General features: G+C 36.8%; 7 protein-coding genes across 7 annotated transcripts; 3 read left to right on the plus strand and 4 right to left on the minus strand.

Moving 5' to 3' along the window:
- Nucleotides 1-768: 768 nt before the first annotated feature.
- Nucleotides 769-1,704, plus strand: LOC121458087 (putative olfactory receptor 52P1). The gene has a single exon (XM_041667212.1). The coding sequence runs from the start codon at nucleotides 769-771 to the stop codon at nucleotides 1,702-1,704; it is 936 nt and encodes a 311-aa protein (XP_041523146.1).
- A 3,249-nt stretch (nucleotides 1,705-4,953) lies between these two features.
- LOC121458145 (olfactory receptor 51V1-like) lies at nucleotides 4,954-5,859 on the plus strand. Its single transcript, XM_041667281.1, has one exon. It carries the CDS (start codon nucleotides 4,954-4,956, stop codon nucleotides 5,857-5,859), a length of 906 nt encoding a protein of 301 aa, XP_041523215.1.
- A 14,133-nt stretch (nucleotides 5,860-19,992) lies between these two features.
- LOC121458091 (olfactory receptor 51V1-like) lies at nucleotides 19,993-20,934 on the plus strand. The gene has a single exon (XM_041667217.1). It carries the CDS (start codon nucleotides 19,993-19,995, stop codon nucleotides 20,932-20,934), a length of 942 nt encoding a protein of 313 aa, XP_041523151.1.
- A 9,297-nt stretch (nucleotides 20,935-30,231) lies between these two features.
- LOC121457835 (olfactory receptor 52Z1-like) lies at nucleotides 30,232-31,194 on the minus strand. The gene has a single exon (XM_041666865.1). The coding sequence runs from the start codon at nucleotides 31,192-31,194 to the stop codon at nucleotides 30,232-30,234; it is 963 nt and encodes a 320-aa protein (XP_041522799.1).
- Nucleotides 31,195-41,408: 10,214 nt separating this feature from the next.
- LOC121457869 (olfactory receptor 52Z1-like) lies at nucleotides 41,409-42,260 on the minus strand. Its single transcript, XM_041666920.1, has one exon. The coding sequence runs from the start codon at nucleotides 42,258-42,260 to the stop codon at nucleotides 41,409-41,411; it is 852 nt and encodes a 283-aa protein (XP_041522854.1).
- Nucleotides 42,261-52,395: 10,135 nt separating this feature from the next.
- LOC121457404 (olfactory receptor 52Z1-like) lies at nucleotides 52,396-53,358 on the minus strand. Its single transcript, XM_041666074.1, has one exon. The coding sequence runs from the start codon at nucleotides 53,356-53,358 to the stop codon at nucleotides 52,396-52,398; it is 963 nt and encodes a 320-aa protein (XP_041522008.1).
- Nucleotides 53,359-62,110: 8,752 nt separating this feature from the next.
- Nucleotides 62,111-63,076, minus strand: LOC121457799 (olfactory receptor 52Z1-like). Its single transcript, XM_041666806.1, has one exon. It carries the CDS (start codon nucleotides 63,074-63,076, stop codon nucleotides 62,111-62,113), a length of 966 nt encoding a protein of 321 aa, XP_041522740.1.
- Nucleotides 63,077-72,089: the final 9,013 nt, after the last annotated feature.

The raw sequence follows: 72,089 nt of genomic DNA on the forward strand, positions 1-72,089 counted from the left end.
AACGATAATAACAGAGGCCATTGTTAGTTGATAAACATCCATTAAATGTCTGTAATAGGGCAGTTTTAAGTGACAGGGTGTGGAGATACTTCTGCCGTACACAAGGAAGGTAGTCTGTGACCTGATGGTAGACAGTCAGAAATCATTTCAGGAAATGCAACCGTGAAACAAACAACCAGCCTTCATTTCCTTTGTTTGTGTCATTAAACCACTTTCTTTCAAACTTTTCTGCTCATGGGACTTCTAAATTAATTTTATGATCTGCAACACCACACAACTTTGAAATGGAATCATATATGACTTTACTATTGGCAATACAAAGTGTGCTTGACTGTTTCTCAAGAGTGATAGATTATTTATGTCTACAATTTTATATTCTTGGTACTTATCAGATCCTAATGGAATGTCTAAGAATTTAGTTACACTATGATAAAATTACGAATTGAAATGATCAAATGTTCTTGCACCCATTAAATAAAAATCTATATGTGAGCATTTTCTGAATTTTATTTATTCTATTTGGAAAAAAATCACCACCAATAGCCAAAATATATACTAGTTTATGAATGATCCACTACTATAGAAGAAAAATGAGTAAAGTTGAAGTAAGCCTTGAAACTCAGCAAAAGTAATGAATAAAGGTATTTTCCTTTCAGATTGAAATGCTGAACCTGAAAGCACGAAGTCCTTCATCTTAACGTATTCAGAGGTTTGTTTGAACCATCCCTTGGTATTTTCCACTATGCAGGCAGCACATTGGGTTTTAATATGGCAGTCAATGTTACATGTCAACACATTACATCTTTCTTCCTGGTTGGTATTCCTGGGTTGGAAAACTTTCACTGCTGGATTGGCATCCCTGTCTGTCTCCTGTTTGTCCTGACCTTTCTGGGGAACAGCATAATCATTGTTACTATAAAGCTAGAGCCAAGTCTCCACCAGCCTATGTATTTCTTTCTTTGCATGCTGGCAATGAATGACATGTGTCTCGCCACTTCTGAAGCTCTGAAGATGCTTGGCATCTTCTGGTTTGATGCCCATTGGATCAATTTTGATGCCTGTCTAACACAAATGTATTTTATCCACACTCTTTGCACCATGGAGTCAGCCATCCTAGTAATCATGGCATTTGATCGCTTTGTGGCCATTTGTATCCCCCTTCATTATGCATCAATCCTGACAACATCTATGGTGACTAAACTGGGTCTAGCTGGCCTGATCAGAGGTGTGCTAATGGTTTTGCCATGTCCTCTTCTCATTAAAAGGCTGCCCTACTATACAAAGTATATCATCTACCATGCCTACTGTGAGCACATGGCTGTGGTGAAGTTGGCCAGTGCTAACACTCTCATTAACAGAGCATATGGAATCTCAGTGGCCCTTTCAGTGATCACAGTGGACTTAGGACTCATAGCCACATCTTATGTAAAAATCCTCCAAGCAGTGTTCCATCTCTCTTCCCAGAATGCCCGTTCTAAAGCCCTGGGCACCTGTGCTGCCCATGTCTGCACTATGCTCGTCTCTTATACACCTGCACTGTTTAGCTTCCTAACTCACCGCATTGGCAAGAAGGTGCCTCCAAGTGTTCACATCATTGTTGCAAGTGTGTACCTCTTACCACCTTCTGCAGTTAATCCAGTGGTGTATGGTGTCAAGAAAAAACAGATTCGTGATCGAGTGATAGATCTTTTTTTTTACACATAAGAAACTTTCTGAGAAGTAAAACATTACCGTAAAACTTATTTTAGCAGATTTTGTTCTGTGAAGTCAGAGTACAATAATAATAGTTAACTTCTCATTTCAACATTTTATTCTAGTTTAACTAATATTTTTAAAAGACATATTTTATGATGTAATATGTTTTTATAGTCACTCAATTATATTTTGCACAAAATATTTAAGAGCTGTATAATTAATTCACAAATTTAACAAGTTTTACAATTTCAACTTAAATTTATTTATAACCATCTTCTCACACTCTATATCTAAACTTCTCCATACTAATATTTAGGCATCTAGAAGAACTTTATTTAATATTTTGTTTTATTTCCATTATAAAGTATGTATTGAAATCACTACTCCTATCCTTAAAGCCTGCAAAACAATTTGAAAAATGTCTAAAGCTAATGATATTTCTTCAATTTGTCAGAAATATTATGTTTCAAACTTCTAACATAAAATCTAGAGACCAGAAATACAGAAGAACCAAAGTCAAGTCAAAATGGCTGGAGACAGGCCACCCAGAAGCTTAATGTTTTTGTGCACAAATGTTATAACAGTTTCTGATGTAAGGATAATGGAGATGTAAAAACATGAATCCATGCTTAGTGAGAAATAATATCAAAATAGACTAAGTAGAGGTAAAATATTTGGTTCTTCTTACTCTTTGTTTAGTGTGTATCACATCATTTAAGGCAATCCTAATCACAAGACTATAAGGAATAAGATAAGAATATGAAAAATGATCATCATAAATATTGTAAAGAATGAGAGGGGTTTTCTATCATATGATACCTTCTCTCCCTGACCTAGAGTGTACTGATATCTGACAATGGACGTATATTATTTTTATCCTCACATTGGTAACTCCAGGACAAACTACTAAACACTTTAAAGGATACAAATGGAAATAAGATACTAAAATTCTTAAAAATATGCAACTAAATGTATAAAAGAAAAAATGAAAGAAAAATCAGTAAATGAACATTTAGAAAGTTGCTCCAAATATTGTGATAATTTTCCAACTATAAGCATAATCACAGCGAGTGTGAATTGTCTAAATACCAATGAAAAGACAGATTTTTTTCAGAGTGTATAAAATCAAGTACAAGCTGTGCTTTCTGAATGAAGAACTCACATTGTTTTTGATAAAAGGGTCATTAAATAAAGGAAAGATAACAAAAGATGGAAAAGAATGAAAACAAGCAGAAATCTGTAAAGCAACTATATTAATGGCCACAATTATTAATAATCTAAACAACTGAAAACAAACCCAACTCTATCTTTACAGAAATGTACTTTCATTGTGAAAACACATATGGGTTAAAATTGAGTACAGGAAAAAAATTCTTATTCCTCCTTGCGCCTAAACACAAAAACAGCAAACAACTCTGAGCAGCCATGTTTAGAATAAATAGATTTTTATATTAAATGACTTTGACAGGGTTAATGTGCAAATTTCACAATGAAAATAGATCACTTCATTAAAATGTGAAGAACTACTCACCTGAAAGGAAATCTTCAAAAGAAATGCTACAGAGAAAGAGGAACTATACCAGGCACAATTAAGGGAATGAATTTCATCTCTTCTTTCTCTGTATTTGAGAGAACAGCAATCAGAATATCAACAAGCACACGTTATTTTTGAAAAACATAACCAAATTAATACTTATCAAATATTCTATCCAACAACAATAGAATATGTATTGTTCAAGTAAATATAGACTATCTGGAAAATCATTAAATTTCAAAATTTATTTATTGGCATGTGTGTGCTTGTAGCATAACTCAAGTGAGAGTCGGAGGATGGCTTTCAGGAGTCTATTCTTTTGTCATGAGACCCAGGGGTCAAACTCAGGTTGGCAATTTGCATTGCCAGTCATTTCACCCACTGAGCTGTCTATTAAATTGTGTTGGTTTCTGAAAAACCTTTTAGAACACAATTCCACATGTTGATCTTTTCTCTTTAAAATTATTTCTTTCATTTTTGAGATCATAATATTCATCTGTCCCCTTTCATTTTCCCCTTAAACCCTGTTAAATAGCTCTCATTCATCTTTATGAAATTCATGATCTCTTTTTACATTAACTGCTGTCATTATACATATTTACAATCGCATTAGTAAAGGTTTTCAATAGAAGTAATATTATATGTATTTTATTGCTGACCATTTGGTATCTAATAACCATTCGGTATGCTCTTTTCTGGGTAGGAGGACAATTTTTCATGTTCTAGGTATTTTTTTTTAATAGCCTGTAGTTCTTTGTGTAGGGCTGAGGACCTCTGGACTTTCCCCACGTCTATTTTCATGGTTATTGTTTAACTCATATTCAGGCAGTCATGTTGCAGACAGGTTAGGCAGGTTTGAAAGTTCTTTAACTATTATGTGGAGTTTCTCAGAGATACAGTAGTGGATGTATATGAGGCAAGGCCCAGATGTGCTTTCTTTATTACTGCTATAGTGTTCAATGTGTACCACATTCTCTAATTCCCAATTTATTTAAATTACACATCACTCAGATAATATAAACACTGTAGGTTTTTAGAATCACCCAGTTTGAAGTCCATGCTATCTAATGCTACAAGTGAAAACATAAAAATTAACAACATTATTAATTTGGAAAAAGACTTAAATATCCTGTAGATTGAGAAGAAATGGAAAGTATAATTTGTATACATGAATAATTCAGACAAGAGAGAAGTACTGTGATGCCCAACAAAACACTAATCTTCCACTAAGATTGCTTCCTTTCTCTTTTTCCAAGAGCTCATAATAATAATAATAAAAAGATGTGTTACATCAAACAATCTGTTCTCATAGGGATTCTCTATGACTTGAGGGGAGGGAAATGTACCAGAGAGGAAAACTGCCCATGCATTTAACATCCTCCTGAGAGACATACCAACCATGACATCACTGTGAACCTGCAACTAAGCATTGTGTTCCTCTAGGACTGACTCTCAGACGTGCCGGATATGATCTAAATCCCAAAAGACCCCGGGTCATTATTGTATCAACCCCAAACTCCCTGTTTCCCTGATATCTCTTAATACTAGGTTTACATGTTTGATGTCTAGACAAGAGGTCTCTGTGATGATCAACAACCGTCAGATATCTACTTATCTGCTTACAAAAACTAAATAATTTCTTCTTGAACAAAAGAGCAATATTAAATGAGAAATGTTATATGTAATATAGAATACTCCTACAGAAATATTTTATATTTTTAACAATGTCTATTATCTTGATGCCAAACTTAAGTACCTCTAGATTTGTTCTCACTGGATTTCCTGGCCTAGAAGTTTACTATATTGTGTTTGCCATTCCTTTCTCAACCATCTATGCAATGGTATTCCTGAGAAACTGCATGATACTGCATGTGATCCGGACTGAGCCAAGCCTGCACCAGCCCATGTTCTACTTCCTCGCTATGTTAGCCCTTACAGACCTGTGCATGGAGCTGTCCACTGTACACACGGTGCTGGGCATCCTTTGGGGCTTCGTTCAAGATATCAGCCTCGATGCCTGCATTGCACAGGCTTATTTCATTCATGGTTTGTCCTTCCTGGAGTCCTCTGTCCTCCTTGCCATGTCCTTTGACCGCTACATTGCCATTTGCAACCCTCTACGCTATTCCTCCATCCTAACCAATGCCAAAATCGTGAAAAATGGAGTGGCCATCATATGTAGGAGTTCTATGCTCATTCCTCCAGTCATCATCCGTTTGAAGTTCTTAAATTACTGCCGGCCTCATTTCCTCTCTCACTCTTTCTGCCTGCACCAAGACTTAATTCAACTGGCATGTTCAGATATTCGCTTCAACAGCTTCTATGCTCTGTCTCTGGTGATTTGCACCCTATTATTGGATGCAATGCTCACTCTTGCCTCCTACGTCATTATCCTGTACACAGTTCTAGCCATTGCTTCCCAGGAGGAGAGAATGAAGCCTTTGCAGACTTGTGTTTCTCACATCTCTGCTGTTTTGGTTTTCTACATCCCCATCATTGGTCTGACCATGGTGCACCAATTTGGGAAGCACCTCTCTCCTCTGGTTCAGGTCCTCATGGGCAACATCTACATCCTTTTCCCGCCCTTGATGAACCCCATCATATACAGTATCAAGACTCAGCAGATATGAATGAGAATCCAGATACTATTTTCCTTGAATGGAACCTAAGTCTTCAGGTAACTTGTGTTTAAAAGTAAAGGAGTACATTCACAAAGGAAGACTGTCAGACCTGGAACTTGACTAAGTAACTCATCTTTTACTGACAATTTACATTTTATAAATCTTTATCCTACTTCTTGACACATGTGTGTGGTAGAATATGCTCACATGAGTACAGCATCAGGTCTCCCTGAAGCTTGAGTTAGAGGAGGTTGCTGATAGCTGAGCCATCTCTTCATTTTGAGAGATTGACTATTTTAGTCAGTTAAAACACAATGCAATGAAAACCAATAGAATGTCTTGCTGTTGATGTGTTTTTCAGTCCAAATATCTACATAATTCTATCATATGAATAGTAAGAAGATTGGAACTATAACTCACTGCTTAAATCATAGTGACTTGGAGTAGAGTGCACGTTTGTAATTATTATATTTAGCAATAATGAACAGTGACATAAATAGTGACTGTGATAGAGGAAGATTTGAGTGACCTGAACAAGTTCTTCTTTAATTCATATCCCTGTCTCATTTCATTTAAAATTATGTATTAAAGTACCTGGATGATTTTTCATTAAAATTTTTATGTGTTACAAAATTAGTGTAGACCTTGAAGTTCTGGTGTATATAGTATTAAAATGTTTATATGTTTCTAAAGTAATATTTCTGCCAGCGTTTTGCTCTAGATAGTATTTTATTTTGTGTTATTTGATTTTGAAATGCCAAGGGAGTCATGAAATATCAGATTTTAGGAAATATTTTGTCATGAGTTTTGCATCTATTGTCTGTTTTATTTTCAAGCAAATCATGCTCATTTCCTACTTTCCATTGTCCTTGTTTAAAAGAAGTTTTAGATGGATGGATGCCCAATGTAAAAATCTATAGTAATGTAACTGGAGCAATGGCTTAGAAGTTACAAAAATTTGGTGCCCTTGCAGTTGACCTGGGTTCCTTTCCCAGCACTGAAACCATGCCTTAGCTCTTTTAACTCCAGTTCCAGAACGTCCAGTGTTAGATTTTTGGCCTCTATTGGCACCATCCGTGTATGTGGTACACTTATGTACATGTATTCAAGTACTCACACACATAGAATAATATTCAAGTAATAAATAAAATATACAGTAACTAGAAGAAGAAATGTTGCAGAAGTTCCTACTTGTATAAATTTTATTCAAATATTATTAACTGATCTTAAGTGGTGGGTATATTGAGACATAATTACCTACAGTAATTCATCCTTTTTTGATGGAATTCATGCTGTGGTGAACTTTGAAAGATACTTAGGTTGATGTAGTCACTACCATAATGAAAACATAGTATATTACACCAAGTTATAAGCCCTCTTGTGGTAACTTTGGGTCATTAGCTTCTACAAACTCAAACTCCTGACTACCAGGTATCTCATTTCTATCGTGTAGATTTGGCGTTCTTAATCACTATGCAACTGCAAATAGACTAGATCTCTTTACTTAAATGAATAATTTTCCATTCAATAATGCTTTTGAGATTCGTTATGCTGTATATTGTTTCATATTTTTAAAATGCCATTTTCTCTTAATATTGCATTGAACTAGTAAATAAAGAAATTTTCTTTCAATGCCAATCTATATTTCATTCATCATTATGGTTTTTTTTTATAAAGACATGATAAACATTTGTATATCATAATTTCAAATATCCCCCTAGTTATAGAATCTCTTATTTGGTGTGTACTTATTTCCCTCTATGATCCTATTGAAATGAGAACTTCTCACTCTAACCCCGGGTAAAGTCTAAGTAAAATTCCTGCTTTATTTTGTTCCCTATGTATTCAGAGATGTGTGATCCACTGAGTTTTATGTTAGTTTATTCTGATTTTTATGTCTCTTCTTTTTTGAATGCTACAACCAGCATCCTAATAATAAAGAAAAATCCCTTTAAAACAATCATTAGTTAATATTTATCAGATGCCTACTTATACCAAGCTCCTTATCATAGATTCAATGAACAAGTCTGTAGGGTGATTTATAATCATTTAATCATTTCTGGAAGGGATGGAAATAAATGTATTTAAATGGTAGGGAGTTAATTTGTTTTCAAGTTAGCAGGCTTACCAGGGTTACTATTCTTACAATTTTCTTTTTGTTTATTTTCACTTAATTGTTAGTTGGTATAATGGTCTTTTTATTGTGTCCCATAATTCCTGAATGTTTTGTCATGAGAATTTGTTGGCTTTGCAGTTTTCTTTGATCAGTGCGTTTATTTTCTCTATGGTGTCCTCAGAATCTGAGATTCTTTCTTCTATTTCTTGTATTCTATTGATTATGCTTGTTTCTGTAGGCTCTGCTCATTGACCTAGATTTTCCATATCCAGCTGGTCCTTAGTTTGTGTTTTCTTCCTTGCTTCCATTTCAGTTTTCAATTCTTGAACTGTTTCCATTACCTGTTTGATCATTCTTTCTTGGTTTCCCAGGGTATTATGTACCTCTTTTCCCAGTGCTCTGCTGTGGCTCTCTGCCTCTTCTTCCATCAGTTGCTGGATAAAGGTTCTATGGTGAGTTTAAGGTAGTAGGGTTTTTTTTTTTATTTTGATTGAGCTTTACATTTTTCTATGCTTCCCTCCTTACTTCTTTCCTCCCCTTCATCTCTCTCCCAAGGTCCCCATGCTCCCAATTTATACAAGAGATCTTGTCTTTTTCTACTTCCCATATAGATTAGATCCATGTATGTCTCTCTTAGGATGCTCATTGTTGTCTAGGTTCTCTGGGATTGTGATTTGTGGGTTGGTTTTCTTTGTTTTATGTTTAAAAATTATTTATGAGTGAGTACATGTGATAATTGTCTTTCTGGGTCTGGGTTACATCACTCAAAATGATGTTTTCTACGTCTATCCATTTGCCTGCAAAAATCAAGATGTCATTATGTTTTTCTGATGTGTAGTACTCCATTGTGTAAATGTACCACATTTTCCTTATTCATTCTTTGGTTGCAGGGCAATTAGGTTGTTTCCAGGTTCTGGCTATGAAAACAGTGCTGCTATGAACGTAGTTGAGCACATGTCCTTGTGGTATGATTGAGCATCCTTTGGGTATACACCCAAAAGTGGTATTACTGGGGACTTGAGGAAAGTTGTTTGCTAATTTTCCGAGAAATCACCACACTGACATCCAAAGGAGCTGAAGCAGCTTGCATTCCCACCAGCAATGCAGGAGTATTCTAAAACTGTCTTTAATCTGACTACAGAGCAAGGCCAGTTCTAACCACATTCTTGAACAGTACAAAGCTGGCCTCCTTGAGGGAAATCCAAACAGAAAGTTTTGTTATGGTTATTTATAACTGTTGTTTTAGAACTGGAGCTTATCAGGATGATTTGGGAGGTCTGGCAGAGGGTTACTATTCACACAAGAAGGTTAAAAGAAATCTGGGAGCATTATGGCCACAGCGGTAAAAGTTTTAAGACTAATAATTGATGAAAAATAGCCCTGGTAATGCCTTATGAGACACAGTCTCCAAAAATGTCACTGATTTTTTTTGAGTTTCATTGAGTTTCTACTGCTGGGCATGGCGTCTATTCTTAATGGTGGTTTGTTTACCTAGTAAGAGTCAATTCGAGGAAACTAATGTTTTCTTTTGAATGCTTTCACTAATTGCAGATAATTTCTGGGTTAGGGATGGAGCTTGTGTCCACTTCCCTTTCTGTGCTGGGACCTCATCTGGCCCAGATGTGTGCGGGTTCTGTGTATGCTACCAGTCTCTGTGAGAACATAAGCACATTAGTCGTGCTGTGTTTAGGAGGTCTTGATTGTTTTGTGTCCTCTACCGACTCTGGCTATTACAGCCTTTCCACCTCATCTTTCCCAGATTTTCCTGAAACCTGATGGGAGGCATTTGATGGTGACATCTCATTTAAGACTGAGTGTTTTGAAGTCTCTTCCTTTCTTCCATATTGTTCAGCTGTGTGTCTCTGTAATGTGATTTCATCCGCTGTAGGAGCAATCCTCTTTGATGATGGCTGATTAAGACATTGATTTTCAGCATATTATAATGCTATTAGGAGTCATTTTTGCAACATTCCTTTAGCATAATAAGAGTGTCAATTATGGGTTCAATATCATGGATTGTGCCTTAAATCAATCATATATTAGTCAGTTACTCTCCAAGCTTGTGCCCCTATTGTACCAGCACATGTTGCAATAAGGTCACCATTGTAGATTGAAGGGTTTCTCAGATGCTTTGGTGTTTATATTTCTACTTTTTGAAGTGCAGAGTATTTCATATTATCAGGAATAGTAGTCAGTAGGGGTGAAGGTTATAGATTGACTTTATCTCAACTTCTCCATTTTCCATGAGTTGTGTGGGTGTTGCCTTCAGCAATGGAGCCTTGGAATCCATTTGTGAAGCACAACCAAGAGCTAGTGCAAAATCCTGAGTAATTTGAGGATTCCCATAGAGCCCTTGTGGGCATATTTTATTTTACTTTTTCTTAGGAATCTCAGTCTTTTATTGAAAATACTTTTTAATACAATATGTTCTGATTACAGTTTCCCCTTCCTCAACTCCTCTATGATTCTGCTACCTCTCATCCCACCAAAATCCACAACCTTTCTTTTCTCTCATAAAAGAATAACCAGGCATCTCAAGAAGTAATAAAATAAAATAAAACCAAAACAAGAAAATCGAAACAAGAAAAAACAAACAAGAAAAAGAATCAAAGGAAAAAGTACAAGAAATACATATAGACATGGATACACACCCTTCATACACACAGACATCCCACAGGAACATAAAACTGCAACTCCTACTATGTACACAAAAGCCCAGGTTTAAGCAGAGTCCTCTCCAAAGAGGAAACACAAAGAGCTGGAAGCAATTAAAGAAATCTTCATGCCGGGCGGTGCTTTAATCCCAGCACTTGGGAGGCAGAGGCAGGCGGATCTCTGTGAGTTCGAGGCCAGCCTGGTCTACAAGAGCTAGTTCCAGGACAGGAAACAAAAGCTACAGAGAAACCCTGTCTCTAAAATCGAAAAAAAAAAAAAAGGAAAGAAATCGTCAACATCTTTAGTGTTCAGGAAAATTGAGTTTTCTTTAAGGCAGTCTCCATGGGGAAACAAACTAATTTTTTAAATTATTTATTAGGTTTTATGAGACTAGGTTAGTCTGTAGCTTTGGTACCTGTTCTGAAACTCTCTCTATACACCATGCTGGCCTTGAACTCACAGAGATCTGCCTGCCTCTGCATCCTGAATGCAGGGATTAAAGGCATGCGCCACCACTGCCTGGTGAAACAAACTAACCTTAAGAGCAGTTCTGAACATAGTTGGACAAATGTCTTTGTGGTATGATTGAGAATCTTCTGGGTATATACTCAAGAGTAATATTGCTGGGTCTTGAGGTACATCGAGTCACAAGTTTCTGAGAAAATGCCATAACGCTTTCCAAAGTAGCTGTATAAGTTTGCACTCCCACCAACAAGGGGAAAAGTGTTCCCCTAACTCCATATCCTCTCCAACATAGGCTGTCATCAGTTTATTTTCATCTTAGCCATTTTGATATGTATAAGATGATATCTCAGAGTTGTTTAATTTGTATTTCTCTGATGACTAAGGATAGTGAGCAATTCTTTAAATGTCTTTTGACCACTGAGTTTCTTTTTTTTTTGATAATTCTTGGTTTAGATCTGTACCCTGTTTTTAAATTGGATTATTTGGTATTTTGGGGTCTAGTTTCTTGAGTTCTTTATATATTTTGAAGATCAGGCCTTTGTCAGATGTAAGGTTGATGAAAATATTTTCCTATTCTGTAGGTTGACATTTTATCTTATTGACTGTGTTCTTTGCCTTACAGAAGCATTCAGTTTCAGGAAGTCCCATTTATTAATTGCTGTTCTCAATGTCAGTGTTACTGGTGTTATATTTAGGAAGTGGTCTCCTCTGCCAAAGCATACAAGGCTACTTTCTACTTTTTTGTCTATCAGGTACAGTGTAATTGGATTTATGTTGATGTTTTTAATCCATTTGGACTTGAGTTTCTTTGGATAAAGAAAATGTGATGCATTTAAACAATGGAGTATTACTCAGCAGTAAAAACAATAACATCGTGAAATTTTCAGGCAAATGGAAAGAAAATATATATATATATATATATATCAATGATGTAACCCAGACCCAGAAAGACAAACACAGTATGTACTCCTTCATAAGTAGATTTTAAATGTAAATAAAGGATAACCAGATTACAATCCACAACCCTAGAGAAGCTAGGTAAAAAAAGTATCGTAAGAGGGACACACATGGAGGACTCCAGGAAGGGGAAATATTCAAGATCTCCTGGGTAAGCTGGGAGGGGGAGTAGAAGGCAGGGTATGGAAGCATGAAGTATCTGGAAGGCCTAGTTTGGGGAGGGACAGATGAGAAAGCTATGAAGAAAGTATCTTGATAGAGGGAGTCTTTATGGAATTACAGAGAAACCTGGTACTAGAGAAATTCCCAGGATCCACAGCTAGAACTTCTAGTAACAGTGGAGAGGGTACCTAAGCAGGCCTTCCCCTATAGTCAGATTAGTGACTACACTAATTGTCATCATAGAATCTACATCTAGTAACTGATGGAAGCAGATTCAGGGATCCACAGACAAACACAATGCTGAGCTCCTGAAGTTCAGTTGAAGAGAGGGAGGAGGGGTAATATGAGCAAGAGGAGTCAAGATCATGATGGGGAAAACCACAGAAACAACAGACCTGAGCTAGTGGGAACTCATTGAGTCTGGACAGACTGCTCAGGATCCTGCATGGGACGAAACTAGGCCCTCTGAATGTGGGTGACAGTTTTGTGGTTTGATCTGTTGTGAGGGGCCCTGGCAGTGAGACTAGGACTTATCCTAGGTACATGAACTGTCTTTTTGGTGCCCATTCCCTATGATGGGGTACCTTGTTCAGCCTTGACACAGGGAGGAGGTGCTTGGTCCTGCCTCTATTTGGTATGCCAGACTTGGTTGACTCCCCAAGAGAGGCCCTACCCCCTGTGAGGAATGGATAGGGAATGGGATAGGGAAAAGCGGGGGTAGTGGGAAAAGGGGAGGGAGGGGGTCCTGGGGTTGGTATGTAAAATGAAAAAAATATTTTAATTAAAAGAAAATGCAATTGGTATGCCCAGCAATATGATCAAACAGAAAACTGACTCACTGGCATCGTTGGAGATGCTATGTCTCATAATACCACTTTAAACTTTCCCTCATTTACAAAAACCTATGTTATTTTTTTTAAAAAAAATTAGATAAATCTTATTTGTATATATTTGGGTTTTCTCTTTTTAGCCTAAGGTCATTTGTACATATATTATGTCTTTTACTTCAGTGTTTTTATGAGATTCCCAAGTGTGTTAACCAGTGGTCTCTATTTCTTGTATCTTCTTTAGGCTCTTTTCCTTCCATTTGTTTTGTGCAATTCTGAGGTAATAGTTTTCGTTTTATCCTATTTTATTTTATTATTTTCCATCAGAAGCCTCTTTGTTTTCTAACAAGAGATATTAAGGGGATGGATCTGGATGGGAGGAGAAATGGAGGAAAGTGGGAGATGCAGAAGTAGGGGAAACTATTATCATGATATATTATGGGATGTAAGCAATCTATTTTCAATAAAAGGAAAAGGACAAATAAAAAACAAAAAAAAATCTCACTGCATTGAATCTCTATATCTATTAGAAAGTCATGCAACAGCAAGTAAAATTGGGATGGGAGACCAGGACCATCTGAGTAGAGATACCTCTTGACCAATGAATGATAAGGTCATTTATGCCCATTGAACTCAAATAAGTTCAAAATCTTGTTTTGTGAAACTGTCTTAATCAACTTAACCTACATAACCAGAGGGGCATAGCTAAACTCGCAGCAAGTATACTCTGGACCTTTCATTACTGTTCTGTTGGACAAAATCACCTAGGACAAAACCCATCTCACAAGGAAATATTCAATGTCCCATTTCACTTAATGAATTTTACACTGAGAGTAAATCACACACCCCCTAAAGGCTAAGAACTAAAAAATGTGGATTCACACAGCTAAAACATTTCTGTACAGCAAAGGACACCATCATTCAAGTGAGAACTCAACCTACAGAATGAGAAAAGTCTTCAACAGCTGCATGACTCATAAAGGATTGGCATCTACAATACACAAAGTACTGAGAACATTAAACACTAAGGAATATTTATGTTTCGTATCCTTATATATCATATACATTGGTTTTTTAGTAACCTCAGCCATGAGACAAATGCAAACTGAAAATCCTTTCAGAATTCATGTTACCCCAATTAGAAGAGCTAAAAACAATTTTAAAAATGGTATCACATTCTGATTTTTTCCCTCAGATTTTCTCTTACTGATTGTTATCCATATCTGTGTTCCACTTTAGACAGAATGTGTCAATACTGTTAAAGGAATTTATCAATTATGTATATAGTTTTAGTGTGTATTTATGTATGCTTATGTTTGTGTGTGTGCATGGGCGTGTGTAACCACGTTCCCATGTATAGCACACATTTTAATAACTGTAGTTTGTATGTTACCCATGGCTTGATAATTATAATTTTTAAAAATCCTTTTCTTAATTTCTTTATTCTACACTCCATTCATATATACTTTTCCTCCTTTTCCCAAAAGCCAATGTTGTATGATTCAGAGTTTAAATGATACCAAGAAACATTTGTCTTTCTTTGCCTGGCTTACTCAGCTAGTACCATGGGTTCTGTTTTATTCACAATGACACACAGGGCAATATTTTCAAATTTTCAGCCTGAATAATGTTAAATTTTGCTGGAAAATATTATTTTTTTATCTGAGTCATTGTATTTCCATATCAAGGCTTCTGTGAATACCACTGCAGAAAAAATGGTTGCAAAAATAACTTTTTGAGCTGGGCGGTGATGGCGCACACCTTTAATCCCAGCACTCGGGAGGCAGAGGCAGGCGGATCTCTGTGAGTTCGAGGCCAGCCTGGTCTACAAGAGCTAGTTCCAGGACAGGAAACAAAAGCTACGGAGAAACCCTGTCTCGAAAAATCAAAAAAAAAATAACTTTTTGAGATTTAAATTTCTTTACTGCTAATATGAGTTACAAAGTGGAATTTATGGAACAAACTGATAGACATATTGTCAATATTTTGAGGAATTTGTAGACATTGTTACAAATGAATTTGGATATTCTATTTAAAATTAGAATAAATATAAAGTGTTTTATAGTTTTATAAAGCTGTCTGACACAGAAAATGTGATAAGAGATTGAAATCAAATATTATAGTCACACTTTAATTGATATAGTTGTTCAGTATTACAGATACACTTCTATTGTTCATTTTATTAAGATAAGAATAAATATAAAATCCAACAAAACAAAAGAGTTTACAATGTATCAAAAAGACACACTGTCCTGACAGATACTGGTCCCGTATGGAATAATGTTTACCTTAGACACATGAACAAAACTTGGCAAGAATTAAAGATTCATGCTTCCACTGGTGTTGGGAAAAAGCTTTGCAGAAAATGCTGGCTTTTCTCTCATGTATTAGACTATCTAAATACTTTTTTGAAGAAGCCAAGTTTTTAATCAAGTCAAAATACATGTTCAATCTTTTAAACAAAGTTGTGGAAAAATGATAGGTCAATTGATAAAACTAGTATTCAACAGAAAAAGAATTAGGCAAGGTAAAGCCTGAGAAAGCCCTAGCTATGAAAGATAGCTGAAGGAGAAAGCTGAATACTTACCACCACCTCAGAGGCTACGTGTTCATGATCTACATAAACAGATGACAATTCCCCAAATATTAACATAGTGGCTCACAGCAAGCCTAAAAGAACAAATTCTCCACTAGTAAACAACTATCCACTCGTGGGTAGCCTAGTTTAAAACATGTCAACATGTTTATATCTTAAAGTAAGATATAAACATTTCTGGACTGTGTATTTTTATCATAGCTAATTAAATAAACAAACTAACATATTTTCTTTTTTGTTTTGTTTCTTAATTGTACAACATATGTTTGCTCTGCTTTTATTATAACAAAATAATCTGGAAAATCCTCTCATTTTTTGTCTACTACACCTTTTTAAATATTAATTTATTTTTTCATTTATTTTGCATATCAAGCATAGTTTCTCCCCTCTCTTTCTCCCTTTCCCTCCTGTCTCAGGTTGTCTCATCTTGCCCCCTCCCCATCCATTCCTCCTCTCTCTCCACTCAGGGAAGAGTAGGACTCCCATGGATATGACAAATCTAGGTGAGTCAGGACTGAGCTTCCCTCCCCAACTCCATATAAAGGCTGCACAAATCAACCTAGCATGGGGAATAGGTACCCAAAAGTCAAGTGCTAGGTACAGGTTCTGATCTCACTTCTAGGAACCTCACAAACAGACCAAGTTACACAACTCTCACACACATGCAGAGGGCCTGGGTTGGTCCCAAATAGACTCCTTAAAGGTTGGTCCAGAGTTCATGAGATCAGGTCACCTTGTCTCTCTGGGTTCTCCCATCATGATGTTGACCACCCTGGTTCTTTCTATCTCTCCTCCCTTTCTACAGCAGGACTCCAGGAGCTTCGTCCAGTGCTTGACTGTGGATCTCTGCATCTGTTTACATATTTTACTAGATGGAGGCTCTCTGATAAAAATCAGGGTAGTCACCAATATGATTACTGGCATAGGTCAGTTTAAAAACCCTCTTCACCTTTGCTAGGATTCTTAGCTGGATCATCCTTATATATTCCTGGGAACTTCCCTGTTAACAGATTGTTCCCAAACCCCAAAGTGCTCTCCCTAATCAAGCCATCTCTTTCGTTTTTCTTCCCCTCCATCCCAACCCCTCTCTCAACCTCTCCTGCCCCATGCCCCATTTTACTCAGGAGATCTCTTCTATTTCCCCTTCCCAAAGAAATACATGAGTCACTCTTTAGGCCGTCCTTGTTACCTATCCTGTCTGAGGCTGTGAATTGTAGTCTGGTTGTCCTTAACATTATAACTAATAATAACTTATGAGTGAGTACATACCATGTTTGTCTTTCTGGGTCTGAGTTACCTCACTTAATATAATTTCTTTTTCTTGTTCTATCCATTTGCTTGCAAATTTCATGATTGATGTGGGATTTCACTCTATATTCTGTGAATATCATTGGTTAATAAAGAAACTGTTTTGGACCTGTTATAGGGCAGAATAGAACTAGGAGAGAAAAACTAAATTGAATGCAGAAATAAAGAAGGCAGAGTCGAGGTAAAGCAATGCAGCCCCACCAGAGACATATGCTGGAAGAAACCTTGCCAGTAGGCCACAGCCACATGGTGATACACAGAATAATAGAAATGGGTTAAATTAAGATGTAAGAGCTAGCAATAAGAAGCTAGAGCTAATAGGCCAAGCACTGATTTAATTAACACAGTTTCTGTGTGGTTATTTCAGGGCTGAGCAGCTTGGAACAAACAAGCATCCTCCTACAACACATGATGCCACTGTTTTTTACAGCTGAGTAATACATGATATTTTATAAATGTACATCATTTTTCTTATCCATTATTCAGTTGAGGGGAATCTAAGTCTTTCCAGGTTCTAGCTATTATGAATAATGCTTCTATAAGCATAGTTGATTAAGTATCCCTGTGGTATGATTGAGCATCCTTTGGGTATAAGCCAAAGAGTGCTAATGCTGGCTCTTTAGATAGATTGATTCCAAATTTTCTGAGAAATTGCCATACTGCTTTCCAAAGTGGCTGCATAAGTTTGCAGTCTCAACAAAAATGGAGGACTATTCTTCTTATTGCACATCCTCCTCCACATCGGCTGTCATCAGTGGTTTTGATCTTAGCCATTTGACTGGTGTAAGATGGGATCTCAGAGTTGTTTTGATTCACTTTTTCCAGAAGACTATGAATGCTGAGCATCTTCTTAAAGGTCTTTCAGCCATTAGAAATTCTTCCGTTGAGAATTCTGTTTAAATCTATTCCCCATTTTTTTAGTTGGATTATTTTGTATTTTGATGTCTAGTTTCTTGAGTTCTTTATACATTTTAGATTTCAGCCCTCTGTCAGATGTGGCATTGGTGAAGACCTTTTTCCCATTCTGTAAGCTGCCTTTTTGTCTAGTTGACTGTGTCATTTGCCCTATAGAGGCTTTTCAGTTTCAAGAGGTCCTATTTATTATTGTTGCTCTCAGCGTCTGTGCTACTGTGGTTATATTCAGGAAGTTATCTTTTGTGCCAATATATTCAAGGCTACTTCCACTTTCTCTTCTATCAGGTTTAGTGTAACTGGATTTAAGTTGAGGTCTTTTATCTACATGAAATTGCATTTTGTGCAGGGCAGTAGATATGGACCTATTTGCATTCTTCTACATGCAGGTATTCAGTTATGCCAGCATCATTTGTTGAAGATGCTTTCTTTTTCCCTTGTATAATTTCAGCTTCTTATAGAATATCTAATTTTGTGATCATATTTACTTAACTTTATAACTGAAAAAAAAACATTGTATTTTCCATTGATATTTTGACTGGCGCTCTGTTAAGAGAATACATAAATAAACTTGGTTTTTGTTTTTATTTTTATTGTATTAATAAGTTATCTTTTCTCAAAGGTATTATCTACATAATGATCTTACTTCTTCAAAACATTAGATGCCCAGATGTCAGTCCAAAGTCCATGAGCTCCCATTAACTTGGGTTAGCTGTCTGTTTTTTCCCAATCATGATCTTGATCCTTCTTGCTTATAGGACCCCTTCTTTCTCTCTTTAAATAAGCTCTAGGATGGGAGGAGGTGGGGGCAGGAGTAGGAAAGGGAGAAGAAACTGAGGTTATTTTGTGAAATGAAAAAAGAATTTTTAAATAATTTCAAGTTTAAAAAATTGGTTTGGTGATGGTTGCTCACATCTTTAATTCCAGCATTTCGTGGCAAAGGCAGGTAGATTTCTGTGAGTTTGAGCCCAGTGTGTTCTACAGAGTGAGTTCCAGGAAAGCCAGAGCTACTCAGAGAGAAACTTTGTTTCTAATACACACGCGCGCGCACACACACACACACACACACACACACAATGTTGAACATCTTCAAAAATTTAGAAGTGAAATTTCTTAGAAAATTTTTTACTTTCACAATTGTAGAAATCTTTTCTTCTATGAAGCTTCTACTGTACTATGATATCTTAAATTATTTTTTAAGTTGTAATAATTTGGAAAATTTCATAATCAAAGAATATTATGTGGGTTTCCTCATAAACATGCATAACCAAATAATTGTATGTATGCATGCTCTTTTCTGTGGTTAATATGGGAAACAAAATGAGAAGGCCAGGTACAAACTGGTGTTTCCACTGTTGCTGTTTTCTTTTCTATTATGGTTACATTATTTTAAGAATATATGTATTTTGTCCCTAAATATGTAACAAAGGCACAGCTGATATGCATATTGTAAAATGGTTGCTTCAGACTATACAGTTTAAAATTTGGGTCAATTATGTTATCCTACATGTGAAAAATTAACAAATGATAATACCATGATATTCAGAAAAAGAAAAAGTCTCATAGGGAATAGTCTCATGAAAAAAGAAGAGAAATAAATTTTATGTAGATGAGAAATTTAGAGATGTGATTATGGTGGCACAGCCAGAAAGTGAAGATCACCTGAAATCTTACTATTTACACATTGGCTGTTTATATTATTTAAAGACACAATATTTTCAACAGTCCAGTTCTCTCATGATCATCTGAACCTTGGAAGAAAGGGAAGGCCCAAATTCACACCAGACAGGAGAATTCTCCTGAGGGTCATAACAAACAAGTGACTGAGCACTGTCCTTCAGTACTGAGCAGACTCCCAGCAGACTTCCAGGATCTAAATTCCATAATCCCATGGGTGCTTCTGGTCCTGCACAAAACTCCCACTGTCTTGGCTTCCCTCAACATAAGCACTGCAAGGTCTGCGGCAAGACAACGGGGTTTGTGATGATAAACAAGAAAGAACTGCGTATGTATCTTGCTATTTATGGAAATTTTACCATATTTTGTTTTCTTTCAGAAAGCTGGTAGACATTATCAGAAATTATAGCACTGGAAATTTGTCTGATTCACAAAATCTTTCCAAAGATATTTTCACTCTTCTGCCAATGTCTGCTCTCTCTGTCACCAACTCTAGTAGCTCGAGGTTTGCTTTGACTGGGTTCCCAGGTTTAGAGCTTTATTACCTCTGGCTCTCTGTCCCCTTCTCCATCATCTATGCAATGGTGTTCCTGGGGAACTGCATGATACTGCATGTGATCCGGACTGAGCAAAGCCTGCACCAGCCCATGTTCTACTTCCTGGCTATGTTAGCCCTTACAGACCTGTGCATGGGGCTGTCCACTGTACACACGGTGCTGGGCATCTTTTGGGGGCTCATCCAAGATATCAGTCTCGATGTCTGCATTGCACAGGCTTATTTCATTCATGGTTTGTCCTTCATGGAGTCCTCTGTCCTCCTTGCCATGTCCTTTGACCGCTACATTGCCATTTGCAACCCTCTACGCTATTCCTCCATCCTAACCAATGCCAAAATCGTGAAAATTGGAGTGGCCATCATATGTAGGAGTTCTATGCTCATTCCTCCAGTCATCATCCGTTTGAAGTTCTTAAATTACTGCCGGCCTCATTTCCTCTCTCACTCTTTCTGCCTGCACCAAGACTTAATTCGAATGGCTTGTGGTGACATTCGTTTCAATAGCATCTACGGTTTAGCCCTGGTAATCAGCAACCTGTTGCTGGATTCAGTACTCATATTAATGTCATATATTATGATTCTGCACACAGTTCTAGCCATTGCTTCCCAGGAGGAGAGAATGAAGTCTTTGCAGACTTGTGTTTCTCACATCTCTGCTGTTTTGGTTTTTTACATCCCCATCATTGGTCTGACCATGGTGCACCGCTTCGGGAAGCACCTCTCTCCACTGGTTCATGTTCTCATGGGCAATATCTACATCCTTTTCCCACCCTTGATGAACCCCATCATATACAGTATCAAGACTCAGCAGATACGAGTGAGGATTCAGAGATTGTTCCTGAAGGAAACCTAGGATCTTAGATCTGCTGTGAATATATTTGAAAATCAACTTGCAGATTTAACAGGGGTGAGATTGAGTAAGCATTGTAACTAGACTTACTGTCTTTTAATGATGCTTCTCATGCTTTAAATCCTCATTTTCTCATAGCTGTTTGTAAGCAAGTGCAATGATTTCTATCATGTTGTTGTTAATTTTTCAAACTAGAATATGCAAACAATATATACTCAGAATTGTCTTTTAAACCTTTTTTTATTTTTTTTAAATTTTAATTAAACATTTATATTATTTCCACTTTACTTTTTGTATCAAGTTGATTTACTCATAAAATCCATATCTTTGTGGCCAATTGCACATGTTTATTTCTTCTTACATTCATTATGAACCTTAAATTTTTGGTTTTAAAAGCATTTGATGGTTGTTATAGAGCAGTCATTATCTTAATCTTTTTTTGTTCATCTAAGCAACATATTTATAGAATATACAAAATCCTAATTACTTCAGTAACTTAGCATGTAATAAATAAGCAGCATATGAACTTCAACTGTCTAGTCACTTAACTATAGTTAAATAAACCAAAGAAGCAATTTCAGTGTTTTGTTATCCACACCCACAGCTTCCTATATAGCTACCCTATAGATGGTAACACTCATCTCAATACAGTGACTATTGAAGGAAGACTAATTAAATCCTGTGAAAATATTCTTTGATTCATATTTTCTCTGTCTTGAGTATCCAGTAATAGTTACAACATTACTGTGACTTATTGTGTTCATAAGGTCCTGTAAATTACACTGTACCAGTCTAACTTGTTTTGCATCCTTCATTTCACTTAAAACAACGTTCCTCAGGTAGTTATGACTCATTCCTACTAACTGACAGCTCTGAGTTTCAATATTTATAACTTCACTATTATGAATGAAAACAGCCTCACTACAGGAATTAAATATATTCTTCATAATAAAAATCTACAAAACCAATTTCTTAGAAATGTAACATAATTCTTAGTCTTAATCTTCAGAGCAATGCTATGGCTAATAAATCATAAGTCTCAATGTCTCTACATAAAACCATTAAGAAAGGGAGTTTAAAGTTATTCAAAACTAATGGTGAGACAATTTGGTCTGAAATTAGTATTTCTGCTATAATTGATATTATACATTACTGCATAATTATGTCCTTAATATGCTTGTACTTTATGTTTTTCATGTTACAGGTTAAAAATTTTAAAGTTGTTAAGAAAGCAATTTGGGATCATTATTTTTGAGCATATATTACAACATAACCAATTCTGCTGTAGTAATATTTTCATTTTATTATCTAAAATTTTCTGTGAAGGTCTTTCTGTTTGCTACTTGCTCTTGCATTGCTAACTGTTCATCATTGTTCTGTTTAATTGAAATATTGTTTAGAATTCCAACTTTCCCTCTTAGGCTTAGCTATACTTTTAAAATTAAAGGATTTTTTTTTAAATAATGTATTCTTCTCTCATACATTACATCCTGACTGCAAATTCCCCTCTCTTCTCTTCCCATTATCTCCTTCAGCAGATCCACTCCTCCGATTACCTTTATAAAAGGGCCGACCACCCAGGGTCATCAACCAAACACACATAACAAGATACAATAATAATCTAAATTAAATGAACTTTTTGTCCAGCAGAAGTAAATAATTTGTGCTAAAGTATTCCTTTCCTTCACAGGTTTCTTTAACTCAAACCCACGTACATCTCTTGTCATGAGCACCAAAATAAAAGATAATCTCTCTCTTCTAGGATCCTATGAGAGGACCAGTGAAGCCTGCATCTTCAGTACGATGCTGCCTAGATTACCTAGTTGACATTTATACCTAGCTTCTCACCTTTGGGAATTGAACACTTCTGTGACCTCTGCTGAACTCAGTAGATTTTTTTTCTCTTGTATTTAGTGACTCGTTTGTAACTTTCATCCTTACTTCTCAAGCCTTGAAACCCACTTTCTCTCACGTTTTAGACATTGACATTTGTATCAGGATCATTGTTTAAATACACCCATGTTCAAAGTCCTCACAGTCTGGGCACATTCAGGCATGGGAAGCTGCCATACTTTGCTAGTTTATTGCAGGCTCCTTTTACTTTGGAAGGAGAGAAGAAATGCAGGTTTCTTTCTCCCTTTCCCAGACTATCCATGCTACCTCGGCATCAGCCCTACATTGCCTCTCTGCCGTGGCTGATATGGCATGTCAGGGGAAATCCTTTACCTGGTTAAGTGGAAAATAGGGTATTACTAAATGTGTATATTCAATGCACATTAAATGTGTATATTTTCACAGCCCAACAATGTAAACAACAGCAATAAAATGTTCAGCCAAACCTGAGAAACTGAATTATTGTCTCTATAACCTTTCTGCATCTGTGTCTCCTTGCATCTTTTCATGACAAAAGGATTCTCTTCATCCATTCTTCCATTGAAGGTCATCTAGGTTGTTCCCAGGTTCTGGCTATTACAAACAATGCTGCTATGAACATTGTAGAGCATATACTTTTGTTGTATGATAAGGCCTCTCTTGGGTATATTCCCAAGAGTCGTATTGCTGGGTCCAGGGGTAAGTTGATCCCGAATTTCCTGAGAAACCGCCACACTGCTTTCCAAAGTGGTTGCACAAGTTTGCATTCCCACCAGCAATGGATGAGTGTACCCCTTTCTCCACAATCTCTCCAGCAAAGGCTATCATTGGTGTTTTTTATTTTAGCCATTCTGACAGGTGTAAGATGGTATCTTAAAGTTGTCTTGATTTGCATTTCTCTGATCGCTAAGGAAGTTGAGCATGGAATATATACATATTAGAGTACTACTCAGCAGTAAAAAAACAAGGACTTCTTGAATTTTGCATGCAAATGGATGGAAATAGAAAACACTATCCTGAGTGAGGTAAGCCAGACCCAAAAATAGGAGCATGGGATGTACTCACTCATATTTGGTTTCTAGCCATAAACAAAGGACATTGAGCCTATAATTAGTGATCCTAGAGAAGCTAAAAAAGGAGAACCCAAAGAAAAACATATAGGCATCCTCCTGAATATTAACCTTCATCAGGCGACGAAAGGAGACAGAGACAGAGACCCACATTGAAGCACCGGACATAAATCTCAAGGTCCAAATCAGGAGCAAGAGAGAGAGCACGAGCAAGGAACTCAGGACCGCAAGGGGTGCACCCACACACTGAGACAATGGGGATGTTCTATTGGGAACTCACCAAGGCCAGCTGGCCTGGGTCTGAAAAAGCCTGGGATAAAACCAGACTCTCTGAACATAGTGGACAATGAGGACTACTGAGAACTCAAGAACAATGGCAATGGGTTTCTGATCCTACTGCACGAACTGACTTTGTGGGAGCCTAGGCAGTTTGGATGCTCAACTTACTAGACCTGGATGGAGGTGGGGGTTCCTTGGACTTCCCACAGGGCAGGGAACCCTGATTGCTCTTTGGGCTGAGGAGGGGGGGACTTAATTGGGGGAGGGGAGAGAAATGGGAGGCGGTGGCGGGGAAGAGACAGAAATCTTTAATAAATAAATAAATTAAAAAAAAAAGATTCTCCTCATTGCCTTTCTTTCTGTTCTCCCCGTCAGTTTGCTCACTATCCCGTTCTAGCTTTGACTGCAATGACAACAGCTAGGGCAGCAGGACTCTAGAAACAGGAAAGGAAAGCCATTTCCTTTCAAAGACCAAAATATATTTACAATTAGAAAGTACAAGGAATGGGTATCAAGTTTATACATAATACATATAAATGTGAGCAAAGTCTGCTTTTAACCACATCTATGATCATGGTACATTATATTATTTATGACAATTTCTATTTATAAAGTAAAGCTAAGTCATGTTTATTGTTTATTTTATTTTTGAGATTATGATATCATTTTCTTTTCCCTTTCTCCTTCCTACCCTCTTATATACTACTCCTTGATCTCTTTCAAATTTGTGACCTCTTTTTTCAATAATTGTTACTTGTTCACTCTCTATAATGTTACCTGTAGGTACGTTTTCATGGCTGAACACAATATAGGATAACCAATTGGTGTGCCCTTCACTGGGGAAAATGATTTCTCCTTCTCTCAGGATTCCTTAGTCGTCTTTACTTATTTGTGAGGATTGAGACCTATGGACTTCCCCCATCCATGTTGGCATATTTATTGCTTTTATTCAGATTATGTGATTTGGTCAGTAATGTTGTGAGACTTTATGGGTGTATCTTCTGACATTAGTGAGAGACGCAATCTCATAATAAAATCCCTTATACTCTTGCTCTAACAATCTGTCTGCTCCATCTTCTGCAATGTTCCCTGAGCCTTAGGTGCAGGAGTTTTGTGCAGAGGTATCCACTGGTACTGAGCTCCACAGTTCCACCTTAAGATTGATTATGATTTTCTATGATGGTCTCTGTTTGTCTCAAAGACAAATTTCCTTGATGGTTGGTAAAGAGCACACTTATTTATAAATATAAGGGAACACGTAGTGCTTAAACCGGTTTAAGACGGGGGCAGTAGGATGTTATCTATGATCCATAACACGATTGTCTCTGCTAAGTCATTTTTAACACATGCTATCAAAAGTAGAGGCTTTTAAAACAACTGCTGATTCCATGGTTTGTAATCCTCCATCACTTATTTTCAGAATCTAAGTATTATTTGTCTCATGTTGACTTTTTTCTTTTTTCTTCTTTTTTTTTTTGGTTTTTATTGAGCTCTACATTTTCTATGCTCCACTCTCTGCCTCTCCCCTCATCTTCACCTGTCCCCCAAAATCTCCATGCTCCAAATTTACTCAGGAGATCTTGTCTTTTTCTACTTCCCATATAAATTAGATCTATGAAGGTCTCTCTTAGGGTCCTCATTGTTGTCCAAGTTCTCTGGGATTGTGATTTGTGGGCTGTTTTTTTCTTTATGTTTAAAAACCACTTATGAGTGAGTACATGTGATAATTGTCTTTCTGGGTCTGGGTTACCTTACTCAAAATGATGTTTTCTAGATCCGTTCATTTTCCTGCAAAATTCAAGATGTCATTATGTTTTTCTGTGGTGTAGTACTCCATTGTGTAAATGTACCACATTCTCCTTTTCCATTCTCAGGCAAAAGGCATTTAGGTTGTTTCCAGGTTCTGCCTATGACAAACAATGCTGCTATGAACATAGTTGAGTCCATGTCCTTGTGGCACGATTGAGTATTCTTTGGATATATGAGGGAGGAAGGTCATTGGTTAAATAAAAAGAAACTGCTTGGCCCTCATTGGTTAGAAGATAGGTGGGAGGAGTAAACAGAACAGAATGCTGGGAGGAAGAGGAAGTGAGCTCAGACTCCACAGCTCTCCTCTCGGGAGCAGACGCCTCAGAGAGAGAGACGCCATGCTCCCGGCTCCTGGGCAGCACACGCAATGAAGCTCCGACCCAGGATGGACGTGGGCTAGAATCTTCCCTGTAAGACTGGTGCTCACAGATTATTAGAGATGGGTTGATCGGGATATCAGAATTAGCCAGTAAGGGCTAGAGCTAAAGGGCCAAGCAGTGTCTAAAAGAATACAGTTTGTGTGTTGTTATTTCGGGGCATAAGCTAGCCGAGCAGATGGCCGGGGTGCTGGGAATGCAGCCCCGCCACCCTTATTAGTACAGATATATACCCAAAAGTGGTATTATGGGGACTTGAGAAAGGTTGTTTCCTAATATTCTGAGAAATCACCACACATCCAAAGGGGTTGTGCCAGCTTGCATTCTGACCAGCAATACAGAAGTGTTCCCTTTTCCCCACAACCTCTCCAGCATAAGTAGTCATTAGTGTTTTTGATCTTGGCCATTCCTACAGGTGTAAGATAGAATCTCAGAGTTGTTTTGATTTGCTTTTCTCTGATGACTAAGGATGTTGAACATTTCCTTAAGTGTCTTTCAGCCATTTTATATTCATCTGTTGAGAGTTCTCTGTTTATGTCTCTACTCCATTTTTTATTGGATTACTTGTTCTTTTGAAAAATCAAGTCCAAATGAATCAAAGACCTCAACATAAAGGCAGTCACACTGAACCTTGTAGAAGAGAAAGTGGGAAATGCACTTGAACCCATTGGCACAGTAGACCATTTCATGCTGGCTTCTTAAAGTTTACGTTTTTCAACTTTGAATAAAAGAAAGCCAATGAACAACACAAAACTACAGAGTACACACAAGCATGCATACACACACACACACAGAGAGAGAGAGAGAGAGAGAGAGAGAGGGAGAGAGAGAGAGAGAGAGAGAGAGAGAGAGAGAGAGAGACTGCATTCTCTTTGTCTGGGTTCCTACTGAACCATTCAGACATTAACTCTCAATCCCCTTCTTCCTCTGGGATCAAGATCACCCATTTGATGACTAAGGATGTTGAACAGTTCCCTAAGTGTCTTTCTGCCATTTTATATTCATCTTTTGAGAGTTCTCTGTTTAGGTCTGTACTCCATTTTTTAGATTGGATTATGTGCTGTTTTGATGACCAATTTCTTGAGTTCTTTGTATATTTTGGAGATCAGACCTCTGTCTGAAGTGGGGTTAGTGAAGATCTTTTCCCATTCCGTAGGCTGTCGTTTTGTCTTAATGACCATGTCCTTTGCTTTACAGAAGCTTTTCAGTTTCAGGAGGTCCCATTTATTAATTGTTTCTCTCAGTGTCTGTACTGCCGGGATTATATTTAGGAAGTGGTCTCCTGTGCCAATGCATTCAAGTGTACTTCCCACTTTCTCTTCTATAAGGTTCAGTGTGGCTGCCTTTATGTTGATGTCTTTGATCCATTTGTACCTGAGTTGTGTGCTTGGTGATAGATATGGGTCTACTTTCATTCTTCTACATGTTGATATCCAGTTATGCCAGCATCATTTATTAAATATGTTTTCTTTTTTTATTTGATATTTTATGCATCTTTGTCAAAAATCAGGTTTCGAAGGTGTGTGGATTAATATCCGGGTGTCAAACATTCTTAGTCATCAGAGAAATGCAAATCAAAACAACTCTGAGATTCTATCTTACACTTTTAAGAATGGCCAATATCAAAAACACTAATGACAACATATGCTGGAGAGGTTGTGGAGTAAAGGGAACACTTCTGCATTGCTGGTGGGAATGCAAGCTGATACAACCCCTTTGAATGTCAGTGTGGTGATTTCTCAGAATATTAGGAAACTACCTTCCTCAAGTCCCAGTAATACAACTTTTGGGTGTATGTCCAAAGCATGCTCAATCACACCACAAGAACATGTGCTCAATGTGCTCAACTATGTTCATAGAAGCATTGTTTGTCATAGGCAGAACCTGGAAACCACTCAAATGCCCTTTGACTGAAGAATGGAAAAGGAAAATGTGGTACATTTAAACAATGGAGTACTACACAGCAGAAAAACATAATGACATCTTGAATTTTGTTGGAAAATGGACGGATCTATAAAACATCATTTTGAGTAAGGTAACCCAGACCCAGAAAGACAATTATCACATGTACTCACTCATAAGTGGTTTTTAAACATAAAGTAAAAAACAAATAAACAAACAAAAAACAGCCCATAAATCACAATCTCAAAGAACTTGCACAACAATGAAGACCCTAAAAAGACATTCATAGATCTAATCTACATGTGAAGTAGGAAAAGACAAGATCTCCTGTGTAAATTTGGAGCATGGGGACCTTGGGGTACAGTTGAAGGTGCGTGGAGAGTCAGGGAGTCGAGTAGAGAAAAATGTAGAGAACAATAAAAATAATAAGTAAAAAAGAATTTGTGCATAAAAAAAATCACTCATTTGTTCTGACTTGTCATTGCAATTGTTTTGAACGTAGCTAGTTAGTTGTTAAAAACGTTTGTTGCTGAAACCTGTTTTTGTAAACAACTTTTCATTTATAAACAAGATTTGTTTTTATTTTTGTCTATATGGATGCATGTACATGTCCCATATGTATGTGCATACAGGTGAGGCTAGAAGAGGGAGCTGAAATCCTCAGAGTTACAGTTTTTTACCATCCAATATGTGCACTGAGAACCCAGCTCCAACCTTCACCAAGAATAAAAAGTGCTCTCCACCTCTGAAACTTATTCTAGCTTCTGGGTGTATACCTGAGACTGAATTAACATGGGTATTCAAAAGCAAACTGAAAACAAAAACCTAAGTGTTAGGGATACATGTGGGCCAAAACTGATCAATTGCTATATAAAACTAAGACAGTCATTGTAAGGATGTTTTCTCACTTTTACTGTGAGTATTAGAACAAAATTTAAGTTGTATCTCCCAAATTGGGCATTTCTGTTGATATACTATTTCAGTGTTTTTCACTAATACCTCAGGTTTATAATGGGTAACACATGGCATGATGTCACACACTATATTCTAAAAACAAGGTATTTCTTGTGCTAAAGCCTCATACTAGAATGCCATGACAAATATATTATCCTTGCTTGATTTGAAAATTTACTTGATGGAACTGATGGCAATTATCTATGAAATTAATTTTGAATACATCAAACTTATGATATTAAAATAATTTTGACTTTAAAAATTTGTTTTTACTGAAATCAAATATAAAAATATACAAGTACATTGTTTGACAAGTTGAATGACTGGAAGCAAATGTCATTGTGGGCTATGCTAAACAAATTAAGCATTTCTCAATATATGTGCTTTGCATTTTAGAATAATAGAGAAACTAAGAGAAGATAACCCACACACATAACAATTAAATAATATGAGGGCCAGGCGGTGGTGGCACATGCCTTTAATCCTAGCACTTGTGAGTCAGAGGCAGGAGGATATCTGTGAGTTCGAGGACAGCCTGATCTACAGGAGCTAGTTCCAGGACAGGCTCCAAAGCTACAGAGAAACCCTGTGTCGATAAACCAAAAAAAAAAAAAAAGTTAAATAATTTGAACAATTTTATGGAGGAAAATGTATTAGATATAAATAGATATGATAAAAGTTGTTTTGATTTTATAATATAAATTGTGGATAATGTATCAAGCTATTAATTACTTGGTTAGTATTATATACAACAGATAGTAATAATACTAACTTGAATCAAAAACACGTGATCTTTAGGAAGTTAACATTGTCTTTTGTTTTACTAAAAATTGTAATTCTTTTTTTGTTTGTTTGTTTTTCAAGACAGGGTTTCTCTGTAGCTCTGAATAGATGGCTCAGTCATTAAGGCTAGGCTCAAATCATGATATAAATACTGTTACTTTAATGCTGCCAAAATATTTCTAATATATTTTCAGATACCCTAAAATCCTATAGTTCTGTGGGAAAACTAAAAAATTAAGCTGCATGCTTTTATGTCAACAAAGTGCTTTGTTAAAATAAAGGACCTGAACAATTCTATCCTTAATTTGCTTGGTCTTCACTCCATAAATAATGGGGTTGAGGGAGGGAGGGAGAACCACGTAGAGGTTTGCAAGAAGGATGTGAACATGCAGTGGTATGCTGTGACCTCCAAAACGGTGAGCAAGAGAAGAAAAGAAAACTGGCGTATAAAACAATAGGATAACACAGACATGGGAGCCACACGTACTCAGAGCCTTGAGTCGGGCATCCTGAGAAGGAATTCTAAACACAGCATGAAGGATGAGGACATAAGAGACAATGATAAGCAGCACATCTAGGCATATGGAAAATAGAGCCACAACCATCCCATAGTAAATATTGACCTTGATGCTGCCACAGGCCAACCTGGCAATGCCCATGTGTTCACAGTAGGAGTGTCGAATGATGTTCCTCCCACAGTAAGTGAGCCGATAAACAAGAAAGATCAGGGGGAAGCAGATGAAGAAACTTCTAGTCACGGATGCAATGCCCATTCTGTTGATGACAGATGAGGTTAGGATGTTGGTGTATCTTAGTGGATAGCAGATAGCCACATAACGGTCAAAAGCCATGGAGAGCAATATACCAGACTCTGTCACAAAGATGAAGTGAAGAAAAAACATCTGGGACACACAGCTAGCAAAAGAAATGCCTCCAGCCTGAAACCAGAAGATTGCTAATACCTTTGGAGTAGTTACTGTGGACAGGAAGATGTCTGCCAGGGCCAACATCAAAAGGAAAATGTACATGGGTTCATGAAGACTACGCTCAGTGGAGATCAGCAATATTAGGAATATATTGCCTATAACAGCTACTATGTACATTGAACAGATGGGGATGGAGAGCCAAATGTGTGCATCTTCTAGTCCTGGGATCCCAATCAGGGTGTACCAGATGTCTCTGAGATTGGTGTGATTTAAAGAGATTGAAGATGTCATCTTTTCCTCTGCTTTTAGATACTGGAGATAGTGATGGAAATAAATCATTAACCATGGTTTATTTTGGCTTAATTTATTGAGAAAATAATTTAGAAATTACTTGAGAAAGAATTGTCAAAAAAGAAAACTAATAAAAATGGAAATGATTTTTAAACATTTTATAACTAACAGATAATAAAATAGGAACATTTTATGACCAAAAAATAAACTAAAGTTTTATAATATTTGTATTACTGGCAATGGTAAAATCTGCATTTGTAGAAAACTTACATGTAAATGACACAGATTCTCGAAACTGTACTCAACACTTTATGAAAATGAGAGTCTCTGAAAGGCTTTTACCTGATTGATGATTTCTAGTGATTCATCACATTTCTCTTTTCTGGAGTTTTGAAAAGTAGTCAGGACACTACTATCATGGTCATTGGGAAGATGAGCTTGAGACTGGTGCCATAGACCATTTGGCTATCCTGACACCCTAAGTCATGTTCTTTTGGATATGAAGACTACTGAATCAATGACAGCCAACCTCCACATTTTAATATGAAACATTTCATCAAGGAGTTGCTCTTCATTTTCTTTAGCAATTTGCTTGTAATGAAAACCAAGACTATAGGTACACTCACTGTGTGCAATGCTGCATTAGCATAGCATTGTGATGTGATTTCACTATTGTGGATTTGTTCTCATGGCTGCAATCCGCATGTGTTTCTGGTAAACACCCACTAATCCTACCCTAACCGTACACTTTGTGTTCTCTCTTGCAAGTGTCATATTCGTACCAGATATCCCTCATAAGCTGTTTTTAATCTCCTTTGTGCATTCTAGTATGTGTTTTTATTTTACTGTTGATTTGAAAATTTTACTTAATGTTATATTTCCTTGCTATTAGTATTATTAGCACCATTATTACTCAATGTGTCTTCAGTATTGCTGTGTTGAATTGGAGTTGAAATAAAACTATTCAAGAGTAAAATGTAAAAGAATTAATGAGGCATAAGTCATCTTATGTCAAAAAGCATTGATAATGTGAGGTTTTAAAGAACAGAGAGTTGTCAAACAAGAGACTTGAAGAGCATCATCATTCACGTATAGAAAAACAGAACTGGACAGAATCAAAGGATCTTGGCAAATTCCATTTTTCATGATTTGGGCCAGAGAAATGAGTTATTCTTTTTTTTTTTGCAGGAACAATGTTGAACAGACAATTATAGAATTAAAATTATATAATGGTAAGAAAAATTCAATGGAAGTGGGTTTTTATGTCTATTGAGACAAAACAAAATCCAGAAAGCAAAGGACCATAGAGAAGATTTTTAAAAACTTCATATTACATCTAGATCTTTTAATAAAACAAAAGCAAATGTTAGATTCAAAAAGGTTTGAAAATAATATGGCTTCTAAAAGAGATAAAATAGATTTTAAAAAGTGTCGTACAGTATAAAATATATATTAATAAATTTTTATGTATTAGTAGTAAAAGATCTAGAATACATAATACAGAAGTTTGTGTTTTCTATGGTAATGTCTTGATTTAGACCCAAGACTACCGTGAAGTGGCTTTTCAAATGCTGAGATTATGGAGTTTGCAAGCATGCACAGTCTGAGAAGGAATTTTTAAAAGTATAACTAAGGACCTTTTAACAGAAGGAGAGATTGTACAGCTTCATCTAAGTGTCAGCAGATTACCTGCTTGAATGATTGCACCCTTCAGGATGCAGGAACAGTCCAGTATAGTGATAATGGCTCTCATCCCAGGAAAAGCACACCTTCCTACATTTAAAGTTTATGGCAGGTGGACTAGCAAACGACTCTGCGAGATGGTGCAATACACGTGAGAAAGCAGGTTTGCCTAGAGCACACTTTGTTCCTGTTCACATGATAAAAGTCAGATATATTATTCTTGGTCTCAATCCTTATAATCTGTTCTTTCTATGATCCACAGCTAAGATTCTGTGGTCATACTGTCATGGCTTGTCTTTACCCTAGTAATTTACATTTGAAGTATTAAATTTCTATGAATCTGTATTCATATGTATCTCAAGGGGGAAAAAGACATTTTAATCATAGAGAATGGCCCAGACAACCTTGGTTATTAAAGAAGCAGAGATGGAGTGATACAGTGCTTAATTTCGGCTTCGTTCCTCATCTCAGTCACTGCACCCTAAAAATCACTAATAAACTAACATTCACATCATATCATTTTCTCTGTAATAATTAGTGCTTAGCCTGATCAAGAAAATGTTTCACAACAAATTTGGGACTAAGTTCATCAGCAACCAGGCAAGAGAAGGCATAAGTAAATAACTGTTAGCAAGACTCTGTTATTCTCTGTTGTCTATTGTACATGAATTTATTACTTAAATATGAACAAAGTTCACTTTTATTCTTCTAATTACATCAATTATATGATGTATATTTTTAATTACATCAATTCTAAGATCTTCATTTCTGTTTTACTTATTACTTTGATTTAAACTCTTATGAAAACTCTACACTATCTCTAAATATTGCATTACCAGGGGATTTTTTAATGAAGTACAATGTACCACGAGAAATTCTTGCAATCACAGCTCTTGCTTTCCTCACCCACTACATCAAGGCTCCTTATGTGTTTTTCTTTCATTTCTGCCAAAACAAAGTGAGGGAAACTCCTGTTGTGCTTCATTTCTAAGGTGGATTCCAAATGAGAAAGTTGAAAGGAAAAAAGAACCTACAACATTGTCAGGTATCCGTCCTCATTTGTAGGTAACCTTCCAGGGACTGAGTACTGATAAATGGATGATTGATAGGTAACCTTATGCTTGATTTTTTGTATGTTTATCTTCATATTGGAAACTGCACATCATTCATATTCTGAGCTAATTCTCCCTCATTAATGTTATCCATTTAGAATGATATAAAACACTTTCGAGGAAACTTTGGTTGGATCAAAGAGTATTGTTTCAATATGTTCAACTACAACTATTGATAGCTCATGTTATTTCACTAACTGAAGATAGACTTCCCTCCCAACCTTCGGTCAACTAAAACAGCAGGCATGATATGGCAGACCCATAGCCTCTCCCATCTGAATTAGGATGCACTCTGTCTGAAACAAACAATCAGAAGCTATCCTCTGAAGGCAGCAAACATCAACTCTCAAGTATGGAATACACTATGTTGTTACCTCCTCTAGGCTGCAGCTCTGCTCTCCCAGATGTACTGTGAGATAGGTTGTCTCTCCTTGGTCCAGGGCCTGGTCATACAGCTTTTACAATCCCAAGAGTTTGAAGACTCAGTGGAGTGAGGAATACAAGAAAGTATGTACAGTCCCACGAGTACTTTAATTAAAGCAAAATAATCAAGCAAATGAACAAACTAACGGAAAACTAAAGGCACATTGAGTTACAAATAATGTGAGAAGAACATTATTCTGAGACAACATGGACAGACTAACCAAAGCTCTATCAAAGGCAACAACCCACACTATGGCTGCTTTAAATGAAAATACAAAGAAAGATCAGATAACGTTGCAGCAGCCACTTATAAAATCTGTGATTTTTTTTGTGAGAATGTGCTCATTTTATTGTGTTAGAAATCTACAGCATACTAACTTTCAGCCTCATGAAAGACTTAATAAACCACTGAGATGAAAATATTGTATAATTTATCGTCATCTGCTTCCTTTGTTGTGTAAGAGTCAATCTGAGGGTTTGTTGCCTAAAGGCAAGTGCTCTGCCACCAAGCACACAAATATTCATCATCCAGGAATTTTGAAGATTCTTTCTTCTATTAAATCTGAGTCAACTATTTCTATATACATGCCTACCTAATGGTTTTCCTGTTCATAATTTAGTTTAGGAACAGATATGTAGGAAAAGAACATACACTATCCATATGAATGCTCTTAGCACATCTTAGTTTAAAATATATTCCCATATATCGGTTATTTAAACTCATAAAATAACCAGTGTTATATTTTTATACAAAATAGGTAATGGTATTAGAAATTCATGGCACATAATTTACCTGAACATATAGCAAGTAAGCAGACTGAAAACTATGCTCATCACTTTGTTGAATAGTATTTGTACAAGGCAACACTGGAATCTGTCATAATTTAGAGTGATGAATAAAATAGAAATTAGTTCTTTAGTATAGCAATTAAGCCACTTATTTGACATTTGAAAGTGTTCAGTATATTATTTCCTCTATTTGAAACTTATTCATACATTATTATATGAATTATGATTGTTGAATTTTACTTATGATAGATGATGAACAGATATCAGAATATCATGCATGATGCAGAATCACGAATAAAAGTATATCCTTCAGGGTTATTTAACCTTATGATTGTATAATGCCAATGGATATTTTTTCCATATACCAAGATCAAATACAGATGCCTGAAATGTGCTTGAATTTTTTTCTCCATGGAGAATGAGATAGAGTGAGATTTTGGAAAGCTATATAGTTGACTTAGGTATGGAGAAATATTAGAATCTCGATGTCTTTGTTTTTAAATCTGTGAGTTGAATACCCCCTTTTGTTGCATTTAAGTTGCACGCAGTAAGAATGAAGTATAAAGCACAACAGTGTGTCACCCCAGGTATGACCTAGGTTCTCACAATGATTTTACCTAAATCTGAAAATCCAAGAAGAAGAATATTTAATAAAAACGTCAGCATGATGGATTTCTGAAGTAAACAAGATACTAAAAAACATGATTTAAATTTCATAGATAGTTTTCTTTATGGTAATAGATATGCTACTCTGTAGTAGAACAGTGTAGGTTTGATTTCTTAGGAAATGCTATATGACATTTTCACTAAAGCAGAATCCAATGCCTATAGGAGACAAATGCCAAGATAAAGGTGAAGAATTCTAGAGCCAAGACATAACAGCTGCAAAGATGACATAGTTCTTTCCTAATACCTTAATGCAACCCCACATAATAAATACAAATTCAAAGATCAAAGGTTAAAAGAAAGTCAATGGCAGTATCTTATATATTATGATTGGGCAGAAACCATAACACAGAAATTCAGTGTTGATTTTGTTTCGTGATTCATGGAACAAAAATGTAGTCAGAAGTATTTTGTCTTCATCCTCACATTCAGTGAAATGAAAGCTTTAAGAGAAAATCCAAAGACTGAATATATAGCCCTTAATATATTTATAGAAAGGCAGCATAAAATTATGAGCATCTTAATACACTGAGAAAATTGATTTAGCTTGAAAAGAGAGATTATTTAAGGAACCTGACAACTCATACTTCTTGCATGCATGGACAAGGATAAACTCAATTTTCAGGGAAACCTAATTCTGCAAAGATTAACATTTCAACATTATGATTTAACTTTAGCTCATAATCGCAATGACTAATTTTGTCATAAATTTAGGTATTGATCCTTTCGTTTGAATGTGCTCTTGTGCTCTAAGTGCCCAGTAATCCTCATAGCACTGCACAGAGCATAACCAATTTACTGTGTTCTGTTTCCTGGAATGCTCAGAGCACTATATAGAGCATGGGGATTTTACTGCGTGCTGTGCCCAGGAATGCAGAGAACAGCACAGTTCTTGGCAAGTTCACTGTGTGCTGTGTCCAGGAAGGCTAGGAACACTGCACAGAGCATGGCGAGTTCACTGTGTGCTGTGCCCAGGAAAGATCAGAACACTGCACACAACATTATGAGTTTACTGCATGCTGTGCCCTGGAATGCTCAAAGCACTGCACAGGAAATGGTGAGTTTACTGTGTCCTGTGTCCTGGGATGCTCAGAGTACTGCACACAGCATGATGAGTATGCCCTGTGCTATAGACTTTGTTTTGTTGTTTACCTCTAATAAATGAACATAAATCATACCCCAGATTCTAATGAAAATTTAGGCTCAGTGGGAGTTCTGAGCAACTCTAATTTAATGAGTTCATTCTTACTTAAGTCACATTTGTTTTGTTGGTAGGAATCAAATTATTACAGTATCTACTAACTTAGCTTTCTCTACTTTTAATGCATAGCTTAGGAATGTCAAATTCTTCATCGTTGGGCCCTGGAAGCCGTTCTTGAGGAAGGGCTGAATAGAGCCCCTGACACAGCTCTCCAGTGATACCCCAGGACTTATCAGTGAGTACAGAATGTGTTCAGTAGTAGCTTTATTACAACTATGTGTAGAGGGGCTGAATATAAGACATAGCTTTTGGAGGAAAGGACTTTGGGAAACGATGAGATTCTACAGGTACCCAGAGAAAATTATAAGAATACTGGAAAATGCCTATAAATATATCTTTGCATCAGTCAAAGTCTGTGCAGAACTAAATGATCCGTTTAAGACAATCATATAGTGTTGCAGGGATGTGTCCTCTCACCACTATTCTTTAATATATTTTTGGAATTAATAATAGCAACAGCTCTGAGGGATGATGATGTAGGTGGTATTCAAATCAATAACTTGTGTTTCGCCAACTTCACTATTGAAAGTCCAAATGAGCTGAAACCATGGTAAATAGAGTGGTGGAAGTCAGTGAAACCTTGACATTAAAACAAACATTGACAAGACTGAGATACAACACATGGGAAGGGTGCACAAGGGTGTTACCATTGTAATAAAGAATCAGAACCTTGAGCAAATGGTCAACTTTGTCTATCTGGGAGGAGACCTCAGTTCAAAGGAGGAAATCAGACATCTCAGACATCAAAAGGTGGATAGGGATAATGAAGGCTGCATTCCATGCTCTAAGAAAGACACAAGAAACATGACAACAGAATTACAAGTACAGGAGATACCTGTCTTGAGCTCCCTTCTTTACAACTCCAAAACATGGAAAATGAAATGCTCCTAAGATAAAAGGCTGAATGTGTTTGAGATGGCACATCTCTGGATGATTCTAAGTGTCACACGAAGGGTAGACCATACAACGATGACATTAAGAAACATCTCCATCTATAGAAGGACGTAAACTACTGGGTATGGCAATGGTGCTTGAGATACTTTGGCCATGTTATGAGAATGAATGACAGCAGATCCCCAAAGATAGCACTCCTTGGAGAAATGTACGGGATAAGATGGAGCGGAAGGCCCAAGGAACACTGGGTAGACAGCATAAAGGAAGACTGTGGAACCTTGGGTATAACAATAACACAAGCGTCTAGGACTGCCCTTGCTAGGAACAACCACAATAAATGGTCTGCCTATGTATGCTTAAGCATTACTGGGGCATTGATGATGATGATGATGATGATGATGATGATAATGGTGTAGAGGGTACCCTTTGGATTCTTCTCAGCCCAGATTACAGAGTGCTGAATTCAGTCTTAAACACTGAAATGTTGCCAACTTGTACTGTTTACTTTACTCCTTAGATTTTTTATTTTTATTCTGATGTTGAGATTAAAACAACTACATTTGAGCCAGGTGATGGTGGTGCATGCCTTTAATCCCAGCACTTATGAGGCAGAAGCAGGCAGATCTCTGTGAGCTCAAGGCCAGCCTGACCTATCAGAGTTAGTTCTAGGACAGCCAGAATGTTAAACAGAGAAATCCTGTCTTTAAAAAACCAAAGAAAATAAAAAATAAAAAACAATGAAGTAAACAAGCCACCCCACTCCAAAAAATAAAATAAAATAAAAAATAAAAAAACACCAAGTAGAACTGGCCCTTAAAAGACTTCATTTATGTCTTTTAAGGTTTATTATGTATAACCAGAGAATAACTAATTAAATTACTCTATTAGAGACTCACTTTTTCTATAAACTTTATTTCATTCCCTGTGGATTATAAAATGTTTCAGTTTGGCTGAGAAAAACTAAGTTATTCAGGTCATGTTGAACTCTGGAATTTTTTCTTCTCATATGGTGGGGACTTGGTGTCCTGGCCCTCTTGCCATTTGCTCACAGACATACAAGAATTAGCATCCTGAGAACTGGAGTAATGCACAGATTCCTCTTTTGGAACAGCCTGTTTCCTCCATTCTTATATCCTCAATGTTTAGGTATTTTTAAATTCTCAGCAGTGATAGAGATGACTATAGAACTTTTATTCTCTCTAGTTTTTATCAACCCCAAGGAATTCTTAATAGATATTAGCTTTATTGACACACTTCAGTAGGCACACAGCATTTGATTTGTAGAGTTAAGGAAATGTTTTGAAAGTATATCTCCTGAATTCTGAAAAATATACATTGTGATTTAATAATTCTATAGCTATGTGTATAGTTTCCTCCTCCATGACTATCAGTTACCTGGTGATAGATATTGGCAAACAGCCATCACCATACCCTTCTCTTTTCATTCTTCTGCAAAATGGAAGTCTTTCTCCCTTTTTCCCCTTCCTTCCTTCTTTTCTTCCTTCCTTCCATCCTTTCTTTCTTTGTTTCTATCTTTTTCTTGTTTTTTTTTTTAAGACAGGGTTTCTCTGTAGCTTTGGAGTCCATCCTGGAACTAGCTCTTCTAGATCAGGCTAAATTTGAACTCACAGAGATCAACCAGCCTCTACCTCCCGAGTGCTGGGATTAGAGGCATGCGCCACCACTGTCTGGAACAAAATGGAAGTCTTAAAAGACTCCTGTAAGTAATAAAAAACTATAACCAAAAAGTTAAACACACTTTCAAGATACAATGAAAGTAAGGAAATCTGAATTATCCATAACTTATTGGGTAATTGGATATTTAATAAAGAGTATATATTACAAAATTGTATTTAACTTATACTATATGAAGGAAAACATGTATATGTTTTGACCATATACATATACATGACCATGAAATAATGCAATACTAGTGTAATATATCTTTCTTATAAAAGAGAAAATTGGTAAAGTATTAAGTTTTAAATTTATCTTAGCTAAAATCTTTCCTTAAACATTTCTACAATATAAGTGACATTTAATTTATTTTCCTTTAATTTTGTGAAAATACAATTTATATGGATCTATATGTGCTTAATTTGGTGCATTCTTGTACTTGAGATTCTATAATATGTATCATTTTACATTACCTCATTTCTCTGTAAAAAAAATTGACACTTCATTTCCATAGAATTGCTTAGGAGCAACTCCTGTGTCAATCCAATATATTACTGTTTTAAGAAATATCTTAGAACACAGACCCAGAGTATTCATGATATTTCTTTAGTTGATCCTCTCTTTCAGTGCTGTGAGCATCCACACCAAAGAGTTACATGTGTGTTGGGGTAAATATTTGAGATCACTCTCTATTTATTGACCTAAGTTTGTTATGTGCTCTGATGTCCTATTATCGCATTTACTTTCTGAGGAAAACTTGTAACCACTGTTGTTAACAAAATATGCACAATGGTGTGAATTCTGTAGTCCACTCTGACATAATGGCCATGAGGGAAACTGGAGTTTTGTTTTTTCATTTGAAGAAGGAAATAATTTTGATTAATGTCAATAGGTTAATTAACACATACATTAATAAGGTTGTATTCTCTCTATTGGAAACTCCTGTTCTTATTCTCATATATTCAATGTTACAGGTTCTATGATTGCCTGAGAAAGGAAGAGAAACAAAGGTTTCATTCTGTCTGGAAACTTTAGTATTCATGAGATACTGACTAGTTTTTCAAATGGTAAGAGAATTAAACATAGATTAGTTTTATTTCATGCTTGGTACTTTTGAAGCTAAGATATTCACGATCCCATGAAGAGTAATAGTCATGATCGAAACCGAGCATCTAAAACCCTAGTCTTGAAGTCAGAGTATAAAACTCAGTGATTAAGCCACACTGCTAATATGGTACTTAAACATTCTGTGAAATATTGTATTATTATATTTCCCAATTATACAAAAGTAGAGGGTGTATATCTGACAGGTTGATAATAGACTTTGTATTCCAATTGCTTGATTTGTGAGTATGGGCCCTATTCTTAGTTCTTCTGGGGATATTTTAAGTGATATGGATATGGAACAGAAATTCAGCTGTCTTCAGACCAGTTTTGCTCTAATCAAGAGACAAATAATCAATGAAAATTCAACACTGTCTACCCTACTTCAACATAACTGTCTTTGTCACTTTTAATGCTGCCATGACATAAGACTTTAGGAGCAACTTCAGATGCGCTTTAGTTATTTACTTTCTAAGAAAAATCATTAAGATCGTACTTCTCTGCTTATATCAAAAACATGCCTTACTGAAAGAAAACACCTTCTCTTGAATTTGTTTTGTCTTTACTCCGTAAATCATGGGGTTGAGGGTAGGAGGTACCACCACTTAGAGGTTAGCAAAGAGAATGTGCATGTGACGGGGTATGCTATGACCCCCAAAACGATGAGCAAAAAAGGTGAAGAGAGAAGGCGTATAGAACAGAAGGATAACACAGACGTGGGAGCCACATGTACCCAGAGCCTTGAGTCGTGCATCTCGAGAAGGAATTCTAAACACTGAACGGAGTATAAGGGTGTAAGAGATGATGACAAGCATAATGTCTAGACCTATAGAAAACAAGGGTACAGTCATTCCATAGTAAATATTGACTTTGATATTGTCACACGCCAACCTGGCAATACCCATGTGTTCACAGTATGAGTGATGAATGATGTTTCTGCCACAATAGGTGAGCCGATAGACTAGAAAGACCAAGGGGAAACAGATTAGGAAGCTTCTAGCTACAGATGCGATGCCCATTCTGCCTATGACTGATGGGGTTAGAATGATGGTGTATCTTAATGGAAAGCAGATGGCCACATAACGATCAAATGCCATAGACAGCAGTATGGCAGACTCTGTCACAAACATAAAGTGGAGGAAAAACATCTGAGACACACAGCTGGCAAAAGAAATGCCTCCAGCTTGGAACCAGAAGATGGCAAGAACCTTTGGTGTGGTCACTGTAGATAGAATGATATCAGCCAGGGCCAACATTGAGAGGAAAATGTACATGGGTTCATGAAGACTATGATCGGTGAAGATCAGGAATATTAATAGGGTATTGCCTGCAATGGCCACTATGTACATTGAGCAGATGGGGATGGAGAGCCATATGTGCGCATCTTCTAGTCCGGGGATCCCAATCAGGGTGTACCAGATGTCTCTGAGGTTGGTGTGATTTGAAGACATTGCCATCTCTTCTCTGTCCTCAGATACTGGAGCTTGGAATTGAAGAAAAATAGAAATTACAAAAAAATATGTTTATTTTTATTAGATTACCATGAAATATCACTGTGCAAAAGTTACTACAGTAAAAATTGGTTGACACACATGAATCAGTGATTGCTAGCCAAATATTGCTCATTAACAGGAAAATAGAAACTGTAAGGGCTTGACAAAAGTGATGCTTAAAATGAATAGAACCAAAATTTAAATTAAGTCAGGTTTAGAAACTTTTATGTTTAAGATCAAACATACAAATCCATACAAGCGTGAAAGCTTTTGCATATCATAGCTGGTATTGTTCAGTTGTTCGTTTCTTGACTCGTAATCAAAATGCTCTTTACTGGAGTTCTAGAATTGCAGGTTCAGGTTAGTCCTTATTGCCTTACTAGAAGCACAACACTACTGAGCTCTGTGTTAACCATCAGGCCTGTAACTAATGCAAACACTTCCATAAAGTGATTTTGTTTTTCCTTATTCTAGCAATGCATTTTTAGAAAGTAATAGAAATGTATGAAATAATTGATTTTCACAGTCTGGCATTTACTAAGTGTCAAATGGAAATGTCCCTGTTTTCCATCACCACGGTCCATGCTTGTTTCAGCTTGAGCAGCACTATGCAGCATGAGCAAAACCATGCAGCACTATGCAGCATGACTAGTACTATGGAGTATGAACAGCACCATGCAACATGAATAGCATTAAGCAGCATGAGCAGCACCATGTTGCCCTATGCAGCACCATGCAGCATAAACAGCACCATGCAGCATGAACAGCACTATGCAGCATGACCATTTCTTCAGAACTAACTCAATATACCCTGTCTCCTTATTGTCTAAGTGCCATGTTTCTCCCCCAGTCCTCCACCCACACTGATTTTTTTTACCCATTACATCTTCTACATTGTTTTTAAATTTTAATATTTCTCCTTTATTTCCATTTTTGATCAAACATAAAAACAGTGAAAGGAAGAACTTATCTCAAAGACAACAATGTGACAAAATAATTAAGTCACAAAAATGAAAGGAATTATTGACCTAACTAAGATCATCTTATGCTAAAGTAATAATCAACTATTATATATAAATTGTATTTGAAATATCTTTCCCCATGGAAGAACTTAAATATATGAATATAAACATGCACATTTCTAATCAGGCCAGGATAGCAATGGTGGGATATATTCATTTCTGCATTCAAACAGAACTGTAAATATATAATCTTTATCAAGGGTAATGGCCATGTTTTTATGTTATGTGTTTGTTGTGAAAAATGGATTACAAATGAAAGGTTAAACCTGGAAAGTATGAGAGATAAGTAACAGGCTTCTATCAAGAGTATACATCACTGCACACATCGAGACAGAGCTTTAAGAAATGAGTATCAAATTTGATAACTAATTGTAAACTTAAAGTTTCAGAGTAGGTCTGGAAGATCAAGGTTTTTCTGTTTGTTTAGTTTTCTATGTTAATTAATTAAATTATTATTTTAAAATATTTTATGAGTTTATTATGTTTTAACATTTCACAGAAATCTCTTTTTTATTTATTAAAAATTTCCGCCCCCTCCCCTTCTCCCATTTCCCTCCTACTTCCCCCCTCTGTCTCCCCCTCCCTCTCCAGTCCTAAGAGAAGTCAGGGTGTCCTGCCCTGTGGGAAGTCCAAGGCCCTCCCCCTCCATCCAGGTCTAGGAAGGTGTACATCCAATATACTAGGCTCCCAAAAAGCCAGTTCATGCAGTAGAATCAAAATCCAGTGCTATTATCATTGGTTTCTCAGTCAGCCCTCATTGTCAGCCACATTCAAAGAGATTGGTTTGATCACATGCTCGTTAAGTCCCTGTCCAGCTGGCCTTGGTGAGCTCCTACTAATTCAGTCCCACCATCTCCATGGGTGGACACACCCCTCACAGTCCTGACTTCCTTGTTCATGTTCTCCTTCCTTCTGCTCTTCATCTGGACTTTGGGAGCTCAGTCCAGTAGAATCCTCTTTTTTTTTTTTCCTCATTGAATCAGGTCACACTATCTATATCTGTCAGGCCTGACACTTGCTGTGTAGATTTACATGTTTCTTTTTTTCTGAGTGCTGGAATTAAAGACATGTATCCCCATGCCTTTCACATAAACTGAATGTTTTCTAATGGAAATAATGCCTTTTTCTTGTTCCTTGCCATCCCAATCACGTGCTGATACAATTCCTAAACTAAATTTTGTTCTTCATCAATAAATATTGAATTCTATGGTGTCACAAGTATGTTTCAGCATGTCACTTTTTCCTTTGAGAAAAAAGGTATCAGTCAGCATTGATACAGTGACTGACATTTATTCCTTTTTCCTAAGAGGAATTTCTAGATAGACTAAAGCTAAGCAGAATAATAAACATGACATCACCAATACTACAGGTCAGAAAACTGAGTCTATGTAGTCACATAAAATAATGGATTTTTATGTTAGGTAAATCAATCATATAGGAAAGTCTATAATATTCATTCACACCACAAGGACATGTGCACAACCATGTTCATAGCAGCATTGTTCATATATCCAGACCTGGAAATAACCTAAATGTCCATCAACCAAAGAATGGATAAAGGAAATGTGGTATATTTACACAATGGAGTACTACACAGCAAAAGAAAATAATGACATCTTGAAATTTGCAGACAAATGGATGGACCTAGAGAAAAACATATTGAGTAAGGTAACCCAGACCCAGAAAGACAGATATAATTCATACTCTTTCTTAAAGGACTTTAGACATAAAGCAAAAAAAAAAAAAAAAAAAAAAACAACCAGCCTACAATCCACAATCCCAAAGAACCAAGAAAACAAAGAGAACCCTAAGAGAGACATACATGAATCTAAATAGGAAGGAGAAAAAGACAAGATCTCCTGAGTAAATTGGGAGCATGGGGCTTTGGGAGAGCATAGAAAAGGAAAGGGGAGGAAAAGAGGGGAGTGCATAACAATGTATAGTACAATAAAAACAAAAAAGAAATATGTGAAAAAGTAAGGCTATAAATTATCTTGACATAAACCATCTTAAAAATAGTAATACCATTGACAAATATAAGAAGTAAAGTAAGAATTTCAGAAATTAAAAAAGTACATTTTTATTGAGAAATAATAAAAATAATTTGTTTCTAAAAAATAAGGTAGATGAATTAAGAAGGCTGTTTTAAGTCTCCATGGTACCCTGGAAAGAGAACCCTCTCTTAACTGTATCCACTTCTGACTTTCCTGATCCCATTACTGTTGATGGTGCCCTCCTAATATATACCTACAGTTCTATCTTGTAGTGTTCCTGCTCTTATTTTTGCTAATACATTACTATTACCATAATTGCTGTCATAATCAATCATTATTAGTTTTATCACTTAAATTATTATATTGAAAATAAGAATGAAGGGAAACTATTAAACCATGGTAGTGTTTATAAAACTTTCAAGGGTTAATGGGGTCAAGCATTTCTGCACTATAAAGAGCACACTTTAACACATTGTCCCAGGAGACCACTTCCAAAATATAACCCAAGCAGGAAGGACACTGAGAAAAACAATTAATAAATGGGACCTCCTGAAACTAAAAACCTCTGTAAAGCAAAGGATATAGTCAACAAGACAAAATGACAGCCTACAAGATGGGAAAAAAATCTTTACTAACCTCACATCAGACAGAGGTCTGATCTCCAAAATATACAAAGAACTCAAGAAATTGGCCATCAAAAGAACAAATAATCCAATAAAAAAAAATGGAGTAGAGACCTAAACAGAGAACTCTCAACAGAGGAATCTAAAATGGCTGAAAGACACTTAAGGAAATGTTCAACATACTTAGTCATCAGAGAAATGCAAATCAAAACAACTCTGAGATTCCATCTTACAGCTGAAAGAATGGCCAAGATCAAAAACACTAATGACAGCTTATGCTGGAGAGGTTGTGGGGTAAAGGGAACACTTCTGCATTGCTGGTGGGAATGTAAGCTGGTATAGCTCGCTTGGATGTCAGTGTGGTGATTTCTCAGAAAATTAGGAAACAACTTTCCTCAACACCCAGCAATACCACTTTTGAGTATATATCCAAAGAATGCTCAATCGTGTCACAAGGACATATGCTCAACTACGTTCATAGCAGCATTGTTTGTCATAGCCAGAACCTGGAAACAACCTAAATGCCTCTTGACTGAAGAATGGATAAGGAAAATGTGGTACATTTATACAATGGAGTACTACACCACAGAAAAACATAATGACATCTTGAATGTTGCAGCCAAATGGATGGATCTAGAAAACATCATTTTGAATGAGGTAACCCAGACCCAGAAAGACAATTATCAGGTGTACTCACTCATAAGTGGTTTTTAAACATAAAGCAAAGAAATCCTGTCCACAAATCACAATCCCAGAGAACTTAGACAACAATGAGGATCCTAAGAGACATTCACAGATCTAATCTACATGGGAAGTAGAAAAAGACAAGTTCTCCTGAGTAAATTTGTAGTTTCCTCTTTATAAAAATGATGTTTTCCTTCCTTGGAAGATTCCCTCCTAATCCATGGTTCCTTATTTATCATCTAACATCTTCATCATTCATTTGAAACACACATATCTAAAGATTTTAAAAGCTAATATCTACATATAAGAGAAAACATACAATGTTTGTCTTTTGTAGTTGGATGTATCTCACTCAGGATAATCGATTCTAACTTGATTGATTTACTTTCCTAATTTCATATAAATAAAAGCTGAAATACCCAATGCTTCTGAAAGAGACCTCAGTGAGAAAAATTTTGCCTAGGAAAACCACTATTTGTTAGAAATGAGGGATCCATGAGATGACAAAATATAGTTTTGTTCCATTTTTCTTAAATAGTACATTGGTATGTAACCACATAATCCAGGATCAAGGGACAATTCAGCAGAGAGAGAGGCTACTCCACAGGAAGAATATCATTATCTATATGTAGAACGGTGATATATGTGCAGATGGGTCAGCGATTCTCTGATTGTCCAAGATGGCAGGAATGCCCAGATGTCAAACACAAAAGTGTACCTTTGGTCAAGGAAATATTTTACCCTATAAACTTGATACTGGTTAGGTAAGGGACTCTATTTTCACTCCTCCCAATGTGATTATTCTCATTTATAGTCAGGCCTCCTTACTTAGAGCTTCAGCTCTTAACTCACTCAAGTACCTTCCCCTCAGATGTATTGGGAATCCTGCTTTTAAATGAATGTGAAAATTCTACCATGAAACTACTGGGAGTGCAGGAATGAATTGATTTTGGAGAGTGTCTTTGACACTGTTACTAAAATTGGATGCTAATGCAATTAGCAGAGATAGCATGATTCTCAGAGTCCTTCCCTCAGGCTCTCTTCACTGCCAGTCATTTCATGCTGATCTGAGTACTATCCAGCATCCCTATGCTTCTATGGTAATTTACATCACCTCTCCTTCTCCCTGGGTTACTGCTTTGCTTACTCAATGTTACAGCCTTCTGTAACGTTGAGAGGAAAGGTCATAGATAATCACAAGCAGCTCATTTTAAACCTCTAACCCACCTCCCACTGCTGGGCACATCGGTCTTCCACCCATGATCTTGTATTTTTAAAGAAATTGCACTTAAAATGTTTCTCCTCCTATGTTCATTATTGCTAATTACACTTCCACACTAGTTGCTTTCATTTTTTGTCATATTTTAAAGTACATTCTACTTTTAAATACGACATGTACAATGTGCCACAAACACGTGAATAAAAGGTATCCTAATCAACACAATAGGTAAAAATCATAATGATAGTCTCTTAGAAATTCAGCTTTGCCTATCTGGAGAATCAGGCTTACTCTTTTCACCAGGACTTCTTTTGTGCCTTTTGCTTTTGTTTTTGATGAAGCGAAAAAAAATTCCCTTTAAATTTCAAAAGAATCTGAAATATTATATTGTAAAACTGAAGGTAATAAACAAAATCAAACAAAGACTTATGAAGTAGAATCATGTAGCTCTCTTTATTTACAGCAAACCCAGATGGTGATTGTCTATAGTTGAAATGGAAGACTTCCACTCTTCGCTCTATATTGTCCCACTTAGAAAGAACTTATTATTGCAAGTTGGGTAAACTTTCTCCCCCCCCCAAAAAAACAACCAAAAAAAAAGATAGTGTGGGTTACAAAAACATAATCATATTTCAATGAAACCTGCACTTCATTGAATGAACAGAGTCTGGGCTGGTGTTCTGCCACCACTATCTCTACTACCATTTCATGAGGGTGAGCCATGCTCCCATTCCTTGTCCTGGTGCAAATAAATGAACTTTCTTGAAGAAATGCCATAACATGAACAGGCATGGCTGAAAAAATGGCATTTCTTTTCCTAGAAATCAGGAGTGTAGTTAACTTGAAACTTGACATACAGGGGACCCTGTCTAAAAGTAATAGTCTTCAGCTCTCTAATATGAGATTCTAGATGTTTTTACCTTTGTTTTTAACTTGGAAACTCTGTGCTCTCTGATGCCATGTGAGATAGGTTGTTCCTCCTGGATTTAGGTATATGAACTCACCCAGACACATGTTATATAGCATTGCCATTCCCAAGATGCATAAACTCCAGTAGAATTGAAGTATCTAGGAAAATTACAATGGTCTGATGAGCTCTGGATCCTTAATTAAGCTAAATACACAACCAATCAACCAAAACCCAAAAGTCAAACAAACAAAAAATGGAAAAAAAAATACTTTGTGGTGGATTATGTTCATAGGAAAAGTATCATTCAGATGTAGTCTTCAGGGATTAACACATAAATCCTTTCATCACTAGCAAGACATATTGTGGGTATTCTCACAGAGAGATCCAGAAACAAGTTCATCTAAAATATGCTTCTTTTAATATTCATCTTGAATAACCAGAGAACAATTGATCAATGACTATATCCTAAGTATTTCTCACATCTGTGAACTTTTTAAAAATCTTACCTCTGTTGTTTCTGCAAGCTATTATGTTTCTTGTGACTTATACTTCAATCCTGTTGGGAAAAATTACTTATTAAGGTCATGTAGAGTTGGTCATTTTTCTCCTTATAACTCTGAAGTGGTAGGTATTTTAGTCCCTGGTAATTTTCGCACACACATTCAAGGATTTGGTGTCTAAAAAAGCAGCACAATGTAGTGTAGATTCCTTTCTTTTTCTTCTTCTCTGAACAGGAATTTGTCCTCGTAGATCATCAGCCACGATACTGTTGGGTGATATTTGTGTTTCTAAAGCTTATCCACTCCAAACTTTATTTCCATCCTCTAAAAGGCAAAATCCAGAAATGCCTTCATCCAGACACTTGGGATAGTATTGTGGATGCACAAATTTAGAACTTTGAAAAAAAGTTGGTGAATAAGAATTAAGAATCTTGTAGTGATGTTTGTATTTTCTTTTTTCATCATTGACAACAACCTGACAATAAATACATTCCACAGGGGGCATTCTTTGTCTGTTTTTCACAAAAATCAACAATCCTCAATTGTCACCTTTTTAGTGAGGAGCAACTCCAAGTAAATAATTAAAACATAATTTTGATATACAAAAAGTCAGCAAATAAAGTCTTGAATGAAATATTAGGTGATTAGATATTTGAGAAGAATGAGAGCATATGACAACTAGTGTATATAAGAGTCTACAATGTGAAGGAACACAGCAGGAGTATCTAAAGCCAGGTGGGATAGTGGGATGTTAACACTAGGTATCTATTAGGTAAAGGAGAGAATCCATAGAGCTTAAAGTATTAAATTTACTTTTCACTAAAATGTTTCCTTAAAATTTCTAAATTAGCAGTGAAATTGTATTTATTCTTCCTCATTTTATGCAAATAAAATAAATACATTATTTCAGAAAGATATATGCACTCCTATATACAGTATTTATCTATAGTCTCTTGTTTTTCTGAAAAAAATTATTTCCTTGTGCACACTTAGATAATAATTAATATTATAACAGTTTTATCCTGCTATGGTACAATGTAATTATATTTTAACAAATTTATCATGAACGTTTATATTTTTAGTTCATGTTCACTTTCAATGTCAAACATGAACATATGGGCTAATGTATTTGTACAAGTGACTATGGAGAGCCTCTCTGTATTCAATTGCCCATCATTTCTAAATATTATCTAATATCCCATCATACTTTCTCTCTGGTAAATATCTGTCATTTTTGCTACTAATTGTAATTATTGCTGTATGAAAAGTCTGCAGTTTGCAGTGCCTTCAAACAGTGGCCAAGAGGGAGAGCTGCTGTCTTCACATTTATTCACAGAGAAAATTAGGGACTTTGTTCTATTTCAACTGTTGTAGTTAATACATGTGTTAATGTGGTTAAGATCGCTCTCTGGCCCTACACTGGCCTTCCCCTGTAATTGTCAGATGGATGACTACCTTAACTGTCATCATAGAATTTTATCCAATAAATGATGGAAGCAGATGCAGAGACCCACAGCTAAGCACTGGGCCTGTGGTGTGGGAAGTCCTTTTGTGTAGGTGTTGCTTTTATTGGTTAATAAATGAAAATTCGGCTTTGCCCTATGATAGGACAGAATAGAGCTAGGTGGGAAAACTAAACTGAATGCTGGAAGAAATTAGGCAGAGTCAATGAAACGCCTTGTAGCTACCAGGGGAGAAAGACATAAGCCACTAACCAGAATCTTGCTGGTAGGCCATGAGTCTCTTGTTAAAATACAAAATAATAGAAATGGGTTAATTTAAGATGTAAGAGCTAGATAGTAATATGCTTAAGGTATTTGGCAAAACAGTATTGCAAATAATATAGTTATTGCGTGATTATTTCGGGTCTGGGCAGCTGGAAACAAATGAGCAGCCTCTACCCACACTTCGTGAGACCAGTTAAAGCAAAGGAGGAGCAATAATATGAGCAAAGGGATCAAGACCATGATGGAGAAACTCACAAACATGAGACAGTGGGAGTTCATTGACTAGACAGCAGCTGGGACCTGCACAGGACCTAATTAGGTCTTCTGAATGTGAGTGACAGTTGTATGGCTTAGGCAGTTTATGGGGCAACTAGTAGGGGGTTGAAGATTTATTCCTAGTGAATGAACTGACTTTGTGGAGCCCATTCCCTTTAGAGGGATACCTTACCTAGCCTAGATACAGGAGGGAGGGACTGGTCCTTCCTTCAGTTGATGTGACACACTTTGTTGACTCCACACGGGAGGACTTACCATCTCTGAGAAGTGGGTTGAAGGTAGAATGGTATAAGGTAGGGGAAGTGGGAGGATAGTAGTGAAGGAGAATGGGATTGGTATGGAAAATAAAAGATTATTTTTAAAAAATTTCTCTGGTATTCATTATTATATATACAGTAAAGCTACTTAACATTTACATGCTATAGGATTATGTATGGTGAGAGAAAAAAATGCATTAAAAAGAAATCAAATCTCTCAGATTCTCAGATTCTTACTTTTTCAATTGCTAGTTATCATATTAGAAAAATTATTTTAATATCATACCTGGCACTAGTTTAGGAGTCTTCTGTACGGCATTCCTGTCTGTCTATCTCTCTGTCCATCAATCAGTGAAAATTAAAGATGTATGTGCACAAATACAAGAAATTTAAGTATTCTTGACCAAAATCAGACATCTTAAATATGAAGCTTGACTTGGAACCCAAATGATTGATCTAGTGTGTTAACTGCACAGGAATAGTGTCTTGGACGTGTAGCACTCTTTATTTTCAAGTTTTAAAAAATGGACTGAATTGACAAAATTATATAGGTTTCTGGATCAACTTGTTTGGTGTATGAATAAAGGCTGTATTGTTTGTATTCCTGTTTTATGCGTTAACATCAAATTGAATATTTTTAACTATTATGAATATGTATATTGTAACAAAGATGAAAATAGTACATAAAATAATGTGTCCTTGTTCTAGTATTGTTCTGACCAAGACATATGCTGAGTAGAATTCTCCCTTATCTTGATTCAAAATTGCAATGATAACCATCATTAATGATGTCTTGATTTAACATTTCCACTGTAGCTTCAGATACTCTTGAGTTCTATAGTTCATGAGAAAATTATAAAGAACTGGACTGAGCTGCTTAGATTATGCTAATGAACTGTCGTGCCTACGGAAAAGACCTGGATAACTCTCTCTTGAATTTGCTTAGTCTTCACGCCATAAATGATGGGATTGACTGTGGGTGGTACAACCACATAGAGGTTAGCAAGGAGAATGTGCACATGCAGTGGTATACTGTGACCACCAAATCGGTGAGCAAGGAAAGAGAAAAAAGCTGGTGTATAGAACAAGAGAATTACACATACATGGGAACCACATGTACCCAGAGCCTTGAGCCGGGCATCCCGAGAAGGAATTCTAAACACAGCACGAAGGATAAAGACATATGAGACAATGATGAGCAGCACATCTACACCTATGGATAACAGAGCCAAAATCATCCCATAGTAAATATTGACCTTGATGCTGTCACAGGCCAACCTGGCAATGCCCATGTGTTCACAGTAGGAGTGTCGTATGATGTTTCTCCCACAGTAAGTGAGCCGATAAACAAGGAAGATCAGGGGGAAGCAGATGAAGAAGCTTCTAGTCACAGATGCAATGCCCATTCTGTTGATGACAGATGAGGTTAGGATGTTGGTGTATCTTAGTGGATAGCAGATAGCCACATAACGGTCAAATGCCATGGAGAGCAATATACCAGACTCTGTCGCAAAGATGAAGTGAAGAAAAAACATCTGGGACACACAGCTAGCAAAAGAAATGCCTCCAGCCTGAAACCAGAAGATTGCTAATACCTTTGGAGTAGTTACTGTGGACAGGAAGACGTCTGCCAGGGCCAACATCGAAAGGAAAATGTACATGGGTTCATGAAGACTACGCTCAGTGGAGATCAGCAATATTAGGAATATATTGCCTATAACAGCTACTATGTACATTGAACAGATGGGGATGGAGAGCCAAATGTGTGCATCTTCTAGTCCTGGGATCCCAATCAGGGTGTACCAGATGTCTCTGAGATTGGTGTGATTTAAAGAGATTGAAGATGTCATCTTTTCCTCTGCTGTTTGATACTGGAGGTAGTGATGGAAATAAATCATTAACCATGGTTTATTTTGGCTTAATTTATTGAGAAAATAATTTAGAAATTACTTGAGAATGAATTGTCAAAAAAATTAAAAATGGAAATGATATTCAAATATTTTATAATTAACAGATAATAAAACAGGAACATTTTATGACCAAAAAATAAACTAAAGTTTTATAATATTTGTATTACTGGCAATGGTGAAATCTGCAATATTTGCAGAAAGCTTACATGTACTTGACATGGATTCCAAAAATTGTTCTCAACACTTTATGAAAATGAAACTCTGTAAAAGGCTTTTACCTGATTGATGATTTCTAGTGAGTCAACACATTTCTCTTTTCTGGAGTTTTGAAAAGTAGTCAGGACACTACTATCATGGTTATTGGAAGATGAGCTTGAGACTGGTGCCTTAGACCATTTGGCTATCCTGGCACCCTAAGTCGTGTCCTTTTGGATATGAAGACTACTGAGTCAATGACAGCCAACCTCCACATTTTAATATGAAACATTTCATCAAAGAGTCATTTTTTTTCTTTAACAATTTGTGTTGAATAAAAGAAAACCAAGACTGTAGGTCCACTCACTGCATGCAATGTTGCATTAGCATAGCATTGTGCTGTGATTTCACTACTCTGGATTTGTTTCTCAGGGTTGCAATCTGATGTGTTTCAGGTAAACACCCACTAACCCTATTCTGGCAGTACACCTTGTTTTCCTCTCTTGCAAGCGTCGTACTTGTACCACATACCTGATTTTTAATCTCTTTTTTGCATTATAGTATGTGTTTTTACTTTACTGTTATAATATTTCCTTGCTATTAGTATTATTATCACCATCATTAATCAATGTGTCTTTAGTATTGTTGTGTTGAACCGTAGTTGAAATAAAACTATTTAAGCCATTGTGAGTAAAATGTGAAATAATTAATGAGGCATAAATCATCTTATGTCGACAAGTACTGGCAATGTGAGGTTTTAAAGAACAGAAAGTTACCAAACAAGGCACTTGAAGAGCCTCATCATTCAAGTATAGAAAGGCAGAAGTGGACAGAATCAAAGGATTTTGGCAAATTTCCTTTTTCTTGATATAGGCCAGAGAAATGAGTTATTTGTCACTTTGCAGGAACAATGGGGACCAGACAATTATAGAATTAAAATTGTATATTGGTAAGAGAAAGTCAATGAAAGTGGTTTTCTATGTCTATTGAGACAAAACAAAATCCAGAAAGCAAAGGACCATATAGAAGATTTTCAAAAACTTCATATTACATCTAGATCTTTTAATAAAACAAATGCAAATAATAGTTTCAAAGAGATTTGAAAATAATATGGCTTAGAAAAGAGATAAAATCGATTTTAAAAAGTGTTGTACAGTACAAAATATATATTAATAAATCTTTATCTTTTAGTGGTGAAAGATCTAAAATACATGATATAGAAGTTTGTGTTTTCTGAGGTAATATTTTGCTTTATACCCAAGGCTGTCTTGAAGTGCTGACATTATGCTGAGATTATGGAGTTTGCAAGCATGCACAGTCTGAGAAGGAATTTTTCAAAGTATAACTAAGGACCTTTCAACAGAAAGAGAGATTATACAGCTTCATCTAAGTGTCAGCAGATTTCCTGCTTAAATGATTACTCCCCACAGGATGCAGGAGCAGTCCAGGGTAGTGATAATGGCTCTCATAACAAGAAAAGGACAGCTCTCCTGCAGTTAAAGTGTATGACAAGTGCACTAGCAAATTATTCTGCAAGATGGTGCAATACACGTGAGAAAGCAGGTTTGCTTAGAGCACACTTTGCTCCTGTTCATGTGATAGGAGTCATGTATATTATTCTTGGTCTCAATCCTTACAATCTGTTCTTTCTATGATCCGCAGCTAAGATTCTGTGATCATACTGTCATGTCTTGTGTTCACTCTAGTAATTTATATTTTACATATGAATTTTCTATGAATCTGTATTCCTATGTATCCCAGGGAGAAAAAGACATTTTGATAATGGGGGATGGCTCAGACAACCCATATTAAAAGTAGCACAGATGGCGTGATACTCAAAGTGCTTAATTTCATCTTCATTCCTCAACTCAGTCATTAAGCCCTAACCTAAAAATCACTAATAAACTACAATTCACATCATATCACTTTTCTCCCTAATAAGCAGTGCATACCCTGATCAAGAAAATGATTCACAACATGTTTGGGACTATATTCATCAGCAACCAGGCAAGAGAAGGCGTAAGTAAATAACTGTAAGCAAGCCTGTGTTATTCTCTGCTGTCTATTGTACATAAATATGTCCTTAATATGAATAAAGTTCACTTTTATACTTCTAATTACATCAATTATATGATGTATATTTCTAATTACATCAATTCTAAGCTCTTTATATCTGTTTTACACATTACTTTGATTTAAACCCTTATAAAAACTCTACACTATCTCCTAATATTGCATTACCAGGGGATTTTTTTTTAATGAAGTACAATGTACCATGAGAAAGTTTTGCAATCACAACTCTTGCTTTCCTCACCCACTACACCAAGGCTCCATATGTGTTTTTCTTTCATTTCTGCCATAACCAAGTGAGGCAAACTCCTTTGCAATTCATTTCCAAGGTGGATTTTAATTGAGAAAGTTGAAAGGAAAAAAGAACCTACAACATTGTCAGGTATCCGTCCTCATTTGTAGGTAACCTTCCAGGGACTGAGTACTGATAAATGGATGATTGATAACTAACCTTATGCTTGTTTTTTGTATGTTTATATTTATGTTGGAAACTGCACATCATTCATATTCTGAGCTAATTCTCCCTCATCAAAGTTATCCATTCAAAATGATATAAAACACCTTTCACGGAAACTTTGGTTGGATCAAGAAGTATTGATTCAATCTGTTATTTTAATAACTGAAGATAGAGTTACTTCCCCAAACTTGGGTCTACTAAAACTACAGGCATGATATGGCAGACCCATAGCCTCTCCCATCTGAATTAGGATGCACTCTGAAACAAACAATCAGAAGCTATCCTCTGAAGGCAGCAAACATCAACTCTCAAGTATGGAATACACTATGTTGTTACCTCCTCTAGGCTGCAGCTCTGGTCTCCCAGATGTTCTGTGAGATAGGTTGTCTCTCCTTGGTCCAGGGCCTGGTCATACTGCTTTTACAATCCCAAGAGTTTGAAGACTCAGTGGAGTGAGGAATACAAGAAAGTATGTACAGTCCCACGAGTACTTCAATTAAAGCAAAATAATCAAGCAAATGAACAAACTAACGGAAAACTAAAGGCACATTGAGTTATAAATAGTGTGAGAAGAACATTATTCTGAGACAACATGGACAGACTAACCAAAGCTCTATCAAAGACAACAACCCACACTATGGCTGCTTTAAATGAAAATACAAAGAAAGATCAGATAACGTTGCAGCAGCCACTTATAAGACGTATGCTTATTTTATTTTCTTAGAAATCTACAGTGTACTAACTTTCAGCCTCATGAAAGACTTAATAAACCACTGAGGTGAAAATATTGTATAATTTATCGTCATCTGTCTCCTTTGTTGTGTAAGAATCAATCTGAGGGTTTGTTGCCTAAAGGCAAGTGCTGTGCCACCAAGAATTCATCATCCAAGAATTTTAAAGATTCTTTTTGTCTTAAATCTGAGTCAACTATATCTATATACATGCCTACCTAATGGTTTCCTTGTTCATAATTTAATTTAAGAATAGATTGTAGGACAAGAACCTACACTATCCATCTGCATGCTCTTAGCACATCTTAGTTTAAAATATATTACCATATATCAGCTATTTAAACACAAAAATCCAGTGTTATTCATTTTTTTTACAAAATAGGTAATGGAATTAGAAATTCACGGCACGTTATTCACCTGCACAAATAGCAAATAAGCAAACTGAAAACTATGCTCATCACTTTGTTGTATAGTATTTATATAAGGCAACACTGGAATAAATCATAATTTAGAGTGATAAATAAAATAGAAATTAATTCTTTAGTACAGTAATAAAGCTACTTATTTGACATTGAAAGTGTTCAGTATATTATTTCCTATATGTGAAACCTATTCATATATTATCATATGGATTATGATTGATGAGTTTTACTTATGATAGATGATGAAGAGACAACAGAGTATCATGCATGATGCAGAATCACAAATAAAAGTATTTCCTTCAGGGTTATTTAACCTTATGATTGTATAATGACAATGGATATTTTTTCCATATATCAAGATCAAATACGGCTCAGAGGTTAAGAGCATTGCCTGCTCTTCCAAAGGTCCTGAGTTCAATTCCCAGCAACCATATGGTGGCTCACAACCATCTGTAATGGAGTCTGGTGCCCTCTTCTGGCCTGCGGGCATACACACAGACAGAATATTGTATACATAATAAATAAATATTAAAAAAAAAAAGCCGGGCGGTGGTGGCGCACGCCTTTAATCCCAGCACTCGGGAGGCAGAGGCAGGCGGATCTCTGTGAGTTTGAGGCCAGCCTGGTCTACAAGAGCTAGTTCCAGGACAGGAACCAAAAGCTACGGAGAAACCCTGTCTCGAAAAATCAAAAAAAAAAAAAAAAAAACAAAAAACAAAAAACAAAAAACCAAGATCAAATACAGATGCCTGAGATATGCTTGAATTCTTTTCTCCATGGAGAATGGAATAGGGTGAGATTATTGGAAAGCTATATTAAGTTTCCCTGGATATGGAGAAATCTTAGAATCTCAATGTCATATTATTTTTTAATCTGTGAGTTGAAGACCCCTTCAAGTCTGCATATAAAATCCATACAGTAAGGATGAAGTATAAGGCACAACAGTGTGTCACCCCAGGTATGACCCAGGTTTTATTTTTCCTAAGTCTGAAAATGCAAGAAGAATATTTAATAAAAATGTCAACATGATGGACTTCTGCAGTAAATAAGATACTTAAAAAATGATTTAAAAACATCATGGAGAGTTTTCTTTATGGTAATAGATATGCTACTCTGTAGTAGAACAGGATAGGTTTGGTTTCTTAGGAAATGCTATATGACATTTACGCTAAAGCAGAGTTCAATGCCTACAGGAGAGAAATGCCAAGATAAAGGTGAAGGATTCTAGAGCCAAGACATTATAGCTGTGTAGATGACATTGTTCTTTACTAATGTCATAATGCAATCCCACATAATAAATGAAAATTCAAAGAGCCAAGGTTAAAAGAAAGTCAATGGTAGTATCTTATATATTATGATTGGGAAGAAACCATAACACGGAAATTCAGCGTTGGTTTTGTTTTGTTATTCATGGAACAAAAATGTAGTAAGGACAATTTTGTCTTCATCCTGACATTCAGTGAAATAAAAGCTGTAAGTGAAAAGCAAGGGCTGAATAAAACAGTGTTTAATACATTCATCGAAATGCAGCATAAAATTATGAGCATCTTTCTGCACTGAGTAATTTGATTCAGCTAGAAAAGAAAGTTTATTTAGAGAAACTGACAACTTCTTGCATGGAAAGACAAGGATAAACTCAATTTTCTGGGATTTTTAGTTCTGCAAAGGAATAGCATTTCAACATTGTTATTTAACTTCAACTCAAAATTGCCATGACTAATTTTGTCATAAACTTTCGTGTTGATCTTTTTGCTTTAATCAGCTGTTGTGCTCTTAGTGTACCCAGTTATCCTCAGAGCATTGCACAGAGCATGGCAAGTTTACTGTGTGCTGTGCCCTGGGATGCTTAGAGGACTGCACACAGATTGATGAGTATGCCCTGTGCTATAGTCTTTGCTTAGTAGTTTACTTTTAACAAATGAACATAAATCACTACCCCAGATTCTAATGAAAATTTATGCTCAGTGGAAGTAAAAGCTGATCTTTGAGGAACTCTAATTTAATGAGTTTATTCTTACTTAAGTTACATTTGTTTTGCTAGTAGGAATCAAATTATCATTGTATCAATTCACTTAGCATTCTCTACTTTTAATGCATAGAAATGCCAAACTCTTCCTCTTTGGGCCCTGGAAGCCATCCTCGAGGAAGGGCTAAATAGAGCCTCGACACAGTTCTCCAGTGATACCCCAGGACTTATCAGTGAGTACAGAATGTGTTCAGTAGTAGCTTTATTACAACTATATGTAGAGGAGCTAAACATATGACATGGCTTTGGAGGAAAGGACTTTGGAAAATGATATGTTCTATAGGTAGCCAGAAAAAATTGTAAGATTACTGGAAAATGCCTATAAAGACATCTTTGCACTAGTCAAAGTGTGTGTAGAACTAAGTGATCCGTTTAAGAGAATCATAGAGGTGTTGCAGGGATGTGTCCTCTCTCCACTACTCTTTAATATATTTTTGGAATTATAATAGCAACAGCCCTGGAGGATGACAAGTTAGGTTTTGTGTGAACCAATAACTTGTGTTTTGCCAACTGTACTGCATTACTTGCTGAAAGTCCAAATGAGCTGAAACCATGGTAAATAGAGTGGTGGAAGTCAGTGAAAACCTTGATATTAAAACAAACATTGACAAGACTGAGATACAACACATGGGAAGGGGACACAAGATGTTAACACTGTAATAAAGAATCAGAACATTGAGCAAATAGTCAACTTTGTCTATCTGGGAGGAGACCTCAGTTCAAAGGAGGAAATTATTTCAGACATCAAGAGGTGAATAGGAATAATGAAAACTACATTCCATGCACTAGGAAAGACATAAGAAAAATAACAACAACAACAAAAGTACAAGTACATGAGACATCTGTCTTGAGCTGCCATCTTTACAACTCCAAAACCTGGACCATGAAATGCTCCTAAGAACAGTGACTCAATGTGTTTGAGATGGCACATCTCTGGATGATTCTAAGTGTCACATGAAGGGTAGACCATACAACGATGACATGAAGAAACATCTCCATCTCTAGAAGGAAGTAAACGACTGGGTATGGCAATGGTGCTTGAGATACTTTGGCCATGTTATGAGAATGAATAACAGCAGATCCCCAAAGATAGCACTGCTTGGAGAAGTGCACGGGATAAGAAGGAGCGGAAGGCCCAAGGAACACTGGTAGACAGCATAAAGGAAGACTATGTAACCTTGGGTATGACAATAACACAAGCGTCTAGGACTGCCCAGGATAGGAACAATTGGAGATCTGCAATAAATGGACTGCCTATGCATGCTTAAGCATTACTGGGGTATTGATGATGATGTAGAGGGTACCCTATGGATTCTTCTCAGCTCTGATTACAGAATGCTGACCTCAGTCTTAAACACTTATTTGTTGCCAACTTGTACTTTTTACTTTACTCCTTAGATTTCTTATTTTTATTCTGATGTTGAGATTAAAGCAACTAGATTTGAGCCTGGCGGTTGTGGCACTTTTATTGGTTAATGAATAAAGAAGTTGCTTTGGCCTGAGATAGGGAAGAATAGAGCTAGGTGGGAAAACTAAACTGAATGCTAGAAGAAATTAGGCAGAGTCAAAGGGACACCTTGTAGCTACCAGGGGAGAAAGACACTAGCCACTAGTCAGAACCTTGCTGGTAGGCCATGAGTCTCATATTAAAATAGTATAGGACCTAATTAGGTCCTCTGAATGTGGGTGACAGTTGTATGGGTTGTGTTGTTTGTAGGGCCACTAGTAGGGGGTTGATGATTTTTCCCTAGTGTATGAACTGGCTTTTTGAGGCCCATTCCCTGTTCCTGTTGAGGGGTACCTTACTCAGCCTAGATACAGGGGGAGAAACTTGGTCCTTCCTTAAGTTGATGTGACAGACATTTTGACTCCCCATGGAAGGACTTACCCTCTCTGAGAAGTGGATTGGGGATGGAATAGGTAGAAGGTGGAAGAGTGGGAGAATGGTAGAGAAGGATAACTGGGATTGGTATGGAAGATAAAACATTATTTTAAAAATATTTCTCTGGTAGATCTTTTATATGTACAGTGAAGATATTTAACATTTACTTGCTACAGGATTATTTCCTGTGAGAAAAGAAATGCAATTAAAAGGAATCAGGTCTCTCGGATTGCTAAATTTATACTTTGTATTAATTGCTATCAATAAATAATAGACAAAATTATTATTTTAATATCATCCCTGGCAGTAGTTTAAGAGTTTTCTATAGGTCATTCCTCTTTCTCTATCTATCTATCCATCCATCTATCAATGAAAATTGAAGATGTATGTATACAAATGTAAGAAGTTTAAATATTCTTGACCAAAATCAAATATCTTAAATATGAAACTTGAACTTGGAACTCAAATGACTGAGTTAGTGTGAAACTGCACAGGAATAATGTCTTGGACATGTAGCACTCTTTATTTCTCAGTTTTAGAAAAATGAGCTGAATTGACAAAATTATATAGGATTCTGGCTCTATTTGTTTGGTGTATGAACAAGGGCCATATTGTTTATTTTCCTGTTTTGTATGTTAACACAAAATTAAAAGTTTTTTAACTTTTATGAATATGTATGTTGCAACAAAGATGAAAATAATACATGAAATAATGTGTCCTTGTTCTAGTATTGTTCTGAACAAGATATATGTTGAGTAGAATTCAACCTTATCTTGATTGCTTAAAACTGCAATGATGACCATCACTAATGATGTCTTGATTTAACATTTCTATTGTAGCTTCATATACTCTTGAGTTCTATAGTTCATGAGAAAATTATAAGAACTGAACTAAGCTGCCTAGATTACGTCAACAAAATGTCTTGCCTAAAGAAAAGACTTGCATAACTCTCTCTTGAATTTGCTTAGTCTTTACGCCATAAATGATGGGATTGACTGTGGGTGGTACAACCACATAGAGGTTAGCAAGGAGAATGTGCACATGCAGTGGTATACTGTGACCACCAAAACGGTGAGCAAAGAAAGAGAAAAAAGCTGGTGTATAGAACAAGAGAATTACACATACATGGGAACCACATGTACCCAGAGCCTTGAGTCGGGCATCCCGAGAAGGAATTCTAAACACAGCACAAAGGATAAGGATATATGAGACAATGATCAGCACCACGTCTAGGCAGGTGGAAAATAGGGCCACTATTACCCCATAGTAAATATTGACCTTGATGCTGTCACAGGCCAACCTGGCAATGCCCATGTGTTCACAGTAGGAGTGTCGAATGATGTTTCTCCCACAGTAAGTGAGCCGATAAACAAGGAAGATCAGGGGGAAGCAGATGAAGAAGCTTCGAGTCACGGATGCAATGCCCATTTTAATGATGACAGATGGTGTTAGAATATTGGTGTATCTTAGTGGGTAACAGATGGCTACATAACGGTCAAATGCCATAGCCAGCAGTATGGCAGACTCTGCCACAAAGATGAAGTGAAGGAAAAACATCTGAGACACACAACTGGCAAAAGAAATGCCTCCAGCTTGGAACCAAAAGATTGCTAACATTTTTGGTGTTGTGACTGTGGACAGAAAGATATCAGCCAGGGCCAACATTGAGAGGAAAAGGTACATAGGTTCATGTAGGCTCCGTTCAGTGGAGATCAGAAATAATAGCAGTGCATTGCCTGCAATGGCCACTATGTACATTGAACAGATGGGGATGGAGATCCATATGTGTGCATCTTCTAGTCCTGGGATCCCAATCATGGTGTACCAGATGTCTCTGAGACTGGTGTGATTTAAAGTGGTTGAAAATGTTGTCATGTTTATTTTATCCACTCGTTCTGGACCTGTCAAAGCAAAACAGCAACAACAGGACAAAACAAAACAAAATGAGAAAAACGAATCATGGTGTTTTTTTAAATTAAATTAGATGTGAACACTCACCATTGGCTAAGATTACTTTCTTATGAAAATGTTAATCTCTTGCTCTACAGATTTCCTTAGCAGGAGAGTAACCAAAGCTTTATAAAGCTTTGCTAACTGGAACTCTAACAATGTTAATTACAGTGACAAACTTGACTTGAAATTGAGACCACACTGTAAAATGCTTTCTATTGCTTCTTTCCCTCCAGACCTGTGAGTCTCTGACAGGCTTTGCCTAGCATCATTGATTTCTCCTATTGTCACTTATGATGTTCAAACACAATTCTCTTCTTCAAGTTCCAGAGGTGCAGTGTTCAGAAACCTGCTTCCTTTGGGGAGCTCATAGCTATTGAATAAGTGTTACCCATTGCCTACGAACTATTTTAATACAAAACTTTTAGTAAAGAGTTGTCGTTTTCCTTACTTAAGCCATTTATTTAACAAAGCAAGGATATAAAAACATGGCAAATCCTTGTTTTGAAGAATGATATATCAGTTTTGTGTTTTGATACTGGATCTGTGCTTTTCTTTGTCGTGACTGCAGTCAGTGCACAGCGCTCCAGCTTAACCAGCCATCTGACATTTTGTCTTCTCTGGACCACATTACGACCTACAAAGTTCATGCTTAAAATACTGTGCTTTCAAGTTACAATAAAATTACACACAAAACACTCCCACGTGTTTTAATTAAGTATCCGAGTGTCAACTGGACCACACATAACTATCTGCAGCTTACGGATCATGTTTTGGACACACCTATAGCCAGCACGGAGCTGAGCGAGCACTTATGTTACGCTAATGGAAGTCAGCATATATCCTCTTTCACACACAAGTTACCTTCTCTCCTCACCTGTCTTGACTCTTATTCACACATATGTCTTCTGTTTCTGTTTATATTTCAGGCTTCTTCTTTTCTTTATTCATCTTTTAAACAAATTTCAATGATAATGGAGAAAAGTGTTAATAGAAAATAAATAAATTGTGTAATTATAAACAAATCAAGGAATCAAAATAGAAATCTTAAATTCATTCTAGTATGTTACTATGTTAAGAAGATGGTAAGATATAGGTCATAAATATATTGAATTAGAAAGATTTTATTCCTTTCAGAGAACTCAAAGCATGGACAAATAGTAACCATCTCTCAAAATAGGTCAAGATAGAAAAGGTTGGAGATATTCAATGTGTCATTAACATAATAAATAGTATGTTTATAAAGAAAGAGTAAAGATTCTTGAAAATATTGTCATTAAAGCTGTCTGTCAGTGACACCTCTGAATTACAAAGCAAAAGCTTGTAACTCATAGCATTTGAATAAGTGTTAACCATTACCTACGTACTATTTTAATGCAAAATTTTTAGTAAAAGAGTTGTGTTTTTTTTATTTAAGCAATTTATTTAACAAATCAAAAGCTCAGATAATAAATACATGTAACTGCACACATTTCAAGCCATCTAACAAACACATCTAACTAAGCAAATTGAGACATAGGACTGGACACATAGATTGTAACCTTACGCTTCAGATATATGGCAGAGTGTGTGACTTTTGGTTTAAACCTGAATGCTAGGAATGATTTTTTTAAACCTCGAGGAAATGCAATACATATAGTATGATACAATATAAATATTTTATCATTTCAAAGTAATGTTTTCAAAGGGACTGTGTGCTTCTTTTCGTTCTTTTCCAAGTACATATTGATGTCAAAAATAAAAAGTTTACATTATATTTCATATATTCAATCCTAGATATAATAATAGTAGTGAGCATGTTTTCAACATTATAGTATAACAAGTTTTTGTTGAGTAAAGTGTTGTCCCAGCTTAAGGTAATAAAGATAGAATTCCTGCTATTGCTTTTCATTAGCAATTAGGGGTTTCTCAAGAGATAAAACATAAACACTTTTGAACCATGGTTTGCTATCAAAACTGCTTTGGTAAATGCATGTGTACACAAATGCATAAAACAGAGATTTCTTTGCAAGTTTAATGTGTGATGAATAAAGCTCAAAAATTATTCTGACACAATTTGGAAAAATGTAGTGATGCCATTAATTAACATAGAAGAAAATCAAGAATTTAAAGGCGTAATTTGTAAAGTGAGTTGTGATTTTAAAAGAATTGTTAGGTTCCTTTTAATTTTTTTGATAAACAAGAATCTTTTCATTTTTTACACTGTCACCTTCATGAATATATTGAAACCTTTTAAGGTCAAATAAGTTAATCAGCTGCCTATATGAATTGTTTTTTAATGGATATTTATGGTGTTCACATTATTTGCACAACAGGAATTACACTGTGAAGAATACTAAGGTTAAGTAGGATCTTGGCCTTCAGAGTCTGACTGCAGTTACTCCAGCATCAAACTCTCATCTGTATATATGAGTATACTGAAGTGAGGTGATGACAATGGTTATGTCGTCACATTGACATGGGATTCAAGGAGGGTGACTATTGAAGGAGTAAGAACAGCATTTCACACACAGTTGCTTAATAAGTAATCATTTCTATAACTGATTCATGTATTGCACCAAATAGAGGAATTAGAAACCAACCCATATGCCAGATTTCTTCCTGTCATTTTTTATCAGAAGTAAGATCATTTGTGGTTTTGAAGGTCCAGAAATCACCCTAGGATTATTCTTGACGAATTCCTCTATCTTATACAAACAAAGGCCATGAAGCACATTGGAGGAAACACAAACAGGAAACAGGCATTCAAATATCTCTTAAAAAACTTGCAAGCCATATATATGTATATACAAAGAATGCTTATATATGTATAGTTACTCTTTTTCTTATTGAAATTATATTTCTTCACACAGTATATAATATTTATGGTTCCCCCTCTCTCTACTGTCCTCCTGGTTTCTCTACATCTCTCCTGGAAGCTGACCAAATGTGCATTGTGTACTAGAAAGACAACTGAATGTCTCTGAGTTCAGCTCTTCCCATCCAACCATGATCTTTAATAAGACATGCCTTACTCTGACCTCTCTGCCTATAACAACTAAAGTATAACCAGCTTATATATCATTCTATTTAAAAACATCAAATCTGATTTTTGGAGTTCTAAAACCAAAAGCACCAGGCTGTGGGTTTTGGTCATATTTTAGTCCATTCTTTTAGATTTAATAAACATTGAAAACAACTAAACAGCCTGTGTGGGCCTCTATATTTTATCTCTGATACATAGTTTATGTAGGAACAATGTCTAGACCATTCTGTTCACAGGATACCTTTTAATAACTTGTATTATTTATATTTTTAAACTAAATATTTTAAGGCCTTCATATCAGTTTTGTTCTGTGATTTTGTAGTTTAATGCTCATGAAACATCTTTTCAACATCATAATAACATGTAAATATGATTACTGGTTTACATACCACACATTATACAGATGAGATAGGAACAGGCTAAGTTACTTGCTTAAGTCACACAGCCTGTATATAACAAAGCAAAAACTCAGCTCCTGTCCTTAACATGACCCATCATTTGCTATTTACATAGCAACAACCCCCTTCAACTGCCTTTACTTCTGGCATTCTTGATGTAGTTATGTTATCTTCTTATCGATGCAGTTATGTTATCTTCCTATGGATGCAGTTATGTTATCTCCCTATGGATGTAGTTATGTTATCTTCCTATTAAGTTCTCATAGCTCTTCTTGAAGAGCTTGAAGAGCTATTGGTAAGCTTTTCCACCATGACGCTGTTATTATTGTTAGACACATGACTACCCAGTGTACTGGGTAAAATTTTTTTTTTTTTTTGGTTTTTCGAGACAGGGTTTCCCTGTGGTTTTGGAGCCTGTCCTGGAACTAGCACTTGTAGACCAGCTGGTCTCGAACTCACAGAGATCCACCTGCCTCTGCCTCCCGAGTGCTGGGATTAAAGGTGTGCGCCACCACCGCCCGGCTTACTGGGTAAAATTTTGTGTTGAGAATAGGACTTGGAATAAAAACCTTAGATCACCGGTGTTTATTGAAATTACAAAGGTTTAGTGGGTGTCATGTCTGGAGATATTGCAAGGAGCTAGAGAAGTCACTGTGGTTGGTGGCTGTCAAGAGAATAGTCACTCAAAGAAAAATTCAGTCACTGAAAATCAAATAACATTAGTAAGCATTCTTTTGTAAGAGAGGATTGGCCTCGATTGGTTTTTCTTCCTTGGAAGAAATTCATAAAAATGCTAAGGTCCTTGTGCAGTCTGTTGCTCATACATTTGTTAGACTCATGTTAATTTTTGTTCTTATTTATTTTTCTTCTCATTCCTAACTACATAACTCCCAAGTGCTTTCCTTCTAAATTATGTGCTATTTCTTCTTTTCCACTGTGTTCAGAAATTTACCTCATGTGGAAGTCAATACAAAGTGCCACATCAAGCATGTCAAGAGAAACTAAACAAAGCAGTAAATGAAACTTACCATGAGATGCTCCAGCAAATTCAACTCTTTGTTTTAAGAATCATATATCCTCACCTACTCTACTAATGCTTAATTTGTTACTGTGTTCCTTCATTTCTGGTTTGAATAACATGAAGCAAACTTTTGATGTCTTTAATATTTGAAAACACCTGTGAGTCAGAATCTTAAACCATAGCATGGATTTTTCTCAATTTATAGGAAACCTATCTTGTAATTGACTACATTATAGTGAAAAAAACCCTATGGTTTTCTGGCTTATTCCTACTTTAGGAAAAATAAAAACTCATGATCTACATTCTGGAGAAATTCTCCATCATGGTAATTGCCTATCAAGAGATATAATTTATTTGTCAATGAGCTCTTGTAAGACTTGTAGGACTGAAACAGTAATTCCCTATTGTTTCAGGTATTCAGTTACAGAAAACCTTCTTCCATCCTCAACTTTAAAATAGCTACATCCACTGTTTGAACAAGTGCCTTACCAGGGACAAGAATAGCTGGGAAGTTGTCACCATTCCTTTCTGAGGAATCAGGACTACCTATAATCTCACACTTCACACCAGAGGACATGGTCTGCAGAGAGCAATATGAATTCTCTGATTTCTAACAACAGCTGTTGTTGCCTCCTCTGCTACAGCTGCAGACTCCATGGTGGTCAGCAAGGTGGGCTGTGTCCCATAAATTACATCCTACTTCTCACACAGAGACTGGTGTAAGTATCTCAATCCTAAGAGACCTAGGACTCCATAGAATTGAGGGATCCCAGAAGATGTCTGTGGTCTTCTGAGGCTTAGGTCCTTAGAAAAGAAAACCCAAACCAAAGCAAAACAACACATAGCCTAAAGATCCACTTAAATTATATAATCCACCTCAGAAAGATCATCTCTCTGAGACAGTTCTGAGAGTTTAGTGAAACATTTTACAACCTGCAACATACACTATAACATTTTTGGCAAAAATAATTTTTTTTTAACTTTTTTTTTATTGAGAAAAGGAGAAAAAAAAAACAAGTTTCCACCTCCTCCCAGCCTCCCATTTCCCTCCCCCTCCTCCCACCTTTCTCCCCCTCCTCCCACCCTTCTCCCCCTCCCCCCAATCTTCTCCCCCTCCCTCTCCAGTCCAAAGAGGAGTCAGGGTTCCCTGCCCTGTGGTAAGTCCTAGGTCCTCGCCCCTCAGTCCATATCTAGGAAGGTGAACATCCAAACTGGCTAGGCTCCCATAAAGCCAGCACATCACGTAGGATCAAAACCCCGTGCCATTGTCCTTGGCTTCTCATCAGCCCTCATTGTTCGCCATGTTCAGAGAGTCCAGTTTTACCCCATGCTTTTTCAGTCACAGTCCAGCTGGCCTTGGTGAGCTCCCAATAGATCAGCTCCACTGTCTCAGTGGGTGGGTGCACCCCTCGTGGTCCCGACTTCTTTGCTCATGTTCTTCCTCCTTCTGCTCCTCATTGGGACCTTGGGAGCTCAGTCCAGTGCTCCAGTGTGGGTCTCTGTCTCTATCTCCATCCATCACCAGATGAAGGTTCTATGATGATATGCAAGATATTCGTCAGTATTGCTGTAGGATAGGGTCATTTCAGGTTCCCTATCCTCAGTTGCCCAAGGAACTAACTGGGGACCTCGGCTTGGGCACCTGGGAGCCACTCTAGGTTCAAGTCTCTTGCCAATCCTAAGGTGGCTCCCTTAACTAAGAATTGTGCTTCCGTGCTCCCCTATCCACCCTTCCTTTATCCCAATCCTCCTTTTCCCCCAAGTTCCCCCCATCCTCCCCTTCTCCCTTTTCTCTCCCCATCTCCCCTTACCCCCAACCCACCCCACCCCCAAGATCCCAATTTTCTCCCCGGCAATTTTGTCTACTTCCCATAGCCAAGAGGACAACTATATGTTTTTCCTTTGGTTCACCTTCTTACTTAGCTTCTTTAGGATCACCAATTGTAGGCTCCGTGACCCTTATTTATGGCTAGAAGCCAATTATGAGTGAGTACATCCCATATTCATCTTTTTGGGTCTGGGTTAACTCACTCAGGATAGTGTTTTCTATTTCCATCCATTTGCATGCTAAATTCGAGAAGTCATTGTTTTTTACCGCAGCGTAGTACTCTAATGTGTAGATATTCCACACTTTCTTCATCCATTCTTCCATTGAAGGGCATCTAGGTTGTTTCCAGGTTCTGGCTATTACAAATAATACTGCTATGAACATTAAAAATGAATGCTGTATGAATTTGGTTGTCAGGGTACCTGAGCCTAAATTTTACTCCATCAATGTATTCCTTAGGGATTTATAAATAATTCACTGAAATTTTGTTCTTTGATTTCTAAAATTGATTTTAACTTTTTACATATGTGTATGTGTAATTACATATGTGTATTACATGTGTATTACACATGTGTATATACATGTGTATATGTAATGTGTATATGTGTATGTGTAATACACATACACATATGTAAAAAGATATGTGGTAATACCACATATCTGTGAGATCCCAGTGAGTTCCAAAAGAACATTGGATGCCTTAGGACTGGAGTTAAAATGATTGTGAGAAATTGGATGCAAGTGCTTGGAATTGGACTTGAGGTCCTAAGAAGAACAGGGATTCCTCTTTGCCACTTATCAGTTTTACCAGCTATCGCCTTAAGACTTGATTTCTCTTGAATCTTAGCTCAGAATCTATGGAGATAAAGTGAAGCACAATTTAGTACTGTTTGTTTACTTTGGGTCTTAAAACCAGCTTTTTTTTTTAACTTTTTTTATTTATTCGATGTCTCTTTTACATCATATATCTTGATCCCATTCATTTCTCTGTGCCTTCGTACCTACCATCCTTTCCCTGAACGCCCCCCCCCATAAAAAAGGCAAAACAACATTTAAGAGGGAAAAAAAGGGAAAAAATTAAAAGTCTCGTCATGAAAGCTGCAATATGACACACTGAGTCAAGCAGTAAACCCCTTTGTCTATATGTCTCTCTCTCTTTTTTTTTTTTTCTTACAAGTGTTCATTGCAAAAAGTCATTGGTCTGGTTTGAGGCCCCTGGTTTCTACACCATTGATGCTGGGACCTCACTGATACTCTTCTTGGATATCCTCCTTCTCTTATGACCCCAGGGCCAGCTCCTTTACCCGTTTCATGTTTATTTGTTGGGGCTTTGGGGAAGACATCTATTCTCTGCCCATGCCACCACATGCCAGAGTAATGGGGACACATGTCATTTGCTCATAATATCTGGCCTCGGTCACCCTCACCTTTGAACATGCATGAGGTACAGGGCTCATTTCCTGAGTGTGGCAGCTGTTAACAGAGAGGGTCAGCTCTCTCCTCTGTTGCAAGTGGCAAGGAGTGAGGGGGCATCCTCTGACCTTCTCCACATTGCCACATGACAAATGAATAGTGGGGACAGCTCACGTACTCTTACAACTTTGGGGATGGCTCACTCACGTGTGCCAGCAGGGTTGGCTCCATTGCGTTGCCCAGGTAATGGGCAGGGTTGTATCTGTTGGGGATCAGGGAAAGCTCTCCAGTTCTGATGAGCACAGGGCCAACTCTGCCATCTGCCTCAGGTGCTGATGGCAGGAGTGGGGGCAGGGAGGCAGGAAGTCAACTCTCTCTCACCTATGTCACCACAAGACAGATGAATAATGTGGACAATTATCCCACGTTTATAACTTTGGGGAAGATTTATCCACACCCCCACTAACAGGGTTGGCTCTATTATGCTGTCCTGGCAAGATACAGGCCTGCTATCCTGAGTGTTACAGCTAGCAGGGGTCCAGGACAGCTCTCCCACTCTTATGTCCACAGAGACAGCTCTCCCACTGCTTCCTCGGTGGATGGGCAGGGGGAAGCATCTCTTCTCCACATTTGTTGCCTAAGATAGTTCGATAACTGAATTAGTTCTCCCATGCTCACAATCTCAGAACTTGCTCACCCATCCCTGTGCCAGTGGCGTTGGCTGCCCTGGTGAAGTATAGGGCCTACTCTGCTAAGTATTGTAGCTGAAGGGGGTCAAAGTTAGCTCCCCTGCTTTTGTGACCACAAAGCTAGCACTCTCTCCTGCCTCGGGCATTATGAGGAGGCAACTTTATCCTGCCCATGCCACCATAGGACAGATGTAAAATGGGAAGAGCTCTCCCATGCTCATGACTTCAGGCTGACTTATCCACACCTCTACTCACATGATACAGGACCTGCTCTCCAGAGTGTTGCAGCTTGTGGGGTGCAAAGACAACTCTCCCTTTCTTATGAACACAGGCCAGCTCTCCCACCTGCCCCATGTTCCCATCCGCAGAATTGGCTCACCTATGCTCTCAGTGTCTTCTTGGTTGTGCTGCCTAGACAAAGTATAGGGATTACTTTCCTGTGTGTTGCTGCTGGTCAAGGGATCAGCTCCCTCACCATATCAGCCTACTCCCTTCCTCTCTCTTCTCTTCAGACATGCCTCTGTCATATGACTTGAAGCATTCCTCTCTCTCTCTCTCTCTCTC

Source organism: Microtus oregoni, unplaced genomic scaffold, assembly GCF_018167655.1.
Source record: "Microtus oregoni isolate MIOR12 unplaced genomic scaffold, Mior012 000016F_ref0000370, whole genome shotgun sequence".
Taxonomy (NCBI): Eukaryota; Metazoa; Chordata; class Mammalia; order Rodentia; family Cricetidae; genus Microtus; species Microtus oregoni.

Coding starts and splice junctions, on each gene's coding strand:
- LOC121458087 (XM_041667212.1), top strand. CDS start 769: ATGGCAGTCAATGTTACATGTCAACACATTACATCTTTCTTCCTGGTT.
- LOC121457404 (XM_041666074.1), bottom strand. CDS start 53,358: ATGACATCTTCAATCTCTTTAAATCACACCAATCTCAGAGACATCTGG.
- LOC121457869 (XM_041666920.1), bottom strand. CDS start 42,260: ATGGCAATGTCTTCAAATCACACCAACCTCAGAGACATCTGGTACACC.
- LOC121457799 (XM_041666806.1), bottom strand. CDS start 63,076: ATGACAACATTTTCAACCACTTTAAATCACACCAGTCTCAGAGACATC.
- LOC121457835 (XM_041666865.1), bottom strand. CDS start 31,194: ATGACATCTTCAATCTCTTTAAATCACACCAATCTCAGAGACATCTGG.
- LOC121458091 (XM_041667217.1), top strand. CDS start 19,993: ATGTCTGCTCTCTCTGTCACCAACTCTAGTAGCTCGAGGTTTGCTTTG.
- LOC121458145 (XM_041667281.1), top strand. CDS start 4,954: ATGTCTATTATCTTGATGCCAAACTTAAGTACCTCTAGATTTGTTCTC.